The following is a 72,089-nucleotide window of genomic DNA, read 5'->3' as shown; positions in this document are numbered from 1 at the left end:
AGTGTAGATAATTTCAACCTTACCTCATCACCATTGACCCAAATCCTGATAATGGATAACTGTTTTGTGTTGCATATTTGAAATACAGTAACAATGGGGAGACTAGATTTGAACTAACAACTTGTTTTTAATCTGTTTGGTTCTGTATCAGCCGTTACAAACATGACTAATGCCAAAAGTCAAAAGAAAGGAATTCATTTAAACAAAAATATACTAGTCTACCTTTCATTTTCTATCTAACATTTTAATGATTTTTTCATGTGAATTATAAAGTGTATGTTTTCCTTATCGTTAAAAGGCGAGTGGTTGATTTTTTTTTTTTTTTTTTTTCATAAAAACCTTATAAAAGGAGAGAGATGATTTAAAAGAGGAATTGTTAATTTGAAGTAGAGATAGGGATGTAAATGACCTGATCCGGGGCTAAGCTTAAATAGTTTCAAGTTTGACTCGTTTATTTCTTATTTATGAATTTATATTTTCAATCATTATTTATTTATTTTGAGAACACCTTAGATAAATGAGCTTTATTTTCAAAATTGTTTCTTTGGCTTATTTTCACCCACCCATAAGTAGAGGTGCACAAACCAGTTTAAAACTCAAAACCTGTTTTGGTTGAAACTGGTTCGGTTGGTCAACAAAAGTCAAAACCTGTTTATGGTCGGTTTCAGTTCTGGTTAAAAATAATTTTTTGACCAGGTTACGATCGGTTTCGGTTCGAGTCCTGACCGGTTTGAAACTAATTTTGATAGAGAAAATTACAAACAGGTTTCTATATAATCAGTTTAAGCCCTGCTTGCGGTGCGCACATATGATGTATATATGTGTGAACCCTCGGGTGGGCAAAAGTGAAATTGCACTAATTTTGACGTTATTTTACTAATCTCGTGAAAATAACGTTAAAAGTGACGGACGGTTAATCAGGCATCATGTAGTGGCGTTGATAGCCGAAAGACAAGGGTACATGCACCGATCAGCCGGTGTCCCGATGATTGAGTGTTATGTGCCTTATGTCCAAGGCTTGATGCAAAACTACTATCGAGCCGGGGGTCTCACCGGAAGCAGCCTCTCTATCCTTATGGGGTAGAGGTGAGGCTGTCTACATCTTACCCTCCTCAGACCCTACCATAGCTTTGCTATTGGTGGGATATTGAGTATGATGATGATGATGATGATGATGATGATTTCTATATAATCAGTTTGGTTTTAATTCAATTTTTAAATCAGTTTAATTAACCGGTTTATTTGATCACATCCACAGGACACGTAAATACAAATGTATCCCAAGCTCAGTTTAGTTTTGTATCCAAAGGAGGGAAATGGAGAATGAAAAGGAAAAGGTTGAAATGGGGTTTTCCGACGACCTTATTTCCCAGGCACTCTCCGCCACCGCCGGCAGCAGTTCTCAATCAAAACCTAAAATCAACAACAACTTGTTCCGCTTCACTTCCGCCTCAAAAAAAGAAAGAAACATTATTCAAACGAACAACCCCTACCCGACCGAGTGCGTCCTCAAACCATCACCGAAATCGTAGGACAAGACCATCACCGAAATTGTAGACCTAGCTAGAAAACACAATAATAATAAGAATACTTGTATTAGTGTTACTCGTACCGTGTTGTTTGTTGATGAGGTTCATAGGTTTAATAAGTCTCAGTTGGACTCCTTCCTGCCCGTGATCGAGGACGGTACTATTGTTTTCATTGGTGCCACTACCGAGAACCCTTCGTTTCATTTGATCACGCCCTTGCTCTCGCGCTGTAGAGTTCTCGTTTTGAATCCCCTTGAACCACGGCATATTGCCACCATCCTTACGCATGCAGTGGATGATGCTGATAAAGGCTTGGCCCTAAGTGTCGGTGTCCCTGTCTGAGTGACTGACCAAGTCGTTGAGCATTTATCGCACCATTGCGATGGAGACGCAAGGGTTGCTTTGAATGCTATTGAGATTTCCGCTGTTACTGCTTTTACCCGTTTAGGTGCTAATTCTGATTCTGCTGTTGATGTGACCATGGATGATGCGAAAGAAGCTTTACAAAGCAAGCATGTTTCTTACGACAAAGACGGGGAGCAGCACTACAACCTCATCAATGCGCTCCACAAGTCCATGAGAGGAAGTGATGCAAACGCGTCCATATATTGGCTGGCGAGGATGCTGGAAGGCGGTGAACAGCCTCTCTACATTGCGCGCCGGCTTATACAGTTTTCCAGTGAGGACGTTGGACTGGCCGACCCGTCAGCCCTCACCCAGGCGGTTTCCTGCTACCAGGCCTGCCATTTTCTAGGCATGCCTGAGTGCGGTATCAACCTAGCGCAGTGTGTTGTGTATCTGGCGCTTGCTCCTAAATCGGTAGCTGTATACCAAGCGCTAGAGGCTGCCAGGAAGGCTGTGAGAGATTCGGCTGGACAAAATGAGGGGATGCCTCTTCACCTGAGAAACGCACCGACAAAACTCATTAAAGAAGTTGGATATGGGAAAGGTTATATTTATCCTCCGGACAACCCTTCTTCCTCCCAGTCGTATCTCCCGCCTTCGCTTCAAGGCACTAAGTTCCTGGACTGGCCAGACACTAGATAAGTAACAGCCGCACGCTTTTGTTTTACATGTTGATTAGTTTGAGACTACTCTGTGTTTTGAAATTTGCATCACAATGGTTGATGAAAATTGAACTAATCTTTTTTGTAGTATGTGAAATGGAAGTTTCTAATGTATTTATCAGTTACGAGATCTAGCACCATGCTGTTGTCAGTGTCGTTAACCTCACGTATTGGTCGAGTTTGTAATCTTGTTAAAGCTGTCGTAGTATAATGTATTGAATTACTTTCATACAAGTTGGATCAACTTTTTATTCTCACATAATATGTCCAACAAATACGGTCTTTTTAAAAAAAATGAAAGGGTGTTAAGAGTAATTTATTAAGTTTTCTTACACGAAAATAAAAGAAGTTGTTTTTATTTAAAAGTTGGCATCAAGTTAATTTCTTTTGATCATGCAAAAGTTTTGCTTCATCTTAAACTCATCCTCTGTGAAGTACCAAAAAGTGTCGGCATACTGTTTAGTTTGGTTTGGTTTGATTTGATTTGTTCTTGATGGCCATGTAAGTTTCTTTTGAGATCAGACCCATTACATCAGATTGCTTTAAGCATTCAAAACAAGTATATATTTGATCATCAATGACCAAGGTAAAAGTTGTAATGAAGAATGGCAAAAAAGGCACAAAATTTGAAGCAACCGGCAGGGTAGCATATTTCAACAAGTTAAAGACTGCAATTAGCCGTTTGTTGTATGATTTTTCTTCTTTAGGTTCTTATGGCGATTTCTGGTATACGAAGAAGACTTAAGATATATAAGTTTTGTGATCAGGAAAGATAGCGTGGCAGATGCAGCAAGCTGTTAACTTATCTTCGCAGCCCTGCAATCTGGAAATTGGTAAGCTTATCTTAAAATATTTATTATTACTGGGTGTATAATTACTTTATATGAACCCTTGTATTTAGGCCTGTAAGCGAACCGAACGTTCGGTGAACTGTTCGACGTGAAGTTTGTTTGTGTTCGTTTATTTAATAAACGAACGAACACGAACAAAAAAATTGTGTTCGATTAATTAAACGAACGGATATGAACTCATGTTTCGCTCACTCATTTATGTTCATGAACGTTCTTTTATGTTCATTTATGTCTGTTTATTTATGTTCATTTACATATTAATTGCAAATAATTAAACATTATCTAGAAGAGTTATCTACTTAATGATATTATATTTGTTCATTTGTGTTCATATATGCTCATACATGTTTGTTTGTGTTCACTTACATTTGTTCATATATGTTAGTTTATCTTTATTCAGTTATGTTCATTATGTTCGTGAACCGTTCGTTTAGATTTTAAACAAACGAACACGGACATGTTCATTTTTCTAAATAAACGAACATGAACACAAAATATGTGTTCAACTAAGTGTTCTTGTTCGTGTTCGTTTAAAGTTAAACGAACGAACATGAGCATGCCCTTGTACATGTTCATTCGATTCGTTTACAGACCTACTTGTATTGCTTCTTTGGCCAATGGAAATTTGAATTTTGGTTGGTATTTTGATTCATAAACAAGTGATATGGGCTAGTCTCTAAACAAGTGTTGGTGATTAAATATGTGGAGGAGAATTATCTAGATAGTCTCCCTAGTAAAAATAAAAGTCAAAGCTGACCGCTATTGCTTCTCCACTACTGTCATAAACTGATAGTACACAAATTGCACCTTTACCTTTACCTTTACCTTTGGGGCTGGTGCTATATTTATTCATGCATGCATTAAGATTAAGATAAAATTGCCCCTCTATTAGATAGCTCTTACAATCCACCCTTTAAAAACATTTATATAAATGCTACAGTTTGCACTTTGCAGTATCTGGAATCAATGGTTGTTTTGTTTTGTTTTGTTTTGGTCCGGGTTAGAACGGGTTCGGGTGATAATTAAAAATTAATAAATATAATAACTGAGTATTGGAATTGAGTACAGCTCATCTGCACTTGAGTATGGTTATTCAAAAGTCAAAAGGTGCACAGAAGGGTGGGTTCTTGATGATATGTTTTGTATACAAAAAAAGCCTATTGAATTATATTACTTTGTGTTTAAACATATATGGGAACGGGTGCTTGATTTCCCAATAATCTTCTTGTATGCTTAAAAATAGGATACTTGTCTTGTAAATGGTCAAAAGGTAAAACAGCGTTTCAAGAGTAATTTATGGAGGCACACTTAAAGCAAACAAACAGCTTCTTTCATCATCTTTTCAAAGCAAATTGTCACACACACTAATTAACCAGATATGTCTCTCATCCTCTTCATTGTTCTCTCATTCCATCTCTCTCACTCTCTTCCCGTTTGTCGGGATTCATGCGCGAGTATCCGAATAGACCATCCCTTCGGCATCGACGATGGCTGCGGTGCCCCACAATACCGCAACATGCTCAATTGCTCCACCACCTTTGGAGTACCTCTTGCCACCCCTACACCTACCACTACCACTAACACTAACACCACCACACCCGTCCTCACTCCCATCATTGCCACGCCCACGACCACGACCACCCCTTCAACCGATGCTCTCTTCTTCGAGACCCCATCGGGCAGCTACAAGGTGGAGTCCATCAACTACGCCTCCAAAACACTCACCATCTACGACCCCTCCATGTCCACATGCACCATCCTTCAACCCCACCACGACTTCCTCATGTCGGACCTCCAGTCCGCCCTCATCCCACCCTCGCCCGACACCGTCTTCGCCCTCGTCAACTGCTCCATCGACTCCCCAGTACTCAACCACTACAAGTCTCTCTGCTTCAACTTCTCTGTCCAAAACTCGTGTGACCACCTATACACCTCATGCACTTCCTTCAAGATCTTCAACATGCTGTCCAACGACACTCCTCCGGCCTGCTGCTTTACGTCGTACAGCACGCTCAGGTTCATGAGCATGAATATGCTGGACTGCACTCATTATACCAGCTTCTATGACGTAGCAGGCAAGTTGAGTGAGGAGGAGCCGTTGGACTGGTCCTACGGGATAAAGCTGTCGTATGGTTTGCCAGATACCGGATGTGATCGGTGTCGGAGATCCGGTGGAACCTGTGGGTTTGATGTTGAAACGGAAGGAATGCTGTGCATTTGCTCATCCACCATTAACTCAACAAGACAATGTGGTAATATATTAACCATTATATATGATTAACAAACCTTTCACTCTTAACTAATTCCAACTCACGTGTATATATAATGTGGACGTTTGAATTGTCCTAACATATACATTCAAATATGCAATTCTCTTGCTATAGATCACGACATAATTAATTAACTTGTGGACGTTTGAATCGCAGGTGCAGGTCCAATATCAGGCAGGGCCGCGGAGGGATTTCCGCGTCGGTCATTAACCATGGTTTTTGTTTATGTTTTAATAATAATTTCTGTGTCTTGGTGAAATCAACAAGCAATGGAAACATAGCTAGCTAGTAACATGAAACATTGTTGGTTAAGAAATAAATTCCTTTGCAATTGTATTGGTGTCAACATCCTATTGCAAAGAATTCAACATAGCTATTTGCAGTGGCGAAACTTGGACATATACGTAGAGGGGGCCGAACTCAATATGTATAAAAAATTCGTAAACTTGAAGGGGGCGAGCTCACAATTTCAGTCGGAAACAGTAAATTTACACAACGTTTAAATTTTTTTGACCGAAAAAGGATAAATATACACTACCGAGCATAAAAATGGAGGGGCCGGGCTTAAAATTTTGGTTGGAAACGGGTAAGTTTACACTATGTATAAAAATTTTCGGCTAAAAAAGGATAAATATACTCTACTGAGCATAAAAATGGAGGGGCCGGACTCAAAATTTCGGTCGGAAACGAGTAAATTTACACTATGCATAAAAATTTTCGACCGAAAACGGATAAATTTTCCATGCCGAGCGAAAAACAGAGGGGGCCGGGCTCAAAATTTCGGTCTGAAACGTGTAAATTTACATTATGTATAAAACTTTTGACCGAAAAAGAATAAATTTACACCACCGAGTAAAAAAACGGAGGGAGTCGGGGCCACCCCTGGCCCCAACTAAGCTACACCATTGGCTATTTGGTTTGAGCATCTGATCTTTCCATCAAAGACAAGCTAGCTATCAACAGTAGTAAATGTCCCAGCTTATCTATTTGAATCGTGTAAATCACTTTCAGATTATAGTGTTTTGGCTGTTAATTGGGTAATTCAAAAGAAATCGATAATAAGTATTTTGTTGTCTGTTATTAAACCGCCAAATATATCTTTTTATACATGATTAATCGATTTAAAAAGAGTAGCCATGTATTTTTTTTATAGATTTTTCTATTCATGGATCTGGAAATAGAAACAAACTACAGGATATATCCTAAAAGACAATTTCCTATGTCTTAAAAGAATTTCTTATACAATGTTTTGAACAAAAATGATCTGAATAAACGCTTCAACCAAGCAAATTGAAGGCCAAGACACAGTGGATATGATTACTTCAAGAATAGAGTATTATAAAACTCAAATATCAAGGAAACAACAAAAAGAGCTCAATAGTCCATTTGAACATATTTAAAAAAGGCTTATAGATAGCAAACAAGAAGTCTCGAAGTCCGATATTATCAAGTCTTATATGAAAGAAGTGAAGAAGAAGGAATTAAAGAGACATTTCTCTACAACAAGCTCCTTAAAAACATGTCTATTTCATCTAATAGCCAATAAGATTATAATGAATGTTTGTGTTTAGCATGAAAAACCCAAGATACAGAAGATAATACATGCCTCGATGCAAACTTGGACAATAATTAGAAAAACTACAAGATGAATTAATAAATCAACATGGGAATATTCCCAAAACAAACCGGATAAAAAAAGGGAAACAAACAAAAGTAATAAAGCCCGTTCCCTATTCATACAGAGGGAATCTCTAAAAAGCTTCATAAGTCAAGCATTGGATGTCAACATGTGGAATAATTATGGCTAGACTACTCTTATAGAGTTTCTTTATAGCCATTACATAATGTTGTTTGTATTTCCCGGTTTGTTTTTGTACTATTATAATGTATTTTCCTTATAAAAAAGTAGTTAGGCTTTAGTTGGAGGCACGCCAAATTCTAGCATCTTCTTTCATTATGCATTCTTGTAAGATATTCATCTTGTCTTATATAAATAATCTTCAAGCTTTAGAATCTTTCTGACGTATCGTAGGTGTATCATTCTTGTTCAAGTAAGAAATTTTGGTTAAATTATATTTACATTGTATATTTATAAACATCATAATGGGCTACCATAAAGTATTGAATTATAACATAATGACACCTCTTTAATGGTTCTAATATTATTTAAATAATTGTTAACTATAGGTTAAAGCAATCTACTGGCTAAGTTAAAATTATATACCACCGTTAGTATGTAAGCTACATTTTATTCCTTAGTTCATCCAAAAAATAAATTACATACAGAGAAATAATATCGCCAAAAAATAATCATAAACAATAGATTAGATGCAACAATCTCCAAAATCCAAAAAACAAATGCTAAAGTTTAACCCCATCTAAAAAACCAATTGCTGAACTTTGATGAGTTAATTTTATTCTCTCTTTTTCTCAAAGGTGTTTAGTCTTAGTTCGTACAAAACTTGAGTCTGACCTCAATCAAGACAGTTTGTGTTAATGGATCGAATTTATGAATTAAAAGTTAATCACTAGAATTGATAATAAAAAGATGATGGAAGAATTGATATTCCAGACATCATGGTGTATTGTAAAGGGATTAACTTTTCAGTTCGTTTCAGCACCTAATAGGTCGTTTAAGCACCTAACAGCTCGTTTAAGCGATTTTTCAGTTCGTTTCAGCACCTAATAGGTCGTTTAAGCGATTTTTCAGTTTGTTTCAGCACTTAACAGCTCGTTTAAGTGAATTTTCAGCTCGTTTCAGCACCTAACAGCTTGTTTTAAACGATTTTTCAGTTCGTTTCAGCACCTAAAAGCTCGTTTTAAGCGATTTGTCAGTTCGTTTTAGCACTTAACAGCTTGTTTCAGCACGTTTTGACCAAAATGGGTTGTTTTGTTTCGGGTCGGAACGGGTTAGGATCAACAGATTCGGGTCAGAACGGGTCTGGGTCGGAAAGGTCAAAACGGGTTTCAGGTCGGTTTTTTTTTGTTTTTTTGTGTGTTTGTCACAGCCCCCGACCCCTATACCCCGGGAGGGGAGCTGTGAACATTGATTGGTGGTATCAGTGTTTATTAAATTATTTTGCAGCAGAATGTTTCATCAGAATCGTAGTTGGGAAAAATGATCAGAGTTATAAAACACCATGATTATTATTATGATAAATCGGGAATTTAATCCCTTTTGATACAAACATAAGTTTTATAGGGTTAAACCATAATTTACAAAACACGTTTCTTTATTCTGGTGACAAGCCACTTATTTAAGCTGTAAGCCCGCAGGCATCATTCCTTTGTCTCTAACAACTCACCTGAAACATGTTTAAAATATTTGATCAGCAATAAATACTAGTGAGTACATTCATTTGTAAATGACACATTTTACAGTTACAGCATTAAGATGTTTTTACACCTGCCTGCTTACAAATTACCGAAAGGTACTTGTCACTCGACCGTATCTATGACTGTGGTCATATTACTTATTGGCTAACACTTGTCCAATAAGTAACGTGTAATAGCCTAGTAGGCAAGCCTTGTATACAAAACCCCACAATACCAGTAGTAACCATCCTGTAAGTCTATAGACACTTAATCACTGTAATGTATTTAAAATACTTTAAAAATATATATGAAAACATTTAGACCATCTGTCATGAGTTTTATAGGTTTTGAAATCATCATGACAGTGTCGGAAAATAGTTGTCTCTGTAACAACATGAAAATTTCGAGTTCAAAGTATCAACTATCCAAAGTCTAGGGACTAAAATTTCCAGATTCCAAACTTGAGGGTTTAAATTGAAAATTCTGATTTCCTGACCCATCGCGCTACGCGATGAGTCAGAAGAGATCCCCATCGCGTATCGCGATGGGGTACCTGACACAACGTGACACGTGGCACTGGTTTTCGCCACGTGTCACCACGTGGCAACACCGCTGCCACGTGTTGCCCCGTGTAGCGCTGCCTGCCACGTGTCGACACGTGGCAGGTCTACGCTGTGAGTCAGCAGGCCTATATCGCGATACGTGATAGGTCTACTGAGGAACCTATCGCGTATCGCGATAGGGACCAAAATTTCGTCTATAAATAGCAGCCAAGGGCTGCTCATTTTCAACATCCCAAAACATAGCTTTCATCTCTCTCTAGCCTCTCTCTAAAACCCGACAGTCATATAAACGATTTACCTCGATAAGCGTGCCACGATCTTTTGTTTGTGTTCAACTGTTTCCTCGAAGTTTGTGCCACCTTCCACCCTCAATCATCAAGAAGGCATTGTTATGGCAAAGAGTCCCGAAAGACGTGCCGACGTGTGATGAAGTTGGCATATCAAGATTGAACGAGAAAAGTAAAGCGGCGTCGGAGTGCTGCTCAATTCTCTAGAATTTCATTACGCTATTAAGGTTAGGCGTAATAATGAATACAATATAATTTGAACATTATATTCAAGGTTTAAGCCTTAAGTCGAGGATATACTCGATACCTCGATAAAAGAAAAAGAAAATAAAACATAACAAAGAAACGAATGAAAGTATGATTATGAATGTTGTGATAACATATATAAATGAGTAAGTATATATGTAAATATTCTTTGTTATGAAAATATTATTTAATGAATAATGAGTATTCTTAAATAATAAAAGAAAATGATTACGTTTCTTAGAGAAAAAGAAATGTCGGGTTTCTTAATATAAACTAAAAGTTTATAATTTACTTTTAAACTAAAGGTTTTCAAGTAAATAAGAATTGAACTAAAGGTTCAATCGTGGATTGAGATATAAGACTAAAGGTCTTAAGTCGGATCGTGTATCCGACTAACAAATATTTATACTCGTACTATAGGTGCGAGATAAAGAAAGGGAAAGACCATTGGTCAGTGAGTGAAGCCGACCCTAAAGAGACAAGGTGAATACGCCCCCAAACTTTTACCTATTTTAAAATGAGTCAAACATGTTATTTGAAATTGTTTACAAGGAACTATGTTTTCCTAAAACCGTTATAAATAAAGGGTATGAACCTAGCCCTCAGGCTGTGGTATACGTATGTCTGGATCCTTACATAGGTGGTACTATGCGATGTATGGGCATGATCGCACCACTCTTGGTCGTAGGACGCTCTCCTGCAGGGAGCACGACCCTATGTGTATATTTACGGGTACTTAACTAAGTCGAACGCTGCGGTGTTTGCTGAGGTGACCTAGCGTAGAGGCTCATATTTATAATGTGTTATTTGAATTTGTTATTCCTAAGCCACGTTGGGCCGAGGCAGGCGTGGTCTCGAGGGGTAATAAAGTAAAAGAGTTATTTTTGCGTCAGCTTGTTCACCTGCATTCGTTGCTGACGTATTTTCTTACATTTTGCAGGTGAACAAAGTTAGTGCTTGGAGATGACGAAGTACTAATATCCGATGGCTCGGATTCTTTTTGTAAACTTAATGTTTTTAATGTGGTGGTTTTGTAAATATAAAAAAATAATCTTTTGTTAACTTAAACGGGTATTTATAATCCCGTCTTTTGAATATATATAAATGTTACACTTTCGATCCTTAATGTTTTATAAGCCTTCCGCAATATAACGCAACTCTGATTTATTTACAAACATGATACCAAGTTGTGGGTCGCACTCCTAGGCCCTGGAAGGGGGTGTGACAGGCTTGGTATCAGAGCCATCGATCTTAGCGAATTGGGTATCATAAAACAATAGCCAAGCTTCTATCCTAGTTTAGGAAACTATTTGATTATTTGTTTTAAGGATAGGATAGGTTGGTAACCTTTCTATCCCTCTCTACATTCTAAACCACCCAAATGATAGATGTCATTCAAAGCTCTTATGGAGAGTTTTACTAGCAAGGCCAAGGAAGCCAGTATAGCTGAACCTTACCCAGAGGATAACATGAGCGCTGGATATTATGAAGCATAATTCAACCAAGACGTGGAACACGACTTGTCCAAACCCTTATATTACCCCGGAAGTAGGCACTACCCGATCAACATCCCCGATAGTCCACCGAAGCCAAGTGTTGAGGCACCGAGGCATTCAAGCTATCATCCACCGACTTTACCAATGTATCAACCGTCAGAAGTACCAACATACGACCCACAGGAAATCTCAGCTTATCAACCCACGGGGGTACCACAACATTTCCCAACTGGTTATGTACCGCCAAATCCACATCCGTCATATGCCTTTCTGTCAAACTTACCTATCAAGGAAGAACCACGGAGCCCATCCTCCGACTGGATGCAATGTCATTCTGACCCATGTCGATGGTTTACCGGAAGCTCCACCATGAATGAAGTCAGTTCAAAACCCAACAATAATGAAGGGCATCCCGAAAGCCCAAGATGAGGATTATGATGCCATTCGAAAGTTTCAAGATGCCCTCCATGAACATTGAAACTCCACAACCCATGGAGGAAGACGAACCTGATGAGGAAGAGGAACCCATGGAGGAAGAAGAACCAATGGAAGAGGAGAATTCCAATCCCGAGGAAGAAGAAGATAGTGAGGAGGACCCAGTGGAAGAGTCTGAGGAAGAGATGGAAGAAGAGCATCCAGAAAACCCCAACGAAATATCAAGCCCGATGAATGGATCACTCATTTCCAATAGTGCAAGCTATGGTTCTGTGGACCCATATGTCCAATACTTGGAGAAACTAAGGATCCAAACTTCGTCAAGCTTCCCACCGTTTCAAGGAGAAATTCCTTCGATTCAAGAACAAGCCGACGAGATCCGCGAACAGAACCAAGCTGCCAAGACCTACCTATATCTTTCATCAGACATGGACTATGTTCCATATCCGGAGCCGAGAAACCATTACGAGATGGTAACTTTGGGTTATCGCGACCCACCTCCGCAGTACGGATATCCTAACATAATCCCACAGTCATACGAAGAACATCTGGATCGTGCATTGCATGAAACTGATGACTGGAGAAAGAAGGTAGATGAGAAAGAGAAGGAAAAGAAGAAAGTTGGAAAATCACTCCATCGTAAATGCAACAAACTCACGAAGGTTGTGAAGAAATTCTTAAAAGACTGAAGATGGTGGTGTGTGATGGGAAGAAATATGTGTAAATAGTACTATATGTGTGATGTATGAATAAAAGAACGTTTGAAACGTTCTAATGTAATGATAGGATGATATATATATCGTTAAGACGATATATATGTAAGTGTATTATGATATATATATATATATATATCCTTGTGATATATATATATATATATATATATATATATATATATATCAATATATAATAAATAAAAGTATGTTTGATAAAAGAAATGTTGTTAAAATTTCAGACTAAACTGAAAAGATAAAAAGATGTCAGAGCAAAGCAATAATAATGAAAATGCTCGTAAAGAAAAAGAAATGAGAGACAAGGGGAAAGGCCCCGAGAACGAAAAAGAGGAAGAAATTCCCGAGAAATACATGAACAAAATTAAAATGATGATAAAGGATGCCGTGAGAGAAGAATCTATAAATAGATCCCATTCTAGGCAATCTCGAAATTCTCAATCTGTTAATCCCTCTAAACCCGTTAAATCCCGTCCTAATCCCTCTCGAATTGAAGAGAGTGTGCATGAGTCTAACGCCGACGGCGGAGTTAGACATGAGTTCAAGAAACTCAAGATGAGCGGTTTTTCGTTTAAAGATTTCAAATACTATGGACCGAAAGAGTTCCATGGTGATAAGGGAGCCATTTCAACCGTGAGGTGGCTCGAGGAAATGGAAACTATTGTTATCACGAGTAAGTGTTCTGAGGTGGAGAAAATACAGTATTCAGCCCTTATGTTCAAGGGTGAAGTGTTGGAGTGGTGGAATGCTATGTTGATGAGCAAAGGAAGAGATGTTATGTACGGCTTGAGTTGGGAAGATTTTAAAGCCTTGTTGATGGCTAAGTTTTGTCCTATGCACGAGACCGATCAGATTCAAACGAAATTTCTGAATCTCAAGGTTGTTGGACAAACCTTCGCGAGTACAATACCAAATTCCATGAGTATTGTCGCCTTGTACCCCAGCTGGTTCACCCTGAATCCAGCAAAGTCACGCGATATATTTGGGGACTTCCGCGGGAAATCTGCGACATGGTAAGGTCTCACTTACCTCAAACCGCTGACTCTGCAATGGAGTTGGTCGGTTATTTAATGGACGGCATGGTTCGTAACAAAGAAGAAGACAAGAAGGTTGCGACACTAGCGACTCAAGGAAGACGAGTGGAGGAAATAATCACTTCAAGGGAAAGGGCGTGAACCAAAGCCGATTTAATTCAAACACGCCACAATGCAAAACGTGTAGGAGGTATCACAAAGGCCGTTGCAACTTCGCCCCGCCTCCTAAAGTTTGTGAATCATGCAATCGTACGGGTCACGATGTTGCTGATTGCTGGATGAAGAGGATGACTTGCTTTAACTGCAAGGAGATAAGTCATTTAAGTTTTGAGTGCCCGAAGAACAAGCCTGCTGTTGGTGGTGCGGGTGGAAGTGGAAAGGACAAAAAGGGAAACACTCGAGTCTTCGTACTCGACACAAAAAGGGCCGCCGATGTGCCAGAAACCATCACTGGTACGTTTCTAGTCAACGACACCTATGCTAGAATTTTATTTGATTCTGGTGCCAATTTGAGTTTTATAGATTATAGTTTCTGTAGTCTATTAAACAAACCATTAATAAAATTAGATAAAACTCTAAGCGTCGAGACTGCTAGCGGTGAAATCGTTAAAATCTCCGAAGCTCTTGAAAACGGAAAAATCCTTCTTGCTGGTTATTTGTTACCTATTTGTTTGTTACCCATGAATCTGGCTGGTTTTGATATTGTACTTGGTATGGATTGGTTATCCAATAACCATGCCCATATCATCTGCAATAGCAAACTGTTGAACTTCAAGCCCCTGATAAACGAACGATTCGAATCGAAGGGGACAAAGACGCTGGCCAAGTTAGCATAATCTCCATGAATAGGGCTAACAAATGTTTAAATCAAGGATGCCTCGCATTCATGGCCTACGTCACTGAGGAGTCTAAGCCAAAAGAAATCAAAGACGTTCCTATCGTTTCCGAATTTTCTGACGTCTTTCCTGATGAACTTCCCGGAATCCCACCCGATCGTGAAGTAGAATTTAGAATCTATCTTGTTCCCGGTACTGCTCCAATCGCTAAAGCTCCTTATCGCTTAGCGCCAACCGAAATGAAGGAGTTAAAGAAACAACTCGATGAACTTCTTGAAAAAGGTTTCATCCGACCGAGTTCGTCGCCTTGGGGAGCACCAATTCTATTCGTCAATAAGAAGGATGGTTCCATGAGAATGTGTATCGATTATCGTGCGTTAAACAAAGTTACAATCAAAAACCGATATCCACTCCCTCGTATTGATGACCTTCTTGATCAACTTCAAGGTGCTAGTTTTTTTTTTCTAAAATCGATCTTCGTTCCGGCTATCACCAACTTAAAGTCTAATATGAAGACTGCTTTTCGAACAAGGTATGGACATTATGAGTTCACGATTATGCCGTTTGGACTTACTAATGCTCCAGCCGCATTCATGGATATGATGAACCGTATTTGCAAGCCTTACTTGGATAAATTCGTTATCGTCTTCATCGACGACATACTTATTTATTCAAAGTCAGAGGCCGATCATGAAATCAACCTTCGTACTTTGCTTGAAATTCTTAGAACCGAGAAATTGTACGCCAAGTTCTCGAAGTGCGAGTTCTGGTTGCACGAGGTGCAATTTCTTTGTCACATTATTAACGTCAACGGTATTCAAGTGGACCCCACAAAGATTGAAGCTATCTCTAAGTGGGAGGTCCCGAAGTCGCCAACTCAGGTTCGAAGTTTCTTAGGTTTGGCCGGCTATTACCGTAGGTTCATAGAAAACTTCTCTCGTATCGTCGTTCCCTTAACCTCATTAACTCGTAAGAACATCAAATATGAATGGGAACGAAGCAGCAAGAGGCGTTCGATATACTCAAACAAAAACTCACCCAAGCACCTATCTTGGCTTTGCCAGAAGGTACTGAGGATTTGTGGTATTTAGTGACGTATCCTACTCCGGTTTGGGATGGGTACTGATGCAACGAAAGAAAGTAATCGCCTACGCCTCTCGACAACTCAAAGTACACGAAAAGAATTACACGACTCACGATCTAGAGTTAGGCGCCATAATCTTTGCACTTAAGATTTGGAGGCACTATCTCTACGGAGTAAGATTTACCGTGTACACCGATCACAAAAGCTTGAAACACATCTTTGATCAAAAAGAGCTCAACATGCGCCAACGGCGATGGATGGAGACTCTTAACGACTATGATTGTGAAATTGTGTATCATGAAGGCAAAGCCAACGTCGTGGCCGATGCCTTAAGTCGTAAAGAGCATGAAAAGCCCAAAAGAGTTCGAGCTTTGCGCCTAGAACTTCAAATTGATCTCTTTGATAAAATCAAATCCACGCAAACTCAAGCAATCAATGAAAACCAAATCTCTGACGAAAACGAAATGGCACCATTGACTCGTTAGTCAAGGCTGACGACGATATCCTTAGACTCGGCAATAGGATTTGGGTACCAATTGTTGGAGGTTTGCGTGAGAAAATCTTGAACGAAGCTCACAAGTCGAAATATATGATGCATCCCGGAAGTGATAAGATGTATCACAATCTAATGGCGAATTATTGGTGGAACGGAATGAAAAGGGATGTCGCTTCGCATGTTGCGAAATGTTTAACTTGTTTAAAAATTAAGGCTGAACACCAAAGGCCTTCGGGATTGCTTCAGCAACCCGAACTTCCCGTTTGGAAGTGAGAGTTGATTACCATGGATTTCATTACCAAACTCCCGAAGACGACTCGACAACATAATGCTGTATGGGTGATCGCGGATCGTTTAACGAAATCTGCACACTTTATACCCATCAATGAGTCGTATTCTATGGATAGATTAGCACGTATCTATGTAAACACCATTGTCGCTTTACATGGAGTACCGCTGTCTATAATTTCTGATCGAGACAGTCATTTTACGTCTCATTTCTGGAAAAGCTTCCAACAAGCCCTCGGTACAAAATTAAACCTTAGCACTGCTTATCATCCACAAACCGATGGGCAAAGCGAAAGGACGATTCAAACGTTGGAAGATATGCTCCGCGCTTGCGTGATCGATCTAGGAGAAAGTTGGGATGACCACTTGTCCCTAATGGAATTTTCGTACAATAATAGCTATCACGCAAGTATTCAAACCGCACCATTTGAGGCGTTGTATGGAAGAAAATGTAGAACGCCCGTGTGTTGGTCTGAAACTGGAGACAGTCAATTATCTGGACCCGAGATAGTCCAAGAAACTACCTACAAAGTTATTCAAATCCGAGAACGACTTAAGACGGCACGTGATCGCCAAAAGAGTTACGCCGATGTCCGTCGTAAGCCGTTAGAATTCAATGTCGGTGACAAAGTGTTATTGAAAATCTTGCCTTGGAGGGGCGTCGTTCGCTTCAGTAAGAAAGGAAAATTGAGTCCTCAATTCGTTGGACCTTTTGAGGTACTCGAACGAATCGACACTGTTGCATACCGTTTGCGAATGCCTGAGGAAATGCAAGGGATACATGACGTATTCCATGTTTCGAATCTGCGTAAGTGTTTGACTGATGAATCTTTGGCTATGCCATTAAAAGACGTTGAAATAAATGAGAACTTAAAATTCGTAGAACGTCCAATTCAAATTGAAGATTTGAAAACAAAGAAGTTAAAGAAAAGAACGTTGAAAATTGTGAAAGTTAAATGGGACTCGCGTAGAAGGACCGAATATACTTGGGAACTCGAATCCGAAATGAGAAAGAAATACCCCCACTTGTTCGAGTAAAGCAATCTCGAGGACGAAATTTGTTTCAAGGTGGGGAGGATGTAACAACATGAAAATTTCGAGTTCAAAGTATCAACTTTCCAAAGTCTAGGGACTAAAATTACCAGATTCCAAACTTGAGGGTTTAAATTGAAAATTCTAATTTCCTGACCCATCGCGCTACGCGATGAGTCAGAGGAGATCCCCATCGCGTATCGCGATGGGGTACCTGACACTACGTGCCACGTGGCACTGGTTTTCGCCACGTGTCACCACGTGGCAACACTGCTGCCACGTGTTGCCCCGTGTAGCGGTGCCTGCCACGTGTCGACACGTGGCAGGTCTACGCTGTGAGTCAGCAGGCCTATATCGCGATACGTGATAGGTCTACTGAGGAACCTATAGCGTATCGCGATAGGGACCAAAATTTCGTCTATAAATAGCAGCCAAGGGATGCTCATTTTCAACATCCCAAAACATAGCTTTCATCTCTCTCTAGCCTCTCTCTAAAACCCGACAGTCATATAAACGATTTACCTCGATAAGCGTGCCACGATCTATTGTTTGTGTTCAACGTTTCCTCGAAGTTTGTGCCACCCTCCACCCTCAATCATCAAGAAGGCATTGTTATGGCAAAGAGTCCCGAAAGACGTGCCGACGTGTGTTGAAGTTGGCATATCAAGATTGAACGAGAAAAGTAAAGCGGCGTCGGAGTGCTGCTCAATTCTCTAGAATTTCATTACGCTATTAAGGTTAGGCGTAATAATGAATACAATAAATTTGAATATTATATTCAAGGCTTAAGCCTTAAGTCGAGGATATACTCGATACCTCGATAAAAGAAAAAGAAAAGAAAACATAACAAAGAAACGAATGAAAGTATGATTATGAATGTTGTGATAACATATATATATATATATATATATATATATATATATATATGAGTAAGTATATATGTAAATATTCTTTGTTATGAAAATATTATTTAATGAATAATGAGTATTCTTAAATAATAAAAGAAAATGATTACGTTTCTTAGAGAAGAAGAAATGTCGGGTTTCCTAATATAAACTAAAGGTTTATAATTTACTTTTAAACTAAAGGTTTCAAGTAAATAAGAATTGAACTAAAGGTTCAATCGAGGATTGAGATATAAGACTAAAGGTCTTAAGCCGGATCGTGTATCCGACTAACAAATATTTATACTCGTACTATAGGTGCGAGATAAAGAAAGGGAAAGACCCTTAGACGGTGAGTGAAGCCGATCCTAAAGAGACAAGGTGAATACGCCCCCAAACTTTTACCTATTTTAAAATGAGTCAAACATGTTATTTGAAATTGTTTACAAGGAACTATGTGTTCCTAAAACCGTTATAAATAAAGGGTATGAACCTAGCCCTCAGGCTGTGGTATACGTATGTCTGGATCCTTACATAGGTGGTACTATGCGATGTATGGGCATGATCGCACCACTCTTGGTCGTAGGACGCTCTCCTGCAGGGAGTACGACCTTATGTGTATATTTACGTGTACTTAACTAAGTCGAACGCTGCGGTGTTTGCTGAGGTGACCTAGCATAGAGGCTCATATTTATAATGTGTTATTTGACTTTGTTATTCCTAAGCCACGTTGGGCCGAGGCAGGCGTAGTCTCGAGGGGTAATAAAGTAAAATAGTTATTTTTGTGTCAGCGTGTTCACCTGCATTCGTTGCTGACTTATTTTCTTACATTTTGCAGGTGAACAAAGTTAGAGCTTGGAGATGACGAAGTACTAATATCCGATGGCTCGGATTCTTTTTGTAAACTTAATGTTTTTAATGTGGTGTTTTTGTAAATATAAACAAATAATCTTTTGTTAACTTAAACGGGTATTTATAATCCCGTCTTTTGAATATATATAAATGTTACACTTTCGATCCTTATTGTTTTATAAGCCTTCCGCAATATAACGCAACTCTGATTTATTTTCAAACACGATACCAAGTTGTGGGTCGCACTCCTAGGCCCTGGAAGGGGGTGTGACAGTCTCACACAAATGTGAGTGGTACAAAAACTCGAATGTCTCACCTTGTAAGTTTACAATAAAAGAAAACGCCTCTTGGTATTAAGCACATAGGATAAACACAATGTAGTATACCTAGATTAGTATAAAACCAATAATCATAACGATAATCACGAGAGTAGAAACTTTACACGATGGCACAATGTCATACCTTAACAGGCAGAGCTTTCGGATTCGTGTATCTTTCTTTCGATCGGGTATCGTTACGATAACTCGGGTATTATACTATTACTTAATATTATGTATGTGTGTGAAAATAGAGAGAATTCAGAAGTTTTTGAGCAAGAAATGAAGTCTCGTAGCCAACCTATTTATAGCTAATTTTGGACCCCTTGTAGCTATGCTGAGTTAGCCCTAGGCCTGCTACGTGGCACGCCACGTGTCCTCCGCGTAACCTCCACGTCACGGTACGCGATGGGTAGTTATATCAGCCTATCGCGTATCGCTACACCGCCATATATTTGGATAAGGTTACACGTCATCGCGGTACGCGATGAGGGCGAAGTGCAAAGTGCGCCATCAAAGCGCTCATCGCACTTCGCCCGAGCCCGTGCGCGTTCAGGTGCCTCGCACCCTCGCTAGGACCACTGGGTGTGATATGTCTATAAAAACATTAACATATGAATTTTCTTTCTTATAAAGTGCTTACTAGTTTTATAATCTAGTGATGTGGGACAAGAAACTTACACTCCTATTTATACTAAGGTGGAAGCCTCTCCTTTCCTTTCCTCCACCAATATGGGATGGAGTTTTTCTTCTTTCATTTCCTTTCTTTTTTTCCCTTTTATTTATTTTGTGGTTTTGTTATAGTGTTGAACGAGGACAACGGACGAAACGTATTAGTTTTTTTTTACTTTTTGTGTTTTTGTTTTATATTTTGAATTATGGTTTTTTTATTATTTGTTTTGAGGGTTTTTTTAAAAAAACCTAGATTACCTGCTATCTAGGTAAAATATCTAGGATTGGAACAAAAATGAAAATTCAATTACCTGATTGGAATAAAAGTTTTTATCAGTGACCTGATTGGAACAATTTTTAAAGTTAGTTACTATTATATGGAGTAATCCCTAAATTATAATAATCTGCTCATCATAGCCAACCAACCAACTAACCTATGCGCATAAAGGTATGCATGCTTAATTTTCAAAAATGATACTAAACGGGTTTTGCTAAAGGTTGTTTTGATACCTGGCTTTGAAAACAAATAAGTAGTGTTTTAAAAACCGGTTTAAACCGGCTGGTTGAATCGGATTTCGCCCAACAGACCGGTATTTTGAGTCCGGTATTTTTGTCCGGTTTGCTAGAACATCGTAACGGCGGTTTTTGTCTAAAATACCGGTTTTTACCGGCAAACCGGTTTTAAGTCCGATAAATTTTTTATATTTGCAACCCATATTTTTTCAAAACTACTTTTAACCCAACAATTAACATTTAAACATGTAACTTTATGACTATTTTTTAAAGATTGAATGCTTTTACATTATTTTTTATAATATGGATTAACTTTTGGATTATTTTTTGTTATAAAATCATTTAGTTTTGGGTTATTTTTGGATTAAATAGAAAGTTATAAGGTAAATTATTCAACCGATTGAACCTCACGGTATAGCCCGATTCAACCGGTTGTACCATTTTTTAACCTAATCCGGTACAAGTAAAATACCGGTTTTTAAAACATTGCAAATAAGTAATAATATTGATCAAAGGTCAAACAAATCAAAGTTTCAGTAAGTTTATCTTTATCCATGACACTCTTAATAAATCCTCAAATCTTTTCAACTTATGATCATGCTGAGTTTTTTTGGGTAGAAAATGGTGAAGTCATCGAAACAGAAAAGGTTTAATAATCAAGAAAGATGTCAGAATTGAACCAACTCTACTATGAATGCATAAACTGACCGACTGTATCAAGCGCACACATTACACAACAATAACCTGCTGGTTCGATAACTTTAGTTGCAATCAAAATCGCCCATAAACAATCGACAAATCTGAAGAATCGACAAATTACTATAATTCGTGGGTTTTGGCCATGGACAAAGTGATCACTTTGAATTCAGTTTTAGTAATGTCAAGTAGAACACATTTAGATCAATACATACGCACACTCTTTTGTTTCAGCAGCAGGTACACTACACGCACACCTTTCAATTAGATTACAAGGGGCGTTTGCTAACCCCTATTACATTACAACTAGCTGATCTGATCGGACCTTTCAGCTTCAAGGTGGATTCTGGAGTGACAAGTTTCTGAAAGTGAGGATCCTGCATTTGCAGTAAAATATGCATTACAGGCAGCAGGAGTTCATGATGGAGCTTCGGTTTTTAATGAAAAGTTATAAGGAGGCAAAATAAGGAATCCCAAACACCCCTTCATTAGGATGAATTTAAAATTTTCAACTTATTTAATGGGTTCACTCTTATGGATTCACTGACTCCAGACTTTTTCTATTAATTAAAAACTCAATAGAACCCTCGATCTATGTGGATCCGTCCCTGTCGTTAATAACTAAGAGATACGCAAAAGAGTGTTATAAATGATAAAAGGAACAGGCAAAGAGTAACAGCACACCACACCACGATTGCAGGCCATTCTGCTGCCCATACAAAATCTTAAAAGTAATAAAATTCTCACCTAAGCTTAGTTTCTAATATCACTGTTGATAAGAAGTGTTTGAAAATTGAAAACTCTTGTGCCTGCCTATTTGGCTGCAGGATCAAATACGATCGATAATCAGATGTTCAAGATAACAATACTAATAATGGTTCAAACTCATGATTCATACTAGTCATACACACAAATATCAATCAATGTATAGAAAAACAAAGTCATATAGGTGTTAAATTCACAAAACAAAGAAACATAGTCCAGATCCCATCATATCAAACCTCAGACAACAGCAGCAGCAGCAGCAACGGGTGCGCTAAGGAAGTTCAGAAAGCCGGTGGACGCCCCGGGCTCCTGCTCATCAAGAAACAGATCCTCAGGCGTCCTAAACGCCCCATGAGCGGACACAAGCGCGGTTCCAAGAAGCAAAGCGGATATAAGCACAGACCCAACGCTGGTGAGGAACACGACCACAATGCTGGAAACAATCAGCAGCCCTAGGGTTTCACGCTCGGAGAACGTACGGCCGAGGATGACCAACGGCGGATCGGACGGACGGAACAGGTACAGGAACAGCCACGCGGCAAGAAGGGCTAAGAGGGTGATCAGTGAGAAGGGGTTTGTGACCAGTGAGAACCCGAGGACGGCTGCGACGACGGCGAGGTAGTTGACGCGGAAGTACGAGTAGTTCTTGCGGATCCGGACGGCGGCGTCGGACATGGACTCGGGTTTGGAGAAAGCGGACCGGTCCACGAGTTCGGACCACGGGCGGCGAGTGGAGAGGCCGGATCGGACGGTTTCGGACAGGTGGGTGATGAAGGCACGGAAGGCGGGAGTGGATACTGGCGCCTGCTGGGATGAGTCTGGGTTTGAGATCGGGAGGACCGCCGCCGGTGTGGATGATGCCATGACCGGAGAATATTATTATTATTATTATTATTATTATTATTATTATTATTATTTTGATATGAGAGAGTTTTGAGTTTTGCTTGTCTTCTAAGGATTTGGATTTATTCAAGGATGAGGGTGGGTTATACGCGTCTGTGAGTCTGTCGGTGGATCTGAGTGATTTCAACACCAACCAGACAAATAAACATGTTAATTAAACTAGTTTGAAACTGACTATGTTTAAATCGGTTTTGAATCGATTCAAATCGTAGGTTCAGAACCGGTTTATAAATTACTCCATCAAAATCGGTTAACTGAATTGAAACCGGGCAAAACACGGACCGAAACAGATCAAAACCTAAACAAAGACCAGTGGTAACCTACTAAGAAACATGTTTCAACCAATCAATCCGAACCAAAATTGATCATAACCTATCAAGAAACCGGTTCCAAACAAAAACCAATCATAATCCAGTTTTGAGTTTTAAACTGATTTATACGTCTCTAAACACAAGTAAAAGTCATAGTTGATAAAATCTATTTAACTTAATCTGTATTATTTTATTGTCGTGGTTGATGTATCTCTTTCTTTCTTTGTTGTGAGTGGTGATTGTCATTGAGGGCTAGCCTGGAATTTAACTTGTAAAGGAATTTAAAATCAAAACATTCATTCATTTCATTTACCAAAGATTAGTTTAAAACATTTATAAAATAGTAATCAAGTTTTAAAATTATTTCAATCAGGTCATTTATATAACTTTTTGTTTCAATTAGGTTACTAAAGTTTTTTTTCTAATCCAAACAGGTCAATCATAAAATTTTTTGTTCCAATCAGGTCACTAAAATTTTTAGGCACGTAGGTTTTTTTTAAATAGTTTGACATGCAAAACATTTTTTTAAAAATTGAGAAAAATATATCTTAAATTGTGAAAAATTGCAAAATAATAATAATAATAATCTGGAAAATTGAAAAAAGAAACTAGAAAATAATAAAAAAAATCTTATTTATTATTATTATTTTTTTTTTCAATTTTCCAGTTTTTTTTCGAAAAACTGAAAATAATAATAATAATATGGAAAATTGCAACAAAGAAACCTTAATTTTATTTATTTATTTTTGCATTTTTTTCACAATAATTTTTTTCTCACGTTTTACTAATATTATCATTTTTAAAAAAATATTTTGCAATGTTAAACTATTTAAAAATTAAAAAAACCTACAAAACCTGCTATCTTAAGTAATCTAGAATTACAACAAAAAAAAACTTTAGTTACCTGATTGGAACAAAATTTTTTTATGAGTGACCTGTTTGGAACAATTACAAAACTTGGTTACTATTATATAAAGTTGCTCATTTTTAAAATTATGTTAAAGTGGTGTTTTGAGTGGTGTGAATGTAAGTTATAAAGTGAAGAGAGAAAATATAATGATTTTTTTGTAAAGTTGGGAAAACTTTGTTTGCACATATTTATTTTTTAATATTTGTTAAATTGTTTGTGAGTAGAGGAGAAAGAACACAATAATAATAAAAGTATAAAAAAATATTATTTAACTGAACATGAGAGAAAATTGTAGTGCTTTTTGTGTAATTATAGAGATTGAGATGGAGGATAGGTTGATAATGCTCTAACTTTCATTAAATTTGGTTTTGGTTGTTATTCGCCATATATTAAAATTTTTAATTCGTTTGGGTCAAGTCGGCAATTTATTTATTTGTTTACTTGGTTCTTTTAGTTAAAACTAGTTTTTTAACCCGACGCTTTGCGCGGGGACAGCTGGTAAAACCGAATGTTGAAACCCAGAGTTGATAAAACCTGAGCATTACAAAGGTGAGTCGACGCGAATTCGCTCGGTATCACTTACGATCACGGTGAACGAACAATCAAAGATGAAGCCAGAGGCGTGTGTGATTACAATTATAAACAAAAAGGGAAGCAAATAGGGCCGGCTCTTGAGGTGTGCAGGTCGCACCCTCGGCCGAGGCATGTTTTATTTTGGGGCCAAAATATATATACACACATACATATAAACCTTATGTAATATAACTGAATTTTGATTATCTTAAAATTACGAGTTAATTTTTTTTTATTCATAATTCGTTTGTTAAAGTCTAGGTTATTGGGCCCAACTAGAAGTCTATTGGTAAGGAATGCTAAGAGAACGAATCAATGTTTAACCGTTTACTGTTAATGTATATGATTTTATTACTACATTTTCGTTATATTTATTGTTATAACATTCATGTCGTTTACAAAAATGTAGCTAATATATCTCGTTACTTGTTATAGGATATTGAGGTATATAAATCTCGGAAACGACCCTGAATACACGTATCAAAACACATGGAAGTATATCCATGCACATAGAACACATGTACATGTGTGCTACAATGCAACAAAAAAAAACATTCAAAGGTTTGCAGGCAGAGATTCGAAAAGTTTCACATGTCATGCCACCAAGTAGTTAGATAATGATTTTGTTTTACGAATATATCTTATACAAAAACTTATGAAAACATATTTGTGGCACCAAACTTCTCATTTATACCAACTAGATGGCAACTCATCACGTTGCGGCGGTGCGCACATATTCGATTGTGATCAGTTAAGTTTGTACTGGTACATACATTAAACACAAATCATAAATTAGTAAACACTCATAATAGTAGTGACTCGTATAACATATAATACAAAAATAACAATAACAAATGCATTTAAATCAAAGTTTATTCGGTCAATAGATACATGGTCGTTGTAGCGACGAGTCGACGCAAATTTAGTTAGTATCGGCTATATTTGCTACGGTTCGGAACTAAACCCAAAAAATAGTTCCGTCAAGTTAACATATTTGAAACAAAAACTTGGGCGTTATGGAGACGAGTAGATACAAGTTCGATTGATATCCATTAGGTTCATTATATGCGTATGAGAACCAAACCTAAAAAATAATTTTGTTAGATTCTCTCTTTATATTTAACCCAAAAAAAATAATACAAATAAAATGTACATGAAAAAAAAAATCTAATAATGCAACACATAAGGGATAACTAACAAAAAAAAGTTAAGTTGTTACCTTGGATGGATTGGTGACTTAAACTTGGGCAAGTATAGCGATGACAGTTAAACCCGGACCCGGCGAAAATACCCGAAAGCCGACATAATTGGGACGGGTTAGGGATTCGTTTTGAAATTTTTCGCGGGTTTGGGACGGGTTTAGGATTTATAAAATTCTCGGTTACCCGGCTCGATTACCCGATAACATTGACCAATTTTTACCCGATTATATACCCGACATAGTTTTTTTTAATATATTTGTTATACATAAATAAATATGATATGTTTAATATAGTAATATTAAAAGAAGTATTTTTGATTTTTTGTTAACCTGTGTTGTGGTGCCGTTCAACTAATTGGCTAAAAGATACATTAACATTAAAAAAAGCATATTCTATTATATTTATTTATATTAATCAATTAAAATAATATGACAGTTCACTTTCCGATCAAATACTTATTAACTAATGATTTTAACTAACGATCAAACTAGAAGAATTACTATATTGTTTTGGTTGATTTGGATTATTTTACAGTGATCATTTTTTGTAATTGATTAGTTATATATATTGTCAAAACCCGATAGAAACCCGATTGGTTTTATGTCGGGTGTGCCCGACATATATTTTTAATAAACTAACGGGTACGCCCAAAACCTTCAGGTATGCCCGATACCCGATAAAAACCTGACGGTTTGGGGCGGGTCTGGGACGGGTTTTTATAATCGGGTTCGGGTCTGGGAATACCAAGACACGTCCCAGACCTGACCCATTGCCATTCCTAGGCAAGTATTATCAAGAGAGAGTTGAAATAGTTGACCAAAGCTATTGAACCAAATAGAAAGGTTGTATAATCTTTGGAAGTAATTACGTAAAGGACCAAAATATTTTCTTAAAAAAACTTTTGTGACACCAACATTTGCTTTTTATCTATATGTATAATGTTTTAAAGAAACTTTTATGACACAAACATTTTGTTTTTTATCTATCTATATTAATTTAGATAATGCCTCATCCTCACATAAACAAATGTTGCAAGTACATTAAGCCTAATTTCTTTTGAAATTACTTTAAAAAAATATATAGCAAAATAAAAATTATGAGCCTGGCAGAACGCAACGATGATTCGGTCGACACCATAACCAACCGAATCGTTACCAATATACACAAGCTAGTTTAACAAGCCTTGCATATGTACTAAGCAATTAATCAATACTTGTCCCAAAGCTTCGTTTTTAGCAGGATTGGCTTTGCTGTTCAAAAGGGGGTTGCGGCGCAGCTTGTTGCCCGTTTACCTGCCACTTTATTGTAATCGTTTTATAATAAATTATATAAAAGGCAAACCAAATACTTGTCAATTTCATTCTTAATTCTACATGCTTTTCTGAAATCCAATAGCAACTCATATCAACCACCACAAAGCCAAACAATAGATGTTATAATTCGTGAACAATGTTTACAAATTTTCAGCATTTAAAACCTTAATCATAAAACATGAATAATGAATATGATTATTCAAATCGCTTAACAAGCACAAATTGCTGCCAACAAAAGTCAAAATTGCAAACAAGAACTTACAAAATCAATTCCACCTAAGTTGGAACGGAATCCAATCAATCTCCAACTATTTCACCAAGTAATTCTATTCTCTTAATCTTCCCATAAACACATTTGAGATGCTAAAACCGAACCAAAAACCCCAAGTTTCGTTTTTTTGTTCAAAATTGTTCGGTTTCGGTGTTTTTGGTTTTCAGGTTCAACCTGAATACACGTACCTCATTTTCTATAAATATGGTCCCTTGATTTATTTAACTCAATAACCTTCTTTTCTTATACATTGTTTTGTTAAGCTAACCAATTGATTTAACTACTAAAAAACTAAGGTAGTAGAGACTTCATTGTGCGCCATTACCATGCGACGTTGGCCTTTAACAACTTCAACACCATTAAACAGGCGCCAAGTAAACAGAGAAAAAAAAAAGCATACAACGCCATGCACTACACAAACCGTACAACCCCTTTTTAGAAAAAGATTATTGTGTTCTAGGAGCAACCTACCTTCCCATAAAACTGATCTCCATTCAGTTTTGTTTTAGCAGTATTTTATTTTCCTTTTGACTTATGAAAAAGTCAGCAACATTAATTATAATATGAATTTCCTTCGAACTTTCTTGCAATACTAATATATATGAGCTAACTGATTAATCACAAGATTTAATGGTACAAGCAGATTAATCTTTTTAGGTTATCACTAACTTTGTTCACAAAATAAATTTCTAGTTATCCTTGTTCCACCTATGATTTTGCTATCCATGAGACAAATAAATTGGTGACAGTGTGAAGTGCCAACGCATAATTTAAGTATGAACAAAATGTACTAGAAATAATCTGAGTTCCCGACATCACAAATGAAGACAATGTAATTACCATTTTTATTAAACAATTGCTCATTCCTTCCTTGCGGTGCGCGCATATAATGTATATATGTGTGAACCCACGGGTGGACCAAAGTAAAATTGCACTAATTTTGGCGTTATTTTATTAATCTCGTGAAAATATCGTTAAAAGTGGCGGAAGGTTAATCATGCATCATGTGGTGGCGTTGATAGCCGAAAGACAAAGGTACATGCACCAATCAGCCGGTGTTCCATTGATTGAGTGCTATGTGCCTTATGTCCAAGGCTTGATGCAAAACTACTATCGAGCCGGGGGTCTCACCGGAAGCAGCCTCTCTATCCCTATGGAGTAGAGGTAAGACTGTCTATATCTTACCCTCCTCAGACCCTACCATAGCTTTGCTATTGGTTGGATATACTGAGTACGATGATGATGATAATGATGAATTGCTCATTCCTTGATTTCTCTCACGAGCACGATAACCGTTTGTATCGACTGTTGATCTTCTTAAAACATCTCAATGCGCAATCTTGTAAAGGTTGTAATTGATTGATGACCTTGTTATCCAAATTTGCAACATGATTGTTAGATGAATTTCCTACATGACATATATAAACCATATATGAAATTTGTTGATTTTGTTTTAGTCTAAACAGGCACGGGTTAACCAGTTAAATTTATAAATTTTAAAAAAGGTGTATTTTACCATAACTTAAAGTGACTCTGTATTTTATGCAAAAGATTAAAGAGAAATTTTCATAAAGTTTAAGAGTTGAAACATAATGTTTTTATACACATCTATATCTTTTTGTTGTAAAGTTTTGTGATTTTAGAGTATTAATATGCAAAAAGATAAGCTATTTTTTTAGCACCCTCTGTGGAGCATAATCAACTATCTATCTAAGAACAGTAAATCACCAAAAAGTATTACATTTCAAACTTCACTAATATGACTAATGAGATGTTGCTGATCGATTACGCCTTACACCTATGAGTTATATGCAGGACTGTAAAACAAGGAAGCTCAAGATAGCAAGTTGTTCAAACATAGTGCTTTTGTAGCACTACGAAATGCATCAGAAATTTAAGTGTTGTCTATTAATTCAAACAAATTGCCAACATGTTACTATATATTAAGTGAATCAAGTATCAATGAATGAACAGGAAATGTTACTATGCTAGATGTCAATGAGCTAAACCATAACTACAACATTGCCTTGCACATTGAAGTGGTTGCTATAGACTTCTTATAAAACACATTGTCAGTATATTAAAACACAAGAATGAAGGATTGAATCTATTCTCATTTCAGACGTCATCACATGATTTATTATAAACTTATCGTGAATGTAGTGTTACAGACTATAAACTTGTTCAATTAATTGATCAATTATAAAGTCAGTAATTGATATAGAAAAACAACCTTAGTTTCCATGTAGAATAACTATATTTTTGTCATTCTAATCATACGAAACCATAAGTAGTCATTAATGATGTACAAATTACATGCACAAATACAAGGAAATAGATATATACACATACAGAATTATCCATTTTCCATAATGGCTAGTCAAAATCTAGAGATGAAATCAAGAAAAATAACATACCTGCCTACTAGTGTTCAAATTAGCATAAATCTTGGTTTAAAAAAGCATGAAGTGCTCCGAGGCGCGAACATCATGTACGCTAGGTGTTGCTCTCCAAATAAGCTTTATTTACAACCAGAAGTTGCATCAACCTCATTTGTTTTACATATCAACCTTTTTATTAAGTAAACCTTTCATAACTTCTCCAACCCTTTGGTTGTTTAGCATACCAGCCTGCTAAATATTTTCTTACTCCATTTTCATTCATTAACTTCCTTACATTTCGCACTTTCATTCCATAAACCAACACTAGCATAGATATCTGTTAAAAATCAAATAAGGAACCGGACTATGTGGGTCAAGTTCAAACAACTTATAAGCAGCTTCTCTCCCAAACTCCACATTCCCATACTCTTTACAACAACTCAAAATCGAACTCCACATAACAGTATTTGCATCAAATAGCATTTATGTACTTACCCTTTTTGCCCCTTCAAGATCCTCTTTTCTTGCATAAAGATCAATCAAGCACGCGTATTGTTGATTTCAGGAACCAAACCATATCCAGTGTCATCTTTTTGAAATAATCAATCCCTTTATCAACAAGTCCACAGTTCTTGTAAGCAGTCAACACAACCGTCAAGCACACAAACATTCAAAAATTTGAGAATGTGTATCTCATCAATAAATGGCCAAAGATTTTCTCATAGAGTCTAAACCTCGACCACTTTGCGCGTATGCAGTGATCAGCGAAGTCCGTAGTATGTTGTTTTTGTAGTCCGTTTGGTCAAAAACACGACATGCTTCATCAGTGTTGCCGTATTTTGAGTACATGTCAATCAAAGCACCAACCACAAACGAGTTTTGATCCCAACCCATTTTTGTTACTAAAGCGTGTATTTTTTTCCTTGTTGAACAACCACCAACGCCCCCAAACATTTAAAAATACTGGTCAAAGTATGTTGAGTACGTAAGACCCGTGTATTCACTCACTACTAGAAAATAGACCTTTAATGACACGCTATGCGCGTCATTAAAGGGGTAGATGACACGCCATCATGTGTCAAAGAAGGCCATGTCATAAAGAAAAGATGACGTAAATTTGTATGTCATCTTTTTATGACAAGCATTATTGACATCTTTTTTTACACTCGTTTGCGTGTCATGGTTTTAAGTATTATAAAAAAGCAATTTTTTGGCAGATTAATGACAATTAACGTCTAATAATAAAACTAAAATTCATATATAACAAAATAATCCATTCCATATAATATTTCATAACATACTAACAAACATTCAAAATTAACAATATTTCAAAGTTAAAATTTCATTAACATCGATACGAACATTCATTGGTAAATAAAGGATGCCACAAAATTCGATCATTCTTTACGAATTCCATCAATATCAGCATCCGTGTATTCATTATTCCATCTCCCAACCTGAGGAAAAATTTAGATTAGTTAAACATAAAATTCAAATGATATGTCAAAAAAAGTGGTCAATCACGGATTCCATTAAGCAACTTGATAACCTGATCTAGCATATACAATACGACAATTGTACAAGATCAATAGCATAAGCGAATTGAGTCTAATTACAGCAGAAATACTAAGTTTTATTAATCACATAACATAATAACTTCATATCCTAAGTTCCTAACTGGTTATGGAGACTTATTTATCTAAGTTTAGGGAAATAAATTCCTAACTAAATGTCACATTTTGATCGGCATTAATCATCAACTTGACCATAAAAAGTCAACCTTAACAATATAACTTAAACCTACCGTCATAAATTTACTAAACTGATACAATAATGAAAATATAAAAAGCTACTATACTTACATTGTCATTGACTAGTATTTCAATTCATTCATCAAGTATCTCTTTCATGAACTTTAACATAAAGTAGCCACATTCGGTGCTTCCCGGCTGACATAGACACTACAGAAATACATAACAAATAGTAATCGTAACATAGATTCATATAATGAGGTTAAAACGACTATTTCAATAAGGAATTAAATGCTCACCCTAGCATTGACCCAATTTAGTTTTACCTCGATCCACCACTTTGTATACCGTACAAGTTCATTGCACTACAAAAATATTAGGAAATACTAAAACATAATGTTTCCATAATTTGTATAACTTATCCATCAATAATTTGCTGCAACTGTAAATTAATAGTTCCTAGAATCAAGGTAATAGCAAGTCACTGTTTTCATGTGTAATACACCCAGCACCCAATAATTTCTAAAAAAACAAAAACCTACTGGTCAAATTCGTGTACTGCATGAATTCTTGCATGGATTCATGAAGTTGGTCCATGCAAGAATTGTAGTACACCCAGCACCCAATTAAAAGTGGATTTATAGCAAAATCAAAATAAATTACCTTGATGTGTAGTACACCTTACACTGGAATGCACAAACTTGTTCCCGAGCTTCACCTATTGAGCTCGCGCTGGCTCTTGAGCCTAAAGGAGTTTTTCATTTTGTATAGTTTTTATTTAATATAAAATATATCTATTTATATAATAACTAATATTATATGCAATATTATGATAAAAATAATAAACTGATATATTAAGTATAAATAAATATATGTAAATAATTTAAACATATATAAATAAAATAATTAATAGATAATAAACACGCCAATGTCGAGCTTGAAAAATTAGTCACAAGCCTAGCTTGAGCTTTTTAAACGAGCCGAGCTAAAGCTCAAAATACTACTCACAAGCCTAGCTTGAGCTTTCTAAATGAGCCAAGCTCAAGCTCAAAAAACTATTCATGAGTTGAGCTCGAGCTTTTATAACGAGCTGAGTTCGAGCTTGAAAACCACTCACAAGCTGAGCTCGAGCCTGAGCTCTTTTATACGAGCCGAACTCGAGATTGAAAAACTACTCATGAGCTGAGCTCAAGTCCAAACTCTCTTAAGTTAAACGAGCTGAGCTAAAGCCTAAACAAGCTTGGGCTCGGCTCGGCTAGTTTACAGTATGAAAAGGATATAAGATACACCAGCATCTCTGTATCGTTCCTCTACAGCAGCAATAAGCATGTTCCGAACAAGATTGAACTCCTTGGTTTCAACACAAGGCTGCCCATTTGGCCTGTATCCATCATACGCAATCTTGGTTAAATTCATTCTTATACCAATTTAAGCTCTATGGCTATATTAATAAACTGAACATCTATTAGTATCATGTGTAACTGTGTAAGACAAATAATATAGCCCTGTTTGAAAATAAACCTGTCCAGTTCTTTAAATATCAGCCTATCTGAAGAAGATCCTTGAATTGTCGGCTTTGCAGATTCAACAACCTTCATTCCATCACTATGTACCAAGAATTTGTTCACTTGTATCGGCACCTACACACGTATGATAGTAATAATAATAAATCTTTTCTCACACGTGTAACGATATTAAATGAACAAAATAAAGTATTAAAGATGTCATCGGCACACACCTTGCACCTACAGCAATATTGATGGCGTCTGATGGACGAAGGTCAAAGCTGATACACTCAGTTTCATCATCCAACTGAAATTATAAACAATCTCAATCAAAACAAAAATCTAGAAACATCTGTAAATAAATATTTCAACAGTTAAATTGCTAGTTATTAAATGCACATGCCTTTGTAAGATATAACCGAGCAAAATACGCCTCATGTATTCTCATGGTTACCCGGACAACTTTGACCTGAAGTTAATATAAACGAAATGAATGAATTAAGATTCGAAACCATCAATACTATGTACTCTAAATTGAAATGTTTCACTTTACGGAAATTTATTAATTGTGGTTTGACTTCTCATCACGGGTTAGAATAACATCAATTAAAGATTGTATTTTATACTTAGTCAATTTCAGATTTCATAACTTCAATACTTCTAACATTCTGAGAGGGAAATGACCAAAAGCCCCTTACTTTATAGCCCATTTTATCGACCATTTCCCGCACCACTTGATACATAGTTGGCCTAGCCTGAAACACAAGACAAAAATTTCTATTACTTAAAGAAACATACATGAATAAGTCAATGAAAAAGTCAAGTAAATTAGTTAGCGGTAAGGATTCAGCATACGATTTGAACATTGCGAATTGCAGCCATGAGCAATACACTAGGCATCTCCACTGCAAGCAAACAGAAATCCATGTTAGCAACACAAATTAAAATACGTATGTAATTCCAAAAAACATATCCAAATATATACTTACAAACAATTATTGGAAGTAATAAGCCTATATCGTCTTCCATCTTCAACACAATTGCAGGATGAGGGGCATAATCGGGAACTTGTCCACCTTGAGGATTGTTATGCGCACATCTTAGATGCCTACCATCCCTCATCTTAATCATAAACCCTTCTGTACTGCTCTTCACTTCAACTGTGTAGTAAACAAAAGATTTCCGACAATATTGGATATATCTAGGCCTATTAACAAACCAAACACGAACTAAGCATGTTCGCATTTGTTCTTTTAACTTAACCAAACAAATGATTGGACACAGACAATTAAAACGAACAAGGTTTTCTTGTTCATGTTCATTCATTAAGAAAATGAGTTTGTGTTCGTTTATGTTCATTCGCTAATAATATTAATGAATGATTCACGAACCTAAACGAATGATCATAACTGAACAGAGATGATGGAATGAATATAACGGACAAAACTGAGTGCCCACCAAAAAAAAAGGTAAACATAAATATGCTTGGCTTAAAAATGTATTAAAACCAGATTAAATTGTAATGGCAGCTATTTTAATCATAAAGCTATACTAAATCGTAAAGGGCCTAGAAAATTTATATGATTATGTAAACGAACAAATGTAAATGAACGAACGGACAGTGTTCATATTCATTCACTTAACCAAGCAATCAAAAAGTTTTGTTGATGTTTGTTAATTAAGTAACCGAACACAAACGAACTTCCTGCCGAACTATTCACAAACTTCACTGCACGTTCAGTTCATTTACAGGCCTAGATATATCAAAATGAGCACATCACAGCTTGTTTTGGTTAAAAAACGGGGAAGATATTTGACAAAAACAATAGATTTTTGAGAAACGTTTACTTGAAAACAATAATAAAACTATTTTACCAGCTTCAACTACAGTGGAATCCACATAATCAGAGTCATTCTCATTGAAGCTTTCTACCATGCTACCACTGCCATTTGAGGATGAACTAAAGGTGCATGTAATGGTGCTTTACTTAGGTTGACTACGGATATGAACAGGGTGGCGGTTAACACCTCTAATCCCCATATCCCACTTCTAAGAGTTTTAGCTTTTGTTATAGTTGCATTAACTGCAGGGACACCACGAACACCTCCTTGCTTCTGATGTACAGACTGGCAAACAACCGGTCCTTGTAGATAATTCATCATTCATATTACCAAAATCCAAACATACCAATATTTGTTCAGTATTCTAAACTAACAAAAAGTCAATAAATCTAGAATTTAGAATGTGTAGGTATTTGATCAATGTCTATGTTATCGGTTCTTCTATAATCACGGTCGTAACGTCGTGAAGGAGGCGGCGGTGGTGGTGATGTGGTTTCATTGACATTGACGTCGGGTTTATGGTCACCAGTCACGGTGTCCACCGGCATGGCTATCACTTCAGCCATTGGTGTTGTAGTCGAGCTGTAGATGTCAAAATTTTCAAACCCTAGATGTTAGATTACATAAACATATTATCTGATTTTCACAACAAACTACCTTCTAAAATCACTTCAAAATTCATAAACATAACAGTAAACTACACAAATTAACATCGATCAGTGTCATCAGCCCATCACAAAAAATAATAAACAAATGCAAATCTTAAACTAGAGACTTAATGACCAACAACTTAACCTAACAATATGAACCCGTTACACAAAAGGCGGTTAATCAGTACACGTGTCCAACTCGTAACTCAATCTAAACTCATTAGTGTATAAAATTAGGGCAAATAACTAAAAATAACACAGACAAGTAATTAAGTATGTGAGAGTGTATATGTCACACCCCAACCTACGACGGAAATGCCGGGGCGCGAACTGATTGTCACAGCTCTCAAGGTTATTATCATGCATAATATAAGTTTGAATATCTATTTAATGATTTCAAATAATTCAAGTACAAAATACAACTTATTACACAAACAACAATTACAAATTAAATTCTTGATCGCATCATTTCTAACTTAAATTCTTCACTAAGTCTTCACCAACCTGCATTAAGTTTCTATGATAACCTGCATATGCGTTTAAAATAGAATTTTGTCAACAACACATGTTGAGTGAGCAACACACCAGTTTAGTTGTACATATAGTATATATAACAAAATACGTAGCTGCAACAAGTCATATGAGAATAACAAATTAACCAAATGAACAAGTATCACTGAGATGTCGAGAAGCACAAAGGCTATAACGACTGGCGTATGATCATACTATTATGAGATTATGTTGGACCTCTCCGAATGCGGTTCACGTAAAGCATGTAAGCACATAAACAAGTAAGGTATAAGTTGTTAACACATAAGACAATAGTTGCAGTTTTGAGTATAAGTATAAATGAGAAATATAGTTACGCATATGTCCCCAAAACGTGAGAAAACAAGTAAAAACAGGGGAATGTGGTACTCACCTCGATAGACGAACAAAAGTGAAAAGAGAATATTAAGATTAATGATTGTGGATCACGTGTTGACGATAAAGCCTAATAAGGAAAATAGAATGTGGAGATACTAAGTAAACGAAATAGATCGTATAAGAGAGCTCGTTAATTAAAATTATTATTAAGTTAATATTATATTCTTTAAACTTACTTAATTTATAAATCCCATTTAGCCTTATTTAATATTACATTTTATGACGTAGTAATATTTGTATAAATAAAATACATTCTTTGAAATTAATTAGTTTGTTAACTATATAGGTATATTAAAATATTTCATTTTATAAAAATATTATTTAAGTAAAATACATATTTTAAAATTTATTAGTTTATTAATTTGTTTAAAAGTATATTATAATATAGTATTTTATTATATAAAAAGTATATATATTTGTGTGAAAGTAAAACACATCTTTTATAATTAATATGCAAAATATATAAGTATAAAAATTTACCCATGGTATTATTTATACATATACAAATGGGCAAAACAAAGAAGCGGGAAAAACACAAGTATTATTGGCGGTTTTATGAAAAGATAATTTGTTTCTCAGTTATTATTATATATATTATTTATTAAGATAGCTTAAAAAGAATAATACCAAAAATAAATCTGTTAGAACCCTAGATTCAATCACATTAACTATAACATATCTCGGATCTATGTTAATACGATTGATACCTTAACTCGGATCTAGCTCATAATTACGTATGATTGTATGTTGTATATGTATATTATCAGTAATTGTAGTTTATAATATTAAAGTGTATATGAAGATTGAGAGAGAGAGTAATTGGGCAGAACTTCGTTAATTATCTCAAAACTTAGATTAATTGTGAACTGTGTTAACCTATAAATAGAAGATGGGTGTAGTTCGTTAACATCCCCTAACGAACTAGAGCCCACTTCGTTACATACATTTACAAAATAAAACACTTAACAAATTACCCCCTGGTTCGTTAAACATCCTTAACGAATCAGGGGAAACTTAACTTAAGTCTTAGTTCTATAAACAGCCTTAGCGAACTAGAAATTACATTAACGAACTAAACATATAAATACTTATTTATTACATTAAACAAAAGACAAATACGTTAACGATAATTACAAAGACTCAAGACGCAAAACCGTGTACTAACAGACACCCCCTCGTCTTGAGCTCTTTGTCTTTAAATTACTTGAAGCGCTTGGACTGTCAGTCTCTGAAACTATGAATTCCGTTTTCATAACAGACATGCACAACGCGTTGGAATTGCATAGCCAGGTCATAGTCTTCATTGCGCTCTATCAGAATCTGATTCTTGTGTAGCACATCATTGTCGGTCTCGGTTAAATTCACCAACCACATTGGGTCGATAATCTTAATCAACTCAGTCTTCAAACCCTTTCCCAACACAATGACGGCCTCGCCGGTTTTGTTGTCATAGTACCAGCGGTTGAAGGATACCTTAATGTGTTGGTTCATCAATTTCACCGGCACACGCTTCATACTCTTCAGCGGTTTTACCTTAAGAACCAACTTCTTCCAACTTGTCTTTGGATCAATCTCATTGAGACGCTTGCGAATTGGAATATGTGGTTTGAAAATTTGAACCCGTGGTTCACTTCAAACAGCAGGTGTTGGTGAAACCAACTTGCCTGCTTATTCCCGCCCAGATTAATAAACGGAAGATATGCCAAAGTGCGCACATCCCATCTCGGTAATGAGAGAAGGTCAGACATCCTTTCGTAATACTGGACACACTTCTCCCGTTTCACAATGCATACCTTTAATTCAGAATCAAAAAGCCAAGAAACGATGTCACCTTGTACTTTTGACACGGCCTTAAAAGTAGTCTTTTGATTAGCTTTGGCGCGTGCAATGGCTTCTCGTGATTCTTTATCGACATACCTGTGTGCATTGATAATCTTACCAATCCTGTTGTTTTGATGAGCAAACTAGCTATGAATGTCAGCCCAAGATGGATCAATCTTCGAGTCAAATCTTCTGTCAACAAAGTCAGCAACTTGTTTACCCTTAGATATCTTCTCGAGATGATCTTCTGCCTCTTTTACCATCTTCTCATTTAACACCGGAGCACCTTGATCAACATTTGTGTGTTGAAACAAGTCAGGATACTCCTCAGCAGTCACATCCTCCATCTCAACTTCCTCATCATCATAAATAAAATTCTTATTCATTACAAATGATGGATCATCTGTTATACCTTCTTCATTCAACAACTCAATGTCAGGCTCAGTCTCTAACACTGTCAATTGTTCATCATTTAACCCAAGCAGTATGGAAATCTGCTCTCGTGTCAAAGACCTGTCAACAAACTTACCAACTTCAATCTCGTCCCTGTTCACCACACTTCTCACCACCCCCGATCCATCCATAAATATTACTGTATCGGCTTTAATCATCTCAATTGGTTTAGCCACCGTATAATCACGATAAACAACAATCTGTTTGTCCGAATCATCAACAGAACTCGTACCCGCACCAGAAGCTGGGTCTTGAGTTTGTTTAGGCTCACCACCAGCACCAGACACATCATCATCAGGATCTTCATCATCATTCTTGATCTTCTTTAAAGCATCATCTTTGCAACTCAATTGCAAGATCAGATCCTCTTGTTCTTTAAGTTCACCCCCTGAGACTCAACAATCTCACATAGGGCCTTTGTTTCTTTTTGACATAAAGAAACATAACTGAGTAGTTTCTTCTGGTTTTCCATCAAGCGTTCTTGATTCAACCGATCAGCAGACATCTGGTTCTCATACAAATGCAGAAGATTTAAAAGCATGTCTGTCTGACGATTTGGTGGCATAGCATACAAGGATGGATGAACAGGTTGGATTAGTCCCTGAGGCATTGTAATTCTCATAAATGAGAGATCACTAGGAGGAGGAGGCCTCATAGACGTTGTTGGAGGAACTGTAGCCACTGTAGCAGTCGGCAAAGGTATTTTAGTTAAAGCTGACTGAGGAATCATACCCAACTGCTCATGTGGAACCATCGTCGTTGTCAAAGTCATCTCTGGAGTGCTAGTTGTAAGCGGCACTACCGGGCGTTGAGGCATTGTTTGACGAGGTGGTGGCACACCGATGATTACACCAGCTCCAGCTGAAACACGTCTCTTATTTGAAGCTTCACTAGTTGCCACTTCCTTGCCTTTTCTCTCTCTTTCTCGTTGAGCTGCAATTGTGGCAGCTAATGCAGCTTCAACTGCGGCCTGTTGCTCTTTAAGAGCTGCATCACCGTTACCACCATTTCCACCTTCATTACCACCATCATCACCATCATTCCCACCTTCTCCTCCCTCACGCTCGGAATCCGAGTCATCATGTATCCAGCGATCCTCGGGAGGACATACATAATCAGGACTAATGATATGACCAATCATTCGTTTGTCCTGTGGTCTTCCCTTACGATAAAGTGTCATTCTACGCACTGTGTCAGCAGTCATGTGTGCTAAGTCAAGCACATCATTCACAAATGTTTGATCAATTACCAAATCTTGAATAAGGTTGTGAATTATTAACTGTAGAAATCAGGGATACATCAAAAATTTCTTCTTCTGATCCATCTGCTGAACTTGTTCTTTCAGATGATCGAAAACCAGCTCGGAGTAGTTAAATGGCTTGTTGAGAATAAGTGCAACAAAAGCCGACTGTACACTGCTTCGGCATTGGTCAAAACCACCACGACGACCACTCATACAATGAATCAATACATGTAAAAGATACTTGTATGGTGGGCATAAACCATTCTTGTTCAGCACAGATCATCAATACTTCCATTGTAACATAAACGAGTGAACAAACCCTTGATCAGTTGCTTGTCAAAATCACTTGGATAGTTATCATTGTCATCAAAACGAAGCACACGGCGAACCACTTCCACATTAATTGTAAGAATAGTCTGATTTATCATGGCTCGAATGTGGTTTTCCACCTCAACATACTCAGCAGTATCCCAAAACTGCCTAATAATGCTTACATAAACTTTAGGTTGAGCAGTGATTGCATAATGTATCATCGAGCGTCTTAAGAATTCTAACATGGCTCCAAACGTAGCAACATCAGCAACATCTTGATCAACATAAGCACATATGTTATGTTTCTTATCAAATGGTAATAAAATAACATCGTCCTGCTGTTCTTGAGGTGGTTGTTCATGTTGCCCTTGATCAGCAACTGGTGGATCTTGATTCAATTGATCAGGCATTTTTCTGAATAGAAGTTAAGCAAGTATAAGTAATGTGGCGATATAGATAGCATGTATATATATAACTAAGTATCTAGTGTGTTCAATTGTATATGTCATATTTGACAATCTTAGTTTAAGAATTTATTAAGTCTCATTACTTAGTTAAATAAATATTGAAATGTCATTCGTTAACATTACAAGTTATTCGTTACAGAAATGTAACGAATGGACTTGTTCGCTATCAAATAAATAAATTAACGAATTAGCCTAAGCGAATTAACTATAAATATTAACGAAATAAAGTCACAGATTTGGCGAATTCGTATTTTATTCGTTGAGAAAGTGATTCGCTGAGCTAGTTCGTGTAGTTCCTTAACGAATTGGACACGAGGCAGTTTCAATTCGCTAAAGTTAACGAATCGTCAATAATTTAGACTTGATCTTTGACTCACACAGTCAAGGTCAAAATTAATATGAACCCCAAAAGTCAACAACACAAACCCAGCTTCAATTAATCCATAACTATCGTCGGATAACCGAAACATTATGTGTAGTGATCTCAGAAACATATTACTAAACACATGTTATTGAGATTGAGGCTCAAGACCAAGAAATAACTTAGATGAACCAGAGTATAAAAACTACGAAACTATAAACACTCAATCGACCCGGCAAACAAGAATCATACTTCGATTAAGGTCTACCAAGGGTATCGGAATCGCATTCCGATCACAAATGATTATAGATCAACAACATAAACACCGTATATCATAAATAAATCAGGGTTTTGAACTCGGAAAACCCTTAAAACAGAAATATACATAATTAGTCTATTCAAATAACACCATTTTTGACGAAAATGACATAGATATGATCGTCTATACCTTAGCAACACAATGATATACTTGAAATTTCGAAAATTGAAGGTCGAAAATTCAGAGAAAAATTTGAAAAGGGTTGCTTTAGGTATAAGGAAGATGGTGAATAGTGAAAGGACGGTTCGTGTTTCTGTCTTATATAACCTTACACGCTATCCAAGGTACCCTATGTACGTAGCAAGAGATTCGTTTGAAAATTCAAATAACGAATCATCCAATTCGTTATCCTTATGTTATTGCGTGACTTAACGAATTAACTTAAAATATGTCTTGATTCATTAAATATGTATAACGACTTAGAACTGATTCGTTACAGAGTGCGGAAGCGAAATAGAATAGCGAACTGGAACGTAGTTCGCTAGAAACCATCTAATTCGTTATCCATACGTAGCGAATTAAGATTTATTTAATTTTAACTTTAAATAATTAAATGAATTAGATAAAGAATTTATTAACTCAAAAAGAATTACCGAAGATTTTTATCTCGATAAGCACATACTTAAAAAAAACGTTTCTCATTCTCGAAACATAACTTAAAAATGATTAAATAAATTATAAAAATGAAAATTAAAATAATTTTGGAATTTTATAAAAATAAAAGAATGTATATACATGAAAAATATCCGAAACTTAACAATTTTTTTTTAAAAAAAAAACAGTACATATTTTTGTATTTTTGTTGAGTTTGAGTAGAGAATCATATCGACCAAATTGCCCTTCCATCACAGTTTTATATTTCAGCGATATTATGACTGGAGTTAAGTCGGTCGTTGGTATTGTTGTCCACTTAAATCTAATAACAAACTTTCAAGTGTTTTTGTGATATGATTAATTGGTTCAGTTAGAGCACAGAATATCAGAAACTATCAGCCTCTAATCTCGGTTCAAGCTTAATTTGATTCTTGCCATATCACCCCAACTTGACTTAAACCATTATATTGTTGATCAAAATCTTATTTTAAAGAAATTTATGAGCAATGCATTGATTTTCTGTTACTGTGAGTGAATATGCACGAGTCCATCTGTCGGCTTACATACATTGTATCCCATGGGGTCCGTTTCTTAATGGTATTAAGACGCACGCAAGGGAGGAACCATGTATGACTAACAGCGGATTTTGATCAAGTCAGTAATTTGGAAATTTGTATGAAGTACAGCAGTGATTAAGTTTAATGACTTTGGGTTTGCTCTAAAAGCGAATGAAATATTCATGCGTATGAATAACCAGATGATTAAGCCGCATAAAGACTCACAGTGTCCAGAATCTCAAAGCTTGTTATTTGCTTTATTTTATTTTTGGTTGATCAAACAAGTATAAGGCTTGAGTATGACAGGTTATTACATTTCTGCCATCCTCACCGAGACTTTTCTAGGGACTAACACCTCTTTCAATTTGGCGTTTCTTTATGTTTATATCACATACTTTACTCTACTTGGTTGTTTTAAGACCTACCAATGCACTAATGCAATTAAGCACACAGTCTTTTAAGCTTACTTTTTGCTGGACTTGGAGTCAAGATAATCAATGTACTATCATTTTCTCTTTTTGCTTCATAAACTCAAAATTTTGAGGAGCATAAAAACAAAATAAAGATAAATTTAATCGCCCCAGTTAACTTAAGTCTATAAATAAATGGTTGTTCTGTAGGTTCCCTGGACGGATCGCACGAGATATCTCGATCAACTCAGGTGCGGAATCCCTGCGTAGATCGTTACGAGTATAGAACACGAATCACACGAACACACGAAACGAACACACGTTATATAATAACTCAAACACGTGATACCATATCACTATTACAGACACACGTTACAGCTCTCGTAACAACTCGAACAAACTAACACGAACAACTGATTAACCACAAACAGCCGTAACCTAGGACTATTTATACACGACAACTTCGCCTGGCATGTTCAGGCGAAGTTGTCCATAACTTCGCTTGACTAACAAGTTCGCCTAGGCGAACTTGTTAACAACTTCGCTTAAAACATATATAAAACATAATTAACATTACAGACTCGATTACAGACACTAGACTATGAACTACTGACATTATGCACCAACATGTTCTATCAATTCAACAAGTGAATAATAGGACCAAGACATTCAAGCATGCTTCACAAACTTAAATAACCGACATAATTTTCAGCGAGAAAATAATCTAAAAACGCATAACGAACGCCCCAACTATTTCCATTATTAGGTGAATGGCTAACCTGATCATTTACAAGTAAATGTCAGGACCAAACATATACACGTACATGCCCTTCAAGTGTATATAATTGACATAATTTTCAGGGAACGCATGCAAAAATCTTTTTGGTTTTTCTCTATACATATTTTAAAAACACAATATTTTTGTTTTTTTCAATTTTCTTATAAACAAAATAAACTTCACAGTCTTTTTGGATTTTCGGATTTTTCTGTACAAACTGAAAATACATTCTTTTTGGATTTTCAAATTTTAAAAATGTTTTTGGTTTTTCAAAATATTTTAAAGGAAAACATTAAAGAAAAGAAAGTAATCTTTTTGTATTTTTTAGGAATTGTTAATGTTTTTGGATTTTATCCAAACAAACGAAAAACACAATCTTTTTGTATTTTCTAGATTTTCACCCCCTAAAACCAAAATAAATTTTAAAATAAAAATGACATAAAATAAAGATAGTCATCCTTGTTTAAGGATATCAGCGAGGGTCTTCAATCCGTTTAAACCAAGCAAAAAATGAAAACGCGTTTTGTCAAAAGCTTTGTTAAACAGATCGGCTTTCTGAAAGTCAGTATGTACTTTCTCAAGGTCAATCAACATCTTCTCAAAGCAATCCTGTATAAAGTGATATCGAATTTCGATATGTTTTGTTTTCGAATGTTGTACAGGATTCTTTGTGATAGAAATTGCAGCAGAATTATCAATTAGAATAGGAGTAGTAAGAAACTTCAAACCATAGTCGCGGAGATGTTGTTGTATCCACAAAACCTGGGAACAACAACTCGAGGCTGCAACATTATCAGCTTCGGCGGTTGAACTGGAAACCGTTGTCTGCTTCTTACACTGCCAGGAAACAATCCGGTTTCCAAAAAATTGACATCCTGCAGACGTTGATTTGAAGTTGATCTTGCAACTTCCATTGTCCGAGTCTGAATAAGCAGTAAGATCAAAAGTATCATCCTTGGGGTACCACAACCCGATGTCTGGATGTCCCCTCAAATACTGAAGAATTCTCTTAACCGCAGCTAGATGAGTCACTCGTGGACTTGCTTGAAACCTAGCACAAAGACAAACAACAAACATAATGTCAGGGCGAGAAGCCTTTAGATACATCAAAGAACCGATCATGGCACGATAGAGGGTAGGATCAACGGTATCCTCCAATTCATCCGGTGATAAATTGTGACCCACTGGAAGAGGAGTAGAAGGGATTTTTCCGGCAGATATCTTGAATCGGCTCAAGACGTCGTTCACATACTTAGTCTGGTGAATAGAGATTTCGTTAGCAGACTGGTGAACCTACAACCCTAAAAAGAAATTCATCTCTCCCATCGAACTCATCTCGAACTTTGTTTGCATGGACTTCTCGAACTCCTTAAACAATGTGTCGTTTGTTGACCCAAAGATAATGTCGTCGACATAAATCTGAACTAGGAGAAGATCGTCACCAACAGTTTTATGAAATAAAGTGCAGTCGACAGTTCCTCGTTTGAAGCCATTATCAGTCAGATAGTCGGCAAGCGTGCCATACCAAGCTCTCGGGGCTTGATGTAGACCATACGGGGCCTTGTTTAATCGGTAAACTCGGTCCGGATAATCAGGATCTTCAAAACCAGGAGGCTGTAAAACAAACACTTCCTCGTGTAGTTCACAATTGAGGAAAGCACTTTTAACATCCATTTGATAGACCTTGATATTCTTATAAGCAGCATAAGCTAGGAAGATTCGAATCGACTCTAATCTTGCAACTGGAGCATATACTTCTGTGTAATCAATACCCTCTTGCTGATGAAAACCTTGCACCACTAGACGTGCCCTGTTTCTGACAATCACCCATCGATCGTCTTTCTTACACTTAAATACCCACTTAGTCGGAATCGCTTTCTTTATTCTAGCAAGTTTGTCTATTAAATCCCAAACACCCAAATGTGCAAATTGCTGTAATTTCTCTTGCATAGCTTCTACCCAAGAAGGATCTTCAAGTTCCTTACGAGCCGTCGTTGGCTCAACTTGAGATAGAAAGCAAGTGAATTTTGCAAGATTTACAATTCCCGATGAATGTAAATCGGCATATACACACAATACGTTATTATCACTTGACGAAGCAACTTGATGACGTGTACGAACGCCCACATCAAGTTCTCCAATGATGTTTTCCTGTGGATGATATCCATGAATCCGAAGAGTGGGATTCGCAGGAACAACAACATTATCAAATAAATTAGTGCAATGTTCACCAAGTTCAGGAGATGAAACATTATCACTGTCAAGTTTAATAACTTCATCTTCAGCTTGATCATCATCATCAGAAGAAGTTAAATTATCAATAGTAACTGGAGAAGAAACATGTGGTTCTTCAGTTGGAGCATCAGGTTGAGCTTCAACATCATTAGAACTTGAAAATCGTGGAATTGCCAAATGTTCTTCAAAGTATGCTCGAACCAGGTCTTCGTCTATGTGTTCAGTTGATGGAGTAAATGAATTAAATAAACTATCATAGTCAAACATCCAATCGGGACCTTTCCCTTGAGGAGGAGTTGTGTACTTTTGACAGTCCACATGGTACCACTCTTCAACGCAACCAGATGTAAAGTTGAATACCCTTTTCTTTGGAGATGCATATCCCAAGAAATACCCTTCGATAGCTTTTTCTTCAAATTTACCCGCATCCTTCTTCAACATTGTACACGGACACCCAAAAGGTTCCAGGTACTTTATGTTAGGTTTTCGATTATCAATAACTCATAACTTGTCTTTTTGAGTCTTTTAACAGTTAGAACCCAATTAAGAGTATAGCAAGCTGTATTCACCGCCTCATTCCAGAATTGGACGGGAAGCTTAGAATCAGCGAGCATTGTACGTGCAGCCTCAATCAAGGTTCGATTCTTTCGTTCAGCAACACTGTTGGTGCATAAATGTCAGTAGTTCATATGTCTAGTGTCTGTAATCGAGTCTGTAATATTGTTTATGTATTTGTTTGTTTAAAGCGAAGTTGTTGACAAGTTCGCTTAGGCGAACTTGTTAACCAAGCGAAGTTCTGACAAGTTCGCCTAGGCGAACTTGTTGAACAAGCGAAGTTATGGACAACTTCGCCTGAGGCGAAGTTGTCGTGTATTTATATAGGTTACGGATTATCGTTTTAGTGTTGGTTTTTAAGTTGGTTCGAGTTCGTGTAATTCAGTGAGTCAAGTGACGTGAGGTCGAGAGTCTGTAAGTATCACGTGTTGAGTTATTAATATAACGTGTGTTTGTTCGTATCGTATTCGTGTGTTTGTGTGCTTGTGTTCTACGTCCGTAACGATCTACACAGGGATTCCGCACCTGTGTATATCGGGATATCTCGTGTGATCCGTCCAGGGTACCTACAATTGGTATCAGAGCTTTTGCTCGATTGTGTGGTTCGGGATATTCACGCGGGTGTAGAATTCGTCCCGTTTCGACTATTCACGAGACGAGTTTTTTGGTGTTTTTGCTCATTCTAGCCTCCTACCAGTGTGTTCAAGCCTTTAAACCGTCAAAAACGTCGTTAAAATCCGATTTTCAGATCTGCAGAAAGTTTAAGTTCGTTAGGCGAAGTTGCTGTTCATCAGGCGAAGTTGCCGTCAGGATACGTAGGGTTTTAGCGAAGATACAAGGAGAAGCGAAGTTATTTACAACTTCGCCTACCTCCTCAACTTCGCCTAACTCAGCGAAGTTCTCATCAAGTTCGCCTAGCTCAGCGAATTTCTCTTCTAGTTCGCCTACTTTCTAAGTTCGCTTACCCTAAGCGAAGTTATTCTCAACTTCGCCCAGTCACGCGAATTTAAGAAGGATCCAGCGAAGTTATTACTTAAGCGAAGTTATCCTTAACTTCGCCTACAGTACTGTTCAGAGGAAATTTTTTAACTTCGCCTACTCAGCATTTTTCGGGTTTCTTAGTCTTCAAGAAGGATGTCGTCGATCAACATTTCGGAGCTTGTAAAGATGGAAGTTGAAGCGGGGTCAGCTACAAAGGCCCCAAGGTTGCTGAAGGGAACCGATTTTGTCGCGTGGAAGGATCGGTTCATACAATACGTTAAGTACCAGGATGCGAAGATGTGGGTATGCATCCAAGATGGATATATTCCACCAGTCATGGAGTATGAGGGTCGAGACCAAATCAAGAAATACAGTAAAATGGAAGAGGAGGAGAAAAAGATGTATGAAGCCGAAAGCAAGGCTCATGCTGCAATCACAATGGCTCTTCCACAGAAGATCCTCCATACGTTCAGAAAGTATACATCAGCTAGAGAGCTTTGGGAAGCTCTTGAGAACAGATTTGAAGGGAATGTAGGTATTCGGGCGTCAAAGATAAAGTTGCTCAAAACTCAATTTTCAGTCTTTAAGTACTTGAAGAACGAATCTCTTGATGATATTATCACTCGATATTATCATCTAATGACTGAATTGAGTAACTACTCCATTTCCTACCGAGAAGAAGAGATTGTGGAAAAGCTTCTCGATGCCCTCCCACCAAAATGGGAGATGTATACTGTGCTGATGAGGGAAGACAAGGACTTCCCTACTTATGATCTTGAAACCACTGTCAACAAGCTCAGAACTTTTGAGCTTAATATGGTAAGAAAAGAAACATCTATGGATCAGGTTCAAGATCCAGGCATGTACGGTGCTAAAGTAAACTCAAATTCAAGTTCAAAGACTGATTCTGCCGCCTACTACTCGAAGGGCGAGTCTTGTGACAATTCTTCACAGGAGGGGCATGTGTCAGTAAACTCAAATGGGGATGTTTGCTTTGTTGCGGGTGGATCAAGTGGTACTCAACAGACATCAAGCAAGAGTAGTGGATCTTCAAGTTCCTCAAGCAATAATTACTCTAAGATGCCAATGAGCGTCAAATCTGCTGAAGAGCAGTTTGGCCTCTATGCTTCGTTTATTGCTTCATATGAAAACTATATTCAAGGAAAGGTTGTTGATCCAGCGATGCTGGATGAAGACTATGACCAGATCGATGCTGATGATCTGGAGGAAATGGATTTACAATGGCAGATGGCCATGATAGTGAGGAGAGTGAAGAAGTTTATGAGAAAGACGGGGAGAAAGTTTGTTGGTGGCAGGCCAGGGTTCGACAAGTCTAAGGTGAGGTGCTATAACTATCAACAAAACGGGCACTTTGCCAAAGAGTGCAGAAACGAGCGAGTTGAACGTGGTCTAGGCCGGTCTGCACAACACACTGGGAGTAGTAAAGAAGTCAATGCCATGATGTCCAGAGAAGCAGGTGAATACAACTGGAACCTGCATTCGAATGAAACTAGTGAGCAGGCAAATATGGCTAAGGTTGAGAATGAAGAATGTGAGAAGATTACCGGAGAAGAGAAAGCAACTGGTAAGGAAAAAGCTTTCATGGCAGATAACAAGGATCAACTCTCCGAGGTAAGTTCTAAACCTATTTGTACTAAATATGAGAATTTGTCTGAGCAACTTACTACCCTAACTGATTAGTATGTTCGTTTAGATGCTGAATTTAAAACTCTTAAAGAAGATCATCACTTTATGAAAGCAAGAGAAAACAGTTACAAAGTAAAAATAAAAGCGTGTGAAAAAGATGTTAAAAGCTTAAAAACAAAACTTGCTGAAAAAATTGAAATAATTGATCTAAGTTATGAGGTTTTAGAAGAAAAGACTAAACTGATTGCTGAACGAGAAAAGCAGATTGCTGACCACCAGGTGAAAGTGGTGGAACTGAACCGAAAACTTGAGCAGTTCAGAAATTCCTCAGCTATTCTTGATCACCTTGTTAGTGATCAAGGTACCTCTACGAAGAGAGGAGGAATTGGTTATCACGAGGTTCCACCACCTTATAACCACAATTACACTTTTAACCCTAGTGTTCAGAAATCTATTGATTTTGAAGTTCCTCAGACAGTTCCAATCAAGGTTACGAGTAAAGAACCAAGTGTTAGTAGTGGCGAAACGAGTTCGCCTGTTTCAAGTGTGAAAATTTCTGTTACGAGTCCAGTCTCATCAGATTCGGATAAGTTGTCCGAATCGGGTAAGACAAAAGAGAAGGTAGTGTTACCCACTGGTGGAGAAAAAGATAAAACTTATAAAAAGAGTACTCCACTCAACCCGTACGTCCCACCTTATGTGAGACGAACGGCCGGTAACACAGCCTCGACATCCAAAACAACCTTTGAAAAGAAAATGGAGCATATGTGTTGTTTTAGGTGTAATAAGTTAGGACATCTTGTTGCAGATTGCCCTCTGACGCCGAAATTCAGAGGTGTGAGGCCTATTAAAACTGAGCGTAAGCCAAATGGTAATTTTAATACTGCGAAAAATGAAAACCCTTCAAAGTTCCGAAATGTAACTAATTCAGGTTTTCACAGAAACAAACCTCAGTTTAACAATGCTAATAACCAAACCACAAGATATAATACTATCAATACACATAGGTTTGGAAGGCCTCACACTCAATTTCCAAGGAGATTTCCTAATAGGACTGACAGGAATTATCCAGATGCTAACTTTGGAAAGCAGAAGTACGAGATGTATAGATCCAAGACCAATTGGTCTTGGGTCCCTAGATTCTAATCCTTTGCTTTATTGTGCAGGAACAGTTGAACAGGGCTGCCCACAGTCTTTGGATTGTAGATAGCGGCTGTTCCCGGCACATGACGGGTAACAAATACTTGTTGCACGACTTAAAACCTGTTCAAGGAGCGAGAGTTAGCTTTGCCGGTGAAAGTGGAGGCAGAATTACTGGAAGAGGAACGGTGTCCAATGGAAAAATGACTCTTGAGAATGTGAACTTTGTAGAAGAATTGAAGCACAATCTGCTGAGTGTGTCGCAGATTTGTGATAAGGAGTACACTGTTCATTTCACGAAGAATGAGGCGATCGTGTTGAAGCCTGGTTTTCAGATACCAGACGAGTGGATAGTGATGAAAGCTCCACGTGATACAAATACTTATGTGATGGATATGAGGTCTACTGAAATGGCCACGGAAGAATCATGTTTAATGACGAAAGCAAGCGAATCGGAATCCGAACTGTGGCACAGGAGGATGGGGCACATTCATCTTCGGAAGATGAACCACATTGTCAGGAATGGACTTGTGATGGGCGTTCCCTTGAAAAGTTTTAACTTTGAAGACAAATGTATAGCATGCAAGAAGGGAAAGCAACACAAGAAATCCCATCTCACCAAGAAGGTCAACTCTATTGCTAGTACTCTAGAACTGCTTCACATGGATCTCTTTGGTCCCGTGAATGTAAAAAGTCTAGGAGGTACTTCTTACTGCTTGGTGATCACTGATGACTACTCACGATATTCGTGGGTATATTTTCTGAAATCGAAAGATGAGATGGCTCAAATGGTGAAGAATTTGATTACCAAAGTTGAGAACGTCATGGGTAAAACAGTGAAGTTCATCAGGAGTGACAATGGAACGGAGTTCAAGAATTTTGAAATGGAGATCTTCTGTCTTCAGAAAGGAATTGAACACCAATACAGCGCTCCGTATACTCCGCAACAGAATGGAGTGGCTGAAAGGAAGAACCGAACTTTAATTGAAGGAGCCAGAACTATGCTGGCAGATTTGAAGCTTCCTGTGATGTTCTGGGCTGAAGCAGTTGCTACAGCCTGCTATGTTCTGAATAGAGTGTTAACCGTTAAGAGACTTGGTAAAACGTGTTACGAGCTTATGCATGGAAGGAATCCCAACTTGAGTGGTCTTGAACCATTCGGGTCCCCTTGTTCGATCTTGAAGACAAATTCTAAATTTGGCGAAGTAGCAGATGAAGGAATATTAGTCGGTTATGTTGTTGGTACTCCCAACAGACGTGTCTTCAATACTTCGACCTGCAAGGTGGAGGTGGTGTGTAACACCGACATCACAAGTTACCAACCGCCAAAACCAAGCAATGGACCTGCTGAGCTTTTCGACTATGTTAAGCTTTTTAAGTCATTTAACATACCGGAGTTGGAAATTTCTGAAGAAGAAGAAAGAGTTGCGACGAAGATGATACTCGATGAGGAAGAAAATCTATTGCAAAGACAGCTGATTGATAAATGTCAACCTTCCTCATCAAACACTATCTGTACCCCTGCTGCCTCAACTGAAGAAGAATTTATCAATCCTTTTCACTCTCAGCCAGAAACAACCATTAACGAGATCTCTTCTAATTTGGAAGATAATTTGCATGTCGGTTCTGTTCCGACCACGAGAATTCATAAAGATCACCCTTTGGATAATGTGATTGGTGATGTGTCCTCAGGTGTCCAAACGAGAAGTAGCTTGAATGAACATACCTGTGTTTATACAAGCATTAAGGAGAAAGGAATAATTAATGAATGCCTGTACACCTGCTTTATAAGCCAGATTGAACCGAAGAATTATCAAATGGCTTTAAAGGACAGCTCGTGGGTCGAAGCCATGCAAGAAGAGTTGGCTCAATTCGAGAAGATGGAAGTTTGGACTTTGGTTGAAAAACCAAAGAATGTGCATGCGATAGGCACAAAATGGGTGTTTAAGTGCAAGAGAGATGATAAAGGGATTATTATAAGAAACAAGGCGAGGCTAGTCGTTAAAGGTTTTAATCAACAAGAGGGGATTGATTATAACGATTCGCTCCTGTCGCCAGGTTGGAAGCTATAAGATTGTTTTTAGCGTTTGCTGCTTATGAAAAGATGAAGGTGTTTCAGCTAGATGTGAAGAGTGCGTTTTTGAATGGAAAAGTTGATGAGGTTGTGTATGTTGAGCAACCTCCGGGTTTTCCTGACCCAGACTTTCCAGATCACGTGTACAGGTTGAGCAAGGCGTTGTATGGATTACATCAGGCACCTCGTGCCTGGTATTCAACTTTATCGGATTACTTGCTCGAGAATGGTTTTGAAAGAGGGAAAATTGATAGCACGTTGTTCTTCAAAAGAGATGGAAGTGACTTCCTGCTGGTACAAGTCTACGTGGATGACATTATATTTGCTGCGTCAAAAGTCTCCATGTGTCAGGAGTTTGAAGCCGTCATGAAGAAAAGGTTTGAAATGAGTGCTATGGGTGAACTAACTTTCTTTCTAGGATTGCAGGTTGATCAGAAGAAGGACGGGATGTTCATTCATCAGACGAAGTATGTTCATGATGTGCTCAAGCGCTTCAAGATGGAGGACAGTTCTCCATATGATACTCCAATCTGCGTCAATCACAAATTGGGTGCTGAAGTAGACGGTGATGCAGATGTGGACCCAACTCAATATCGGGCAATAATAGGTTCTTTAATGTACTTAACTGCATCTAGGCCTGATATAATGTTTGCTGTTTGTCTTTGTGCACGTTTTCAGGCAAATCCAAAAGAATCTCATTTGAAAGGTGCAAAGAGGATACTGCGGTATCTCAAGGGCAAGCCGAAGCTGGGGTTGTGGTACCCGAGAGGAGGAGACTTGGAGCTAGTCGCTTACATAGATTCTGATTATGGAGGGTGCAATCAGAGTCGGAAGTCAACAACTGGAGGATGTCAGTTTCTTGGTGGCAGATTGGTGTCGTGGCAATGCAAGAAGCAGACTTCAGTCGCAATTTCAACCTGTGAAGCAGAATACATGGCAGCATCCAACTGCTGCTCTCAGGTTCTTTGGATTCAACAACAGTTGCGCGACTATGGTCTGAATTTCTTACTTACTCCTATTTGCATTGATAATACAGCTGCTATCTCAGTAACTAACAATCCCGTGAAACATAGTAAAACTAAACATATTGACATACGTAATCATTTTATACGGGATTGTGCTGAGAAGAAATTGATTGTGCTTGAAAAGGTGGATACGCTTGATAATTTCGCTGATTTATATACTAAAGCGTTTGACAAATCCAGATTTCAAAACCTTATTGAACTGAATGGGATGATCAATCCCGAGTAACCATGCTTTTCTTGTGATATTTAAAAAAAAAAAAAAAAAAAAACGTCACTAATCGCTTAAAAATATGTCGGTTACATCAGTTTGAATGACTTGTCTTCGGATATGTTTTGGTCCTCATTTTCTACTTGTAGATTTTGAGGATAGCCATTAACCAGATTACTGATAGTGACCGGGGCGGTTTATGATGAGTTTTTCATTCTTTCGCTTAAAATTAGTCGATCATACTTAGTTAGAAGGACACATACTAGTATCTGGTCGGTCCAGCTGATTCATTGGACCTTCGGGATAGCCGTTTACCTGAAGACTTTGTTTTGGTCGGGGCGATTAATGTTAAAATTTTGAAAGATAAGGGGAAATGAAATTATTTTTCAAGTCTGTTACTTTGTAAGAAGTTCATTTGCTACGTTTAACAGAAAATTGATCCAACCTTGGAAAATGATAGTTATACTGATTCTGTGTGCTTAACTAGTGAAGTTATTAGGCTTAAAAGGCTTTAGGACAGTCATTGTATGTCATGGTAACTTATTATGGTGCGTAAAAGTAGATGTGATACAAACTAAATTTACTTGATTTTATGTGGAAACTCCTTAAGAGTTTTGCATGTCTTCATATATATCTTTCCGAATGATAGGCAGAAAAGTGATTACCTAGTCATACACGAGCCCGTAAGTGTTCTGATTCCCGTGAAGATAGCATCTCAAGATACTGCAGTGATCCAGATTCGGGACTTGCAGTTAATTTCTACTTTGAAGTCTATGTTTATTAAATATATATATATATATATATATATATATATATATATATATATATATATATATATATGGAGTTATTGAAACATTTTAGAGACGACAAAATCAAGACTTCACAATCATTGAGTAAGAGAGAAGAACGGGAAGCAGATCAAGAATACTTACAAGTTTAATCAGACATTATGGGTCGAAGTCAATTCGGGGTGACTTGGGGAAAGCCAAATACGCTTTGAGAATAGATAGAAGGCATCAATAGCTCTGAGTTGTTGCCCACTTAAATTTTGAGGCTTAATCGAACCTAACTCGTATCACAGGAACGATGAAAACCACTTTAAGTTATACCTGCTTACAACCTGTCTCTATATGTCATAATACAGCTAAACATGGATCTATGTGACAGTCACGTAATTAGTATGATTCCTGTTCGGATTTTTTCTTAAAACGTGGTAGTCCCTAACTAGACTGAAATTTGATCACTTATACTTTAAATTTTTTAAGTTTTTGTACTTAGATAGTTTTATGATTTTTTAACTGGTTACTTAGAATTGATCATGTCATTTATTTCTTAAAGGGAAGTTTTAAAGAGTTAATTGAAAAATGTTCAAATTATAAGGTTTGATTTTGTAAATATAGGCGATGTTGTCAAACAGGCGAAGTTGTGAATAACTTCGCCTAGGCGAAGTTATCCGTAACTTCACCTGTATAACCCAGACCCTATATAAGGATGTTCAACAGTCAAACAGTTTCAAAATTTCCAAAACAGCGAACTTGTCTTTCCGGCGAACTTACACCTTTCCGGCGAACTTGTTATTTATTCCGATTACGTGTTATTTATTCCCAGTTTTCACACCGATTCAAGGTTCGAAATGCCATTATATCACATAATAAATGTTCATTCAAGCTTCTAAATGTTTGTTTCGACTGGTTTCGAAACCTCGGACCATCGGATTTTGAAACCGAGTTTCATAACTTGTGTTTTTACGTGTTAAGAACCATTCTGATCGTCTAGATAACCTTAAAACCATGTTATTCGGAGTCCTTAATCTTCAAACTTATCATAAAATCTCAGATTTTGAATTTTGAATTGACCTTACTGCTGCCGATTAAGATTCAGGCGAACTTAGGGTTACGGCGAAGTTATCCGTAACTTCGCCTGAGGCTCAACTTCGCCTGAGGCGATGTTGTGATGAGGCGAAGTTACCATCAACTTCGCCTGGTTCAATTTTACTTAGTGTTAATTAGACGAACTTAAAGCTGAAGCGAAGTTGTTCCCAACTTCGCCCCACCTTTAACTTCGCCTATACGGAGTGTATCACAACTTCGCTCATGGTAATAAAGCGAACTTGTGCTATGTCTTTATGTTGTTCTAACTTGGTTCGTTTGTTGCAGATATGGCTGCAGTAGCTGGTGCTGGAGGTGCAGGAGGAGACGATGGTGACAATCAGAGACAATTTTTCCCGGGTCACAATATGTACATCACTTTAGACCCGGAGGCGAGCGGTGTGGACGATTACCGCGAGATCATAACTTTCCTCCTACGCTCGAGGATTTTTCATGCTATCACGAACACTCTGCCGATATCCTTACCAAATATCGAAGACTTTTGGCAGACGGTAGAATACGGCTGTCGTGTTGAACCCCCGGTCATGCGAGCGACTGTGAACAATCAACAGGTTCAGTTCAATTCTGAACAGATTCGGGTGGTGTTACGGTTTGGAGAAGAGACGAGGGACGACTCAACTGAGTTTGTGGCTCCGTTTCGTGATGGAGCGTTTCTCCGAATGGGCTATTCTGGTCCATTAGGCGATTCACATAGACGGAAGGGTTTTCTACTTGAACAGTGGCGCTTCCTTATGCACGTCATGATAGTTTGCATGTCAGGAAGGAAGGCGGGCACTGACGGTATGGGTGCGACCATGCAGTCCGCAATGACTGCACTGACTTACAATAAACGCTATAGTTTTAGTCAGATGGTCTTTTACGAGATTGACAGACAGAGAAGGGCGATGGCTCGGGAGCGGTTCATTATGTACCCACGTTTTATCCAGATGATATTGAACCATGTGGCTCCGAATCTACCTCAGAGACGCCCGATCAGATACGTGGAATCTGTGAGCAAACGTATCTTTGCTCAATGCCGCTCTTCGAGTGCGAGGAGCAACCCTGAACGTCGTCCAAGGCATACTCCACTGTTTGGGTTTTTAATCAACCTAGAGTATGTTCCTGCTGGTGGGGACGAGTTCAGAGATCCTCAACTGCGACAGGCAAGAGCAACTCAAGCTGCATCTGCTGTGCCTGTTGTGTCGGCTGCAGAGGATATAGATCTTGATGCTGTCTTTGGAGGTCAAGGTTATTTCGATATGGATCAAGTTGAAGAGGTGCAGGTCTCTGCTGCACAGGGTTCGGGTGTGAGTGCTACTAGAGCAGCTACATCGATGGCTGACTCAGATTTGGATGAGATCATGAATGAAGGGAGACGGTTGATGGTGTCTCGAGAGAGAACGTTTGGGAAGAGAAAGAGAACGGAGGATGATGATGAGTCAGAAGAGGAAGAAGATATACATAAGCTGATACGACGTTCAAGACGGGAAAGGACAGGTGCAGGTATGGGAGCTGGAGAGACTTCACGGATGGTACGTTTTGCTCCGGCCTTACTGTCTGGTATGTCTATCGTTCCTACTTCTGTACAGGTTACAAGTACAAGCGCTGCGGTTGTTTCCGTGGTGGCTACATCATCTGCTGGCATTCCATCCACCACTACCATCCAGACGTCGACTCTGGAGATTGTGTCTCTACCACCTCCAACGCTTACTCAGTCGGTGGTAGCTGCACGATTTGTAGAGTCAACGGTCGTCACTACTGCAGGGTTATCAGGTATGGTACCACCTGCGGTTACGCCTGCTTCTGATGTCTCGCCTACGCCTATGTCAGACTCAGAGAGAATAGCTTCACTAGAGCGGATCGTGGCAGAGCAATCGAAGACTATTCAACGCCTAGTAGAAGCAAATCAACTACAGTCATCCCTCCTGGTTGAGCATGGGAAAATTATCGATGCCTTGAAGGAGTTCTTGGCATCTCAGGGGGAGATGAGCTGTAAGGGCGACGAGCTAAGGACGAAAAGAAGAAATGACCGAGACGATGATCCCAATGCATCGAAAGATGCAGGTGGTGAGCTGCCAAGAACTTCTCAAGCTCTTGGTACTTCCACAGCTGAGGGGGAGTCTGCCGACGCGGCTGGTGGTTCTGGTGGTGATGATGTGGTGTTGGTTGATGATGACGTGATTGATGCGTTGAAAGAACTTGACGATGATATGTTCAGTGACGATGTGTTGTTTGATGAAGACGTGCTGCCGAGTGATGTGATTGAGAAGATCGGTGAGCAGATTGAGATTGAGAATGAGATTGAGGAAGGAGAGATAGTAGAGGAAAACGTCGAACATGACATTCCAGAGGTTGAGAAGGCCGATATGGGTGATCAGACGGAAGTTGAAGATACTGAATGGGAAGAGCAGCCGAGGTGGAAGGAAGGATATGCTCAATGGTTCGTCAAAACAAAGAAACCGGCAGTCCCTACCATGTTCAAAAAGAGTTACAACATTAAGGGCTATGCTGAAGCAAAGAAAGGGATTATATGCTGGATTTATGATGAGCAGTTGCGGCTCTTCGTGATTAAACGATATGATGGAGTTCAGTACCTTAGAAGAATGTTGAGATCGTTAAACACACTGCCTGAATGTGAGGTTAAAGACTTAGCCAGATTGGGGTTGATCAATCGAAGTGACGATAATATGGCTAGAGTCATAGGGAAAATCGTATGGAAAGAGAGCATAAAGGAAAAGAAGTTTGAGCTGCTAAAACCACAGAAAGGGAAACTTGTTGAAGACAAGGATAGAGGTTTGAGAGCTGATGGAAAGCCTTGGATGGTTATGAAGTATAAACCAATCCGGTGCCTTAAAGAAGTACCGATGAAGCTTATGCCCAAGGATGTGCTCAAAGACCTAAAGTGGTGGTTCGTTGATTGTGAGACAGCGGAGGCAGTGATGGAAGATGAGGATGAACAAGAGATCCTTAGAGTTTACGATCCGATGCATCTTGTTAACTTATCGCAAGCTGATCTGAAGATGCTTAACGAGAAAAAGATCTTTTATATTCCTGCTTGGAAGGATGAAGCAAGGAAATATCAAAGGGTTGTGTCGGTGTGTGTTAGAGAAGGAGTGCACGCGTGAAGATACAGGATTACGAGATAAGAGCTGAAAGATCAAGATATTAAGCTACTGCCAAGGGGGAGTCTGTTGGTGCATAAATGTCAGTAGTTCATATGTCTAGTGTCTGTAATCGAGTCTGTAATATAGTTTATGTATTTGTTTGTTTAAAGCGAAGTTGTTGACAAGTTCGCTTAGGCGAACTTGTTAACCAAGCGAAGTTGTTGACTAGTTCGCCTAGGCGAACTTGTTGAACAAGCGAAGTTATGGACAACTTCGCCTGAGGCGAAGTTGTCGTGTATTTATATAGGTTACGGATTATCGTTTTAGTGTTGGTTTTTAAGTTGGTTCGAGTTCGTGTAATTCAGTGAGTCAAGTGACGTGAGGTCGAGAGTCTGTAAGTATCACGTGTTGAGTTATTAATATAACGTGTGTTTGTTCGTATCGTATTCGTGTGTTTGTGTGCTTGTGTTCTACGTCCGTAACGATCTACACAGGGATTCCGCACCTGTGTATATCGGGATATCTCGTGTGATCCGTCCAGGGAACCTACAAACACCATTTTGTTGAGGTATATAAGGTGCACTGTATTCTCGATGAATTCCTTTTTGAACACAAAAGAAATCCAATACAGTGTTTTTGAATTCAGTACATTCTCACTTCGGATTCTTCTCACCTTTTGTTTGTAAAGTGATTCAATCTTGGTGATAAGGTTTTGTACCAAAGGTGTTTGATCTTTCGAACTCATAAATAACACCCATGAGTATCTTGAATAATCATCAGTCACCACAAGACAATACCAATCCCCAGAAATACTTGCACGATTCACAGGACCAAACAAATCCATATGAAGTCGTTCGAGAGGAATATTAATGGAATTCAATAATTTAGAAGGATGTGTCTTCTTTTTCTGCTTGCCCTTTTTGCATGCAATGCAGTGATCGGATAATTTAAAATTCTTCAACGAGACACCTTCCACTAAATCATTAGCCATCAAATAATTCATCTTTCTAACATGTATGTGACCCATTCTACGATTCCATAGAATCGAGTCTTTCTCAGTTGCTTTCGAGACAAAACATGTTTCGATCGATGTGGATACTTTAGAGCTCATGTTTAAGACATAAATATCATTCGATCGTGGTTATCGCATGACAACCATGTCCTCGGGAATAACATAACCCGGTTTCAAGATAAGACATTCTTTGTCAGTAAATATCGTTGTGTACTTTTTATCACAAATCTGCGATACACTTAATAAGTTATGATCCACCTTGTCACAATAATTTACTTTCTCAAAAGTAATGTGACCATTTGAAACTTCACCCTCTTGTGTGATCATGCCCCCAGAATTCCCAGCAAATGCCACATAACCCCCTTGAATATTTCTCACGTTGGTTAATAGGTCGAGAATCCCAGTGATATGACGAGAACATCCACTATCCATTATCCAGTTTTCACTAGACACATTCTTGATAATGTTAACTTTTACTTTTGGGATGAACTATATAGACATAGTTCATGATTATGTGTTTGATTGTGATAAAAGAGGACAAAGTACTTGGATTGTAAAAATGCAAGGTTGTCACTCGATAATCAGTTTTATATAGCCACCCTAATTCCCTTCAAACAAATCCCGATTGCCTATGGCACCAAGAACTGATGGTCAAGAACACTAATCAAACTATACTAACAGTTACTAATCAAACTCACAATCACCATAGCGATATAATCATAAGATCAAACTACTATCCCACAAATAACAACAATTAAAAAACATTCAATTGATAACCTTACAATTCGAGAGAGACCACAAAGGATTTTAGCCACACATAATTTGATTCATCATCACATTAATTAGAGTATGCATATGAATCATAAACACCAGAATCAATGATTACAATCACCCAACTATTGTTCTTGGACTCAAAATTCGCCTCTAGGTCGTTCTCCAAAGTTGGATATGTGAAAAGACAAGGAAAAATGACCTAAATAATAAAGAAACACGACAGTTATGTTTCCGAACCGTGGCCCACGGTGGCTTCCACGGTTGACCAGAGCCCCACGGTACGGTGGGATCTGGTCGAATTTGATCAGTTGGACCATGGCCCACGGTCCAAAGCATGGGCCACGGTGGTCTTCAGCCACCATCTCCATTTTTCTCATTTTCTCGCCTCTCGAGTCTCCGGTTCCTTCGGTTTCCTCTTTGCACGTCATATAAGCTCTGGAACCTCCCTTTGAACCTGCAAATAACCAGACAACAGTAGTTATCTCGTCCCATGAAATTAGCACTTACTACATAGCATTTCATATCGACACTTACGGGTCATACTCCGATGCACCCGTCACATTCCCACACTTAACCGTTTCTTTCCCCCAAGCAACACCTCAACAACAATATTTTTTTTCATATTCAACTTATAACCACCAATCATACCAACAATTCCGGTTCAGTTAAGGTCCCAAGTCATACCCTATTCCCTCACTTCTATCGGTTTGCACTAGTACACCTGATGTTCTATTTAAACCATAGAATTCTAACCAAACGTAACATGCTTTAGGTTTTACCCATACATAACACATCTTTACACATTAACACTCTTCTTGGTGATCATACACACATTTTCACATATAACCAATTCTCCTAGCATACGCTTGCACAATCATAAAATCTTCACCTGTATAAATGCTTTGAAACAAATGCATATAAAGAGTTCTTAAAACGGGTTATGGCGGGGCTAGGTGTAAGGGTATGGAATGGAATATTTAAAGTAGCTCAAACGATCCGATCCGGCTTATTACAAACAAACTAAGTAAACAATGAAATAAACAACTATATACATCACTAACTTCTCTGTTTTTTTCTTTTCTTTCTTTTTTCCTTATTTTTCACTCACTACATAATGCTTTGAACATCGAATCTCTAAGAATTATTTTTTCGAAGAATCAAAGACATAATGCTTAATACATCCTATTGATGAATACTAAAACAATTACAAATACAAAGAAACCTACTAAGCCGGATCGTCTTGCAATTTAACATTTGGGGTTGATTGAATAAACAGAGCAAGTCCAAAATTGTTTTCTAAGGGAACCAACCCCCCTCCTGCCCCTCTCATTATCCACGCTCATATATGTAATGTATGAGGCCCAACCCCCAAAACCCACACTCGCACTCATCCAGACGAGCCTTAACCTAATTGCCTCTATCACTTTTGCGCTCATGCCAAGAAAAGGTCTCTAAATGCACTAATTGCACAAGTTCTATCGGAGAATATCAACTTTCACACCAATCCTTACTTTCTCAATGCGCAAGTGTAAACGAACATGTTATGCAAGTTATTGCACCGAAAGCATGCTAACCTTTATTAGAATACTACATAATCTCTTTTTAAAAACAACTAGGCAAACATATTATTTAGGAAATTGTGACAATGAAAAGAGACCAAAATCTTACCCCTCCATCTCACCACTTTCCGGTTTCTTTGATTTTTTTTTGATTTTTCAAACGTTTTATTTTAATTTTTTATAAAATAATGAAACGAAAATTTCCTTCATCCCCGCATTTGGGATACATTGTCCCCAATGTAAGGTTTTGAGAAAATGAAAACAAACTACTTCTTAAAAACACCCTTCTTTCCTTCACATCCTCCTCTCATCCACCCAAAATTAATTAACACAAAAGATAAACAACTATACACAACTATATAAAATGGTGTTCACTTGACATGACGAGACTCAAACAGAAGTAGGGTGGTTGGGCCGGCCCGAAGATGGACGTCAAGAAATCCGAAAATTGCCCAAAATTAAACGCCCCGTCACCGCCGCTACTACCTTCTCCTTGTGGTGGGTGGTGGTGCTGTTGACTGCATTGGACCAACCCCCATTGAGTGATGAAAAGGTGGTTTAGCATAACGTACAGAACCGTCATACGGTGGTAGGGTCATGTAATCCACAATTGGTGGATCCGCTACAATTGATTCACCCGCATGCCATTGATCATGCATTCGTCTGTTCCTATCATCCATATACCGCATTTTTATTTCGTGCTCCCGCCCGTAAGCTTGAGCACGGTTCCACATCTCCAATTTATCATGTCTCTCCTTCTCAGCCCGCTCAGCATAAGCACCCATGAATGTCTGATGGTTGAATAAGGCACGAGACTCTTTCGACCAATTTTCGTATGTTGAAGGCCTATGCCTTTCTACCACCTCGTTCATCGACCCCATATGGGCCTAACTGTTACCATACGAATCATAACCCGAAGAATAATCCCAACCCCCTTGTTGGGAACTACTACCACCACCTACCTCCATGTACTCCGGCTCACCCATATCCTCCACTTCTTCCACTTGTTCATCCCCATCCGCTTCCACATCTTCTCTCAACGCCCTCCATCTCACATTATCGCTCAATAGCTGATGATGTCTATCACTTTGAGTATATACCCATCCCGACAGATCCTTCAACTTGAATTCCTTAAGCACTTTAGTCATCCCCACATAACCATCATTAATCACACCATGAAACTTCAATAGTGCAGTGACCAGTAAAAAATGCAGTATTAACTTCCGCTTGTTGCTCCCGCGACTGATCCAAATGTTGTCCATCACCAAATAGCGGAAAGAGATGAGGGGTTTCCCGCACATCAATGCGTATAAAATGGGAGTGTCGCTATTTATCACAATTGTAATGTCCCCCCAAAGGGGCACCACATTGGACAAACAAATCGTCATCAACAGTGTTGCTTCAATCTTCAGGTCATTTCTCTTAATCTGTGGGTTCAAACCCCGACCCCCTTTTAGAACCTTTTCCAACATGATGTGCAATTTTGGATGTTCGTCGGGGCATTCAAACAAATCTTTTACCGCTGGGTACACATACGAGTTAGTCGGCTTGCTTTCAAATAGGGTAATCTGATTAAATGTGTCAAAAGACATCACAACTTCATGTCCACCCACCGTTCCTATCAGTTTCATGTCGTAACCTTTCTTATACGTGGGACATCTCAACGTTGACACCCATTCCTCAATTTCCCTATCATACAAAGTATTACTCGCTTCATCATAACACTTATGCGCCACTTCCCAAACTAACGCTTCAAATTTATCAAATAACCCAAATGCCTCAAAACGGGATAAGTTACCTCTTTTTCACACATATACCCCTCAATCCTATTCTGCAAAAGTGGCCATATTATCTTTGAACAATTCCGGTTGCCATTCTGATGCGTACTTTGAAAACACCCCGCCCCTCTAGTTGGGCTTTTCAGTTGGTACATGCACTTGTGCTTGTTCTTCCTGCATTCTCTGTCTTTTTGCTTGGGCTGCTCGACCACTAGAAGATGAGGCCATCCCTTTCCCTTTGTCTGAAGTTCTACCCATTTACACACAACATTGAACCTAAACAAACCAAGTTAATTCAACATATTCATCCCCACACTTGCTTGTTACTATGATTGTTGATATTCAACCATTAGTCAATTTACCAAAATCTCAAGATTCGATTCAACACATAATTTCCAATTTACCAATATAACAACCATATGTTTAAAGCACTTATCCATTATCCACAACCATAATGTATAAGCATTATACTAATTAATCAAACAAGCAAGTGTGTATAGTTCAATTCTACCTTAACAATTTTTTCAATGTGTACAAGAAAATTGAAAAAGAACATACCTTGATTGTTGAATAAGATGAAAACTAATTCTTTCTTCACACAATGATAAAAAAACCCCAAAATTTCCTAAGAAATTCGTCACCCCGATGCTCAAAAACGGATTAACACTTATAAATTAGTGAAATTAGAGTTGATATTGTTAATCCTTACGAAAATCCAATTAAAATAGGGTTAAGAATCTTTAAAATTGATGGATTTATGAGAAAGTTATGGTGAAGAGTGTTAGGGTTTGTAGAGAGGGCGTATGAAGAAGATGATAGTGAGTAGGTGAAATTGGAAGTAAATAATAAAAGTGGGTATAATATGTGGTTGTAAATGGTGTAAAACTAATTTTTTTTTCTTTTCTTTTCCCAAAACCGGACCAACCAACACCAATGTCGACCTCACCGTGGGCCACGGTTCACATCATGGTCCACAATTTACATTATTCTGCTGACTGTCTGCTGTGGACAGTGGCCCACGGTCAGATTATGTCAAAACGGACAGATCACACCGTACCGTGGTGTCGTCTGCTACCGTGCCTCGCGATTCACTCACTGTGGGCCACGATCTCCACCGTGGTCCACTGTTTACCTATATTTATTTATTTATTTTTAAAATAAAACATTTAAAAAGATAAAACATTTGACCAAAAGCTTACTTATAAAAACTAAAAATTACTTAAAAAGATAAAACTTTTGACCAAAAGCTTACTTATAAAAACTTAAAATTACCCCCCCCCCCCCCCCCGTGAAACACCTGAGTTGTCCCCAACACGGTTGGGAAATTCATAAAAATTTGATCACACTTGATTTGGACACACTCTAAAGCGAGAAAGGTAATTTTTTAAAACCAAATTTGAACAAAAAGCTAAATTAAATTATACAACATACCTGGACCTTTACAAAGTGGAAACATCCGATGAGCTTAGGAAGAAACTCACCTTGTCATATTCAAGCATATTAACATCTTTACCTTCTAAGTATGGTTTGAGGCGATGTCCATTCACAACTTGTTTAACTTTATTTTGCATATCTTCAACCTCAACATCACCAAACCTCCCTACTCTTTGATGACATAAGGACCCATCTACTTGCTTTTTAGCGTCCTGGGAAACAATTTGAGGCTTGAATTGCACAACCATACTTTTTGCCCAACTTCAAATGTTCTCTTCCTTATCTTAACATCATGCACCATTTTTAATTTTTCTTTGTAAGCTGAGGCACATTCATACGCTTCATCCCGCATTTCCTCTAGTTCACTCAACTTCAACTTCCTCAACTTGCCGACTTCATTATAATCCATATTAACACTCTTAATTGCCCAAAATGCCCGGTGAGCCAACTCCATTGGCAAATGGCAACCCTTTCCATACACCAACCGATAAGGAGTGGTACCAATCGGTGTCTTGTAAGCGGTTTGGTATGCCCATAACGCATCATCCAACTTAACCGGCCAATCTTTCCTATCCACCCGAACCATTTTCATCAAAATTTTCTTAATTTGGCGATTGGAAACTTCAACTTGGCCACTCATTTGGGGGTGGTAAGGTGTTGCAATTCGATAATTAACACCATAACGTTTTAACAACTTACCAAACATGAAGTCTTGAAGTGCGATCCACCATCACTTATAATTACTCCCGGGACACCAAATCTTGAGAAAATGTTGGATTGTACAAACTTACACACCACGGAGTGATCATTAGTTCTTTTTGCAATCGCTTCAACCCATTTAGATACGTAACCAACCGCAAAAAGAATGTATAAATACCCACACGAGTTCGGAAACGGGCCCATGAAATCTGTACCTGGCCAGTTCACGTTCCAATTCAGCAATTCTTTCGGGTTCACTTGTGACTAACTTTACTAATCTGGAAGAAGTCTGGTGTCTTCGTGTTTCTGCTGTTGCTTCTACTTTAGAGTCTTCACACATAAACTCTAGAAAATCCAAGTCATCTACCTCGGGTCGGTTCAACAACCGACCATTACACGAGGCTTTCAAGTGTTTTCTATCCTCGTATGTCAACCCGTCCACAAAACACTTCACCAATTCCCACAATTCAATCTGGTGGTGTGGGCATTTTCTGATCATCTCTTTAAATTTGGTGAATGCCTCATGAAACAGTTCGCTCAATAATTATGAAAAATGGCGAATTTCCATTCGGGTCGCGCTCGTCTTCGACTATAAGTAATATTCATTAATGAACAGCTGCTGCATCTTGGCCCAATTAGCAATACAGTGCATCGGGAGCAAGTCAAACCAGTGTTTTGCTTTGTCTTTTAGTGAAAACTGGAATAATCGCAACCGAACATCATCTTGGTCAAACGTCCCGTCACCAATTGACCCACAAATAGTCGAAAAATCGGACAAATGCGAATACGGGTCCTCGTAAGCCGTCCCGTGAAAATGTGGCACGATATTAATGTACGATGGTCGGGACTTAAAAGTCTGCTGTACCGGCACTCGTACCTGTGGAACAAGCGGGGATGCTCCATGTGAAATAGCCAGTCTGAACCGACTGTTAAGACCCTAAACTGGGGCTACAAAATTTCTCCTTCACCCCCCCCCCCTGGATTCACCAAACCTCCTCTGTTCACCTGAATACCCCGAACTCTTTCGACCATTTCTGCCTGATTAACTCAGTTTCACCTCTTACCGTTTCTTTCCCCATTTCTGTTAACTGCATCACCATGTCTCTGATTCACTGGTTCTTCCACCACTTCATCCCAATTTTCATCACCCTCGTTTCCTGGCTTAAATCCCTCTTCCTTCTCACACGTCAATTTACCTTGTTATCAGCTTCAAAACCTTGGCCCGCATCATTATCTTCCCCTTCATCTTAATCTTCTGTATGAATACTGGGACGAACTTCATCATGATCAATCCGAACTCTGCGTCTACGGGTGTTATGTGGGGCTGATGGTTCAGCCTGATCAAAGTTTCAGTTTTGATTTCTCAAAAAGCGAGCTGAGTTGTTCGGGTAATTTTGCTGGTTGGAATTTAATGGTGGAGGTGGGTTATTTTCTGGTTGGAAATCTGGGTTAAAAACGTTATTTTCTAGGAGTTGGTTCGGGTCTTGGTTCTGGTTTTCATTCTGATTCTGGTTTTGGTTTTGGTTCAGGTTTGGGTTTTGATTTTCCATCTCTGAGGTTCTGTTCTGAGCTCGGTGTTGCCGAGCTAGTCTCTCAATTTCGGGCTCGAAGATAAGTGGTGACTGTCTGCCCGAGTGGTGGGTGTGCATAAACTGTTACCTGCACAAATAACTCACCTCGCGTAAAATGAAAAAATAAAATTTATATTAACAACAAAAGATTAAAACTAAAATAAACACAAAAATCAAATAACACGAAAAACACTAAGCGCACTAACTCTCCGGCAATGGCGCCATTTTGATGCTAGACTGTCGCTATCTAGTCAAAAATAATTAAATCAATTCCCTAATCACCCAAGCAAGCTAGGATAAGTAGGGTGTCGAACCAAGAGGAGTATGTGGTCAGTGTAACGTGCAATCAATTTCTAATATTATGAAGTGAATTTCAAAAGTGCCGATCACACTAGCAAACAATTTGGTTTTAATATTAATCAAGCATATAACAACTTTCAAATAATTAATAAAGACAAATCACACCCGGGTTTCAAGTAAGCAAGTATACAGTAATCTCATGTTCACTTAACATATTAATTGTCAAAGATCAAATCAGATTGACTAACTAGGCAAACCTTAGGCATCAACAATCGCTAACACACGACACTGGTTATCAAACAGTCCCTGCCATTATGACTCAACTAAAGGCAGTTGTATGCTTTATCATATTCAAATTAGTCAAAACAACCCAATAAGCAATTATCATAGCAACTGGAAAACAAATCGTTCTGATCGAAATAAACCTAAACCGACTGAGTGCACAATAATACCAAACATCAATAGTCATAGATTAATCATAAACAATTACAAAATCATTCGTTCTTAAACACAAGAGAAAACTGAAAAATACAAACTCTACATCCCGTGTATGATTCGAAGGAGACTAGCCACTCATGCTGATGATTCGATCTTTACTCGATGTTTGGTAGGCCATCAAATATGGTGAATAGATGAATGGATCTTAATTAATATCTTTCTTTTTCTTCTTTCTCGTTTTGTGTTGCTGCCCTCGTCTCACTCAAAACTACCGTCAAAAGAAAACATCATCCCCTCTTACGTCTCACGGGTTAATCTATTGTAGTGGGCTTGAAATTTAACAATTTCCTTTTCCCTTTGTCAATATCTGAAACGAATAATTGTTAGTAGACTCCATTCTAAATTTCTTATTGGTGCACCCACTTTGTTATGGTATTAGAGATCCTTTGCTTTTGCACGTTAGTGGCATTTGACATAAATAATTATCATTATCACTTGGCTCCTGTAACATAAATTCAACAACCATCATATTAATATATTTATTAGTGCAAAAATTGATATAGTTTGATCATCTTTATTTATTCTCACAAATATGCTCGTTTTTTGTTAGTTTTGTTTCTAACTTATCAAATATAAAAACTAACCCAATATAGTTGCATTCCAATAAATTATTTAATTTAAAATGCAATGTTATTAACAATTAGTCACAACCAAACACCTACTCATCACAGCTAAGATCAAGAATCCACTCTATTCTTCCTTGATGATTATTAAATAAACAAGTGATAAGCTTGTCCTAATAATATATGATACAATAGTCCCTTATTTCTAAGTGAACATATTTTATGACATAAACAGAAGTAGTATGTGTATCTTCAAGTCCGTCATTTTCTTAATATCATACTACCACGAGAATGTCAATTTAAGTAGACAAGTAGTTTGGTAAAGTAGAATGATTAGGATTGACTTCGATTTCTCAAATACCAATCCTAGCAACTTCGGGTGGTTGTAGTTAACTCACACAACCTCCCCTTGGTTGATTTAATTAGGTTATAGTTACACATTCCATTAACATATGATTTATTTAACTAGCATGATAACCTAAACAATCGTGTTAACACTGTTATTTATAGAATGATCAAAACTAGAGGAATAGATCATAACCTATATCTCATCATTTCTAAGTACAATATAAGGATCCGTGTTTTATCTTGAATAAGTTACAAAGGTATTCTCTTTACCATTTCTAGTCTCCAAGAACGTGAGTGATCATGAATGATTTTTAGTCATCAACCTTGATGTATTAAATTAAAGTGATAAAACATTTCTTCATCAATGTATAATTTCAAAATAACCATGTACTTTACCAAACTAAATCACATGTTCAACATAATCATCAAGTAAAACAAAGCTTCTTCATAGATTTTAGATGGTAAATGGAGTTTAGCTCATAATGAGCATGGATATAAACTGTTGGAACCCGATGACTCGTATAAATAACAATAACTACTAACAGATCCCAGATCTGCGTTTATACTATTAATACGATTAAGGATCTAGCTCATAATTATCATTGATTCAGTGTTATATATGTGTATCTATTATCAATATATTAGTATTGGTGTTTGTATAAGATTAGTGTGAAGCTTGAGAGAGAGATTGGAAAGCCATTCGTTAAATAAATCTCTCAACCACACTAAAAACGTGAACATGAGTTCACTATAAATAGAAGGTGATCTGGTTCGCTAACATCCCCTAGCGAACCAGCCTCCGTTTCATTACATACATTAAATTTGCGAAACACCCCTTGATTCTTTAACATCCCCTAACGAATCAGGAGGGAATACATTAACAGTCTAGTTCCCTAACATCCCCTAGTGAACTAGCCTATAACTTAACGAACTAGTTAATAAACAAACTATTTATTACATTAAACATAAATAAAACGTTAACGATAAATACAAAGACTCAAGACGCAAAACCGTGCACTAACAGACACCCCCTCATCTTGAGCTCTTTGTCTTTAACTTATTTGAAGCGCTTGGACTGCCAGTCTCTGCAACTATGAATTCCATGTTCATGACACACACGAACAACTCGTTGGAATTGCATTGCCAGGTCGTAATCTTCACAGCGCTCGAACAAAATCTTGATGAGCTTGGCCTGCAGTCCTCGACCACGAACAATAACGGCCTCGCCAGTATGATTGTCATAGTACCAACGGTTGAAAGACAGATAAATATCTTGTGGCATTGTCTTCACAGGAACCTGCTTCATTGTCTTTGGAGGCTTCACCTTCAAGACCAGTTTCCTCCAGCCCGTCCTCGGATCATTCTCGTTAATGCGCTTACGTCTTAGGACCTGGGGCTTGAAGAATTTGAAGCCATGATTGACCTCAAACAGTAAGTGTTGGTGAAACCACTCAGTTGTTCGGTAACCCCCACGATTGATAAATGGACGTCTCGTGAGGGGACGAACATCCCACCGCGGCAATGTAAGAACATCCATTATCTTCTCGTAATACTGGACACCCTTTTCCCACTTGACTATACATACTTTAAGGTCAGAATCATAGAGCCAGGAGACAATATCACCATGTACCTTAGAAACGGTCTTGAAGGTGGTCACTTGATTAGCTTTAACCCAAGCTGCAGCTGAGTCTTTGCGTTCTTGGTCAACAATGCGATGTGCCTTAATAATCTTACTCACAGCTTTAAACCTGAACCAGCTCATAATCTCATCAACAGTCGAATCATAAGGCTCAGCAGTATAAAAACCTTTTTCTTTGGACTTCTCTTCAAGACATTCCTCAGCTTCTTTAATTACCTCTTCATGAAATACCGGAGCACCTTGATCAACGTTTATATGTTGATACAAGTCCGGGTACTCCTCAGCAGTCACATCCTCCATCTCTACATCCTCATCCTCATAAACAAAATCCGTATTCATCTGAATCGATGGATCAACTTCCAAATCCTCCTCAGTTATCACTTCGACATCGGGCTCAGTCTCTAAAGAAGTCAACTGATCGTCATTCAGCCCAAGCAGAATCGAAATCTGCGTCCGTGTCAACGATCTTTCTACAAACTCCCCAACCTCTAACTCATCTCTATTCACCACACTCTTAACCACCCCTGATCCATCAACAAATATCACTGTGTTAGCTGCAATCATTTCAATTGGCTTGACGGTAGTAAAATCATGATACACAACTATCTGCTTGCTCGAATCATCACCGCCACTAACACCAGCACCAGAGGATGAACCATGCGATTGTTTAGGCTCACCTCCTGCACCAGATTCGTCAGGATCATCGTCGTCATTCTTGAGTTTCTTGAGGGCATCTTCTTTACAAGTTAATTGTAAAATCAACTCTTCTTGTTCCTTTAATTTCACCCCCTGAGACTCAACAATCGTACGCAACGACTTAGTCTCCTTCTGACAGAAAGAAATATAACTCATCATTCGTCGTTGATTCTCCATGAGTCGTTCTTGATTTTGACGGTCAGCTGCCATTTGATTTTCATAAAGATGTAGCAGATTTAGCAGCATTTCAGTTTGACGACCTGGCAGCAAG

At 37.9% G+C, this 72,089-nt stretch overlaps 1 protein-coding gene and 3 pseudogenes across 2 annotated transcripts; 2 read left to right on the top strand and 2 right to left on the bottom strand.

The window, feature by feature from the left end:
• Positions 1-1,420: 1,420 nt before the first annotated feature.
• LOC143635548 (uncharacterized) lies at positions 1,421-3,089 on the top strand (annotated as a pseudogene).
• A 1,339-nt stretch (positions 3,090-4,428) lies between these two features.
• Positions 4,429-5,728, top strand: LOC143635547 (uncharacterized). Its single transcript, XM_077103360.1, has one exon. The coding sequence runs from the start codon at positions 4,826-4,828 to the stop codon at positions 5,726-5,728; it is 903 nt and encodes a 300-aa protein (XP_076959475.1). The 5' UTR covers positions 4,429-4,825.
• A 16,750-nt stretch (positions 5,729-22,478) lies between these two features.
• On the bottom strand, positions 22,479-23,154 carry LOC143635563 (PRA1 family protein B4 pseudogene; annotated as a pseudogene).
• Positions 23,155-32,599: 9,445 nt separating this feature from the next.
• LOC143635562 (bifunctional nuclease 2-like) lies at positions 32,600-35,545 on the bottom strand (annotated as a pseudogene). The gene is made up of 6 exons (XR_013154080.1): positions 35,252-35,545; positions 34,366-34,536; positions 34,232-34,281; positions 34,075-34,131; positions 33,393-33,845; positions 32,600-33,252 (listed from the first exon to the last, which is right to left on the bottom strand). The product of XR_013154080.1 is annotated as a bifunctional nuclease 2-like (transcript).
• Positions 35,546-72,089: the final 36,544 nt, after the last annotated feature.

This window comes from Bidens hawaiensis, unplaced genomic scaffold (assembly GCF_021521415.1).
Source record: "Bidens hawaiensis isolate Kalapana, Puna unplaced genomic scaffold, B.hawaiensis_p1.1 tig00007577_1, whole genome shotgun sequence".
NCBI lineage: Eukaryota > Viridiplantae > Streptophyta > Magnoliopsida > Asterales > Asteraceae > Bidens > Bidens hawaiensis.
This window is presented reverse-complemented; position numbering and strand designations above follow the sequence as displayed.

Excerpts from the sequence above, each read along its gene's own strand:
- LOC143635547 (XM_077103360.1), top strand. The coding sequence starts at position 4,826 with ATGTCTCTCATCCTCTTCATTGTTCTCTCATTCCATCTCTCTCACTCT.